Consider the following 72,089-nt stretch of genomic DNA (forward strand, 5'->3'; position numbering starts at 1 on the left):
CTGGGCTAAAGTCAAGGCCAACCAGCAGGGCTGCTTCCTAGAGAGGTGCTGAGGGCAGAATCTATTTCCTTGCATTTAGCAGCTTCTAGAGTTTCTTTCCTTGCATTTTTTGGCTCCTGGCTCCTCCCTCCACCTTTAAAACCCAATCTTAGCATCTTCTGTGCTCTGGCTGCTTTGGCCACCTCAACTTCTCCTCTGCCTCCTCCTTATAAAGACCTTTTCATTACACTGGTCACACCTGAATAATCCGAGATAATCTCGCCTGCTTTAAGATCCTTAATTTAGAGTTGTAAGTCCATTTTGCTGTATGGAACATGGACATGTTTAGAGGCCCTTTATTCACCCTACCAGAAGGGCATAGGGTGGGGGCGGCATAAAGGTTGAAAAGCTCTTAGGTGATACTTTCAGGCAGTAATGGTTTATATATGTTGAATGTTCCCTACGGGCCCACTCAAGCACCATCCTGGATTCTCTATGAGCTTTGAACCATTTAACATTTAGCAATGGATCTTTATCCCATGGCACCAAAAACCCTGGACGTTTAGAGTTAGAAAGTACTTTATAGTTTATATTCTTGCTCATCTCCACTACCCATTTGAGGAATGAAGGTTTGAAACTAAGAAATTAGTTGAAATTGTATTTATCAAGATGGAGAGATTAAGTGACTTTTCAAAGCTACACAGTGGGGGTGACAAAGCCATTGGGGGCATACTGTATTCTTGCTACCTACTCCAGGCTAAGAACACTCAGCTTTCCTGCTTCTTAAGGGCACACCTCAGTTGATGGGCAACCCCCCAAATTCTTATGTTTAGTCCTAACCGCTTGTACATCAGAATGTAACCCTATTTGGAGACAGGGTGTTTTAAAAGGTAATTAAGGTGAAATGCGGTCTTGAGGGTAGGGCCTGAATCCAACATGACCGGTACGTTCATAAGACAAAGACACACCAGAGTCGCACAGTGAGAGGGTGGCCTTCTGTGAGCCAAGGAGACAGGCCAAACACCTTGATCTTAGACCTCAGACTTGTGAGAAAATAAAGTTCTATTTTTTAAGCCACTCAATCTCTGGTATTTTGTATGGCAGCCTGAGCAAACTAATATAACCCAGATAGGCCACAGGCCTTAGAACATTTTTAGGCTGGAGTTACCTAGTTCATGGTCCAGATTTATTAGAAGACATGGGTTTACTAGAAGAAGACATGGAGTTTATGAGTAATCTGCAGTATTTGTAAAAGACTAAGGGAAATGTTCAAAATATAGTCTAACTAAAATTCCAGTTTTATTGCTTTGGGGTGGAATGACATCAAATCAATATGGCAACATCAGCTAATTCACATTTATTGAAAGCTTTACTTGGCAATATGCATTTTTGATTAATTTAAAATAAGAAAATTATTTGTTGTTTAATAAGTTGATTTGTTTGGAAGTAAAAACTCAGGCTTTTTGATGGAGAGGAGGTTGAATGGAAATCACTGCTTGAGCTCCCAATTCCTTTTTTTAAAGTCTTCCAAGACCCATGCTGTTTAATCCTCTTCAAATTGCTAGAGCTCTTTCAGGGGTGAGCTGAGCAAATTATATTGCTTTAGTCATTTGTCACATCAGGGGTGTCATGAGCCATTGTTTCCAAATCTAGGAGTATCACTGACATTTGCTAGATGCTATGTATCTGGTTATTTTCCTGAAAGTCAGAGAAATTTTAAGTGAAAATGATCCTCAGTGTATTAGTCAGGGTTCTCCAGAGAAACCAAACCAATAGGAGATTAGATAGATATTAATAGATATGTATTTTTAGATATATACATACATATATTTATTATGAAGGATTACCTCTGGAGCCAAGAAGTCCCACTATCTGCCAGCTGCCTGCAAGCTAGAGAGGCCCAGGAAAGTGGGTGGTAGTTCTAGCCCAACCCAAAAGCCTAAAAACCAAGGAGCCTTTGGTTTAAGCCAATGGTGTAAGTCCCAGTCTGAGTTCCCAGGAGCATGGATTTCTTAGGGCAGGAGAAAGTGATGCCCCAGCTCAAGTAGAGAGAGCAAATTCATCCTTCCTCTGCCTTTTTGTCCTATTCAGGCCTTCAGTGGATTAGATTATATCCATCTGCATCGATAAGGGAAATTTACTTAGTCTACCAATTGAAACGGTAGTCTGGGAGACACCTTAATAGACACACCTAGAAATCTGAACATCCTTTAGCCTAGCTAACTTGACACATAAAATTAAGCATCACATCCAAGTAACAAAATATCAAAATAGCTTAATTCAATAGGTGGATGGACCCAGCTCATTAATCTAAATAAAATAAAAATTTTAAAAATGAAAATAAAGAAGCCACAGCACCCAGTGCAGATGTTAGGGTATCAAGCGCCTTCAGTAGAATGTATCTGAAAGTTTGAAAAACAGTACTTTAAGCAGAAATGTATTTCATTCAAAAAATAATAGCAAGAACACACACTTAATATTAAGACTGGAGGTTTATTAAATGCTTTATCATAAAATATTAAGCCCACACTATTACAACACACAGGCTTGATGTTCTAACAAGTAACACTGTGCCTCAATCCAGGGAAGTTCGTGATGCCAATACAAGGTGGAATTGTGGGGAATTACGAATACAGAGATATATTCCTTTTCCTCTTCTACAACTGCAATACTGATGTTCAGAAATGTTTACACATTGAGAAAAACTTGTAAAATTTCCTGAGTGTTCCATTAAACAATTTTTTAAAATTAGGTTACCCTAATGCGAAACATGAAAATTTCCTGGTGGAAAATCTATTTTAATATTTATTATCTTCAATAACTGAGAACCATAATCCTAAATATTTATTATACCATAAGAAAGTCTTTGGAATTATCATAAGGCTTTCTAGAACAAGATAAATTTCAAGGCAATGTACCAAGGACTAAATTTTCTTCAACCACCAACTTAGTGATATGCAAAGATAAAAGAAAAGTCAAGGTTAGCTGATTTTCTTCCAAATAGCAGGAACTAAGAAATATTAGGGGAAAACAAGGATGTAGGAATGAGTGGATATTAGATGAGGAAAGAGATGGCTAGGGAAAGGTACTGAGACTAGTTAGCATTTACTAGCATATATTTTCATTCATTAGTCAACATTTTCTTTGTATATATAATTATTTCAAGATAGCACTTCTAAACACTAAATTGGTTCATTCATTTTTCAAGTCAGTTGCAAGGAAATTTCAATCCAGAATAGCTAAAGTTAAAGCTAAGAGCATGTTGATACTTACCCCTAAGAATATCTGGCATTCTCAGCCATAGCTCTTGAATACATGGTTTCTTAATAAAATATCACTAAAATAGAACTGATGTTGAAAAAGTATAATCTACCTAGAGCTCAGGGCACTAGTCATAACCAACTTTACCAATTCATATCAGTTACTCACACAGAACTAAACAAATTTAACCAATTCAATTATTTAGCTTAAACAGAAGCCAGATATTTTGCCTTTTAAATAATTCAACCAATCCTAAAGCAACTTTTCAGAAAATGACACCTAAGGTTTGCATTGAATTTATACTTCCAGTCCACACTTTGGTACCCTGGCTTTTCTAAACTGGACACTTTGCTCTATATGTGATCATCGATGAAAGAATTTTAAAGTAAAGAAAAGGAACTTTAATTTGGATGGAAGTATTTTGTATTCATATTAATAAAAGAGACCATGCTTTCAGAAAAAATAAAATCATATGTAGTATACAGAGTATTGCAATCATAAATAATCCAAACATATAACCGTCTCCATTACACAGTTAAGCATCCAGGTCTAATATACTACAAACCATTTGATTTAAAAAGGCTTGTAACCAAAATTTTAACAAAGAAACACCAGTGAAAATAGGTTTAAAATATATATCCTTGTAAAATAACATATGTTTTCCACATTAAAACCTTGTTTCAGAAGTTCCCCGCTTCAAGTTGTTACTCAAAAACTCATCATGTTCAAAACTCAAATTATTGTGAGATCTTGAGATCATAAGAAGCTTCTCCTTATTAGTAAAGTCTTTCTTGATTGCAGCTTGGGGCACAAGCAGCCTCTCCATTGGGTCCTCTTTGTTCTCTAGTTTCATGTATCCTTTGCTGTTGCTTCGATCCAACCGAGGCCAGCTTGGATGTTTTCGCTGTTCTGCCTGAACGGTTAACGTGGAGTGACCCCGCTCTAAGTCTAAGGATTTTGAGTGTGATGACAGCAAATGTAAGGATGTGTTGGAACCAAACTGTCTTCTGGCAGCCCCAGGAGACAAGAGCTGTCCAGCTCCAGGTCCAAGGGCCACAGAGGACTTGTACTGACTTGACAACGACTCCCCAACGGAATTATTCCTTGGGAGCATCAGAGCAACTGGCTGGAAGGGCTGGCTGGGATCGGGCAAAGGGACCATAAGGGAGTCCATTGACAAATTCCTTGACCTACTTTTGAGGTTGTCACCATCCTCAGTGATGTTATCTATACTGGGCTCGTCAATCACACAGTTATTAAGTTTGATCACAGGTAATGTAAAAGCGCTGATGGACGATGACACAATTGACTTGGTTTCACATTTCTTAGGGCCACTGGTTTTATCATCAGTTGTCTTGGAAGGAGGTGGATAGAGGCCACAAACAGAGGCAGAGCTGTCAGAGAGCAAAGGTGGCACAAGATGCCCCAAACTCTTACTTTCATTCACCACAAGCTCATCCTCCTCGACAGAGCTGTCCATCCGAAAACTGCTCCTGAAACCTGAGAAAGAAGCAATGGTATTTGCAGCCAGTCTCGAAGCACAGGAGTTCCCATTCTGCTTTACTTCCGTTTCTCCCATTAAACCAGTGTAGATGCCATTCATGTGTTTTTGCTCCTTGATTCTAAGAGTGTGGATGTCGATGACTGTGGAATAGATGTCCCTCATGTGTATGATTTTGGTTTCTTTGTCACGGTTCTCGTGAAGAATGGCGTTAGCACAGATGAAAATGAAAATGCCAATCCCCATTGTGAAAGGGCCAAGCATTTTCATTTTATCAGAATGCAAATGTTGCTCAAAGAAGCGAACCACCACACCGCCTTGGTTCCGGATGACCTGAGTTTCGTTTGTTGACAATGTTGTCTCAGCATTGATAAAATGTTCTTTTTGAGGCCAATATCCAAGGACTGCCATTGCAATTCCTACAATGGAGATAAGGACTCCTAAAATGAGGAAAAAACCAGATGGGGAATAAAGCCGGATTTTGCCTCGAACAACCACAACATCGGCCCGAGGTCGACGCCTGACTGGTTTCTTCTCCTGGGCAGCAGGCGACGGGCTAAGGTTGACATGATGCTGTGATCTGGCAGAGTCTTGCCTTTTCAAGGCGGCCAGGCCAGTTATCACTCCACCAGTTGCTATCATAGCTCGGTCTTTTATTCTGGAAAGAAGAGAAAAAGATGATAAATCTATGTTCTGGGGTACACTCATCATTTCAGCAAGTGTTTCTATATTTTTGTTGTTGCTGTTTCATGTAATGAGATAGGGCAAAAGAATGTCTTTTTAATCAACATAATTTGGGTAGAAGTTTTATCGACTAATATAAAATTCTAGAGATTTCCTTTTTTGGCTAAATTAGTGTTTTATTATTAAGGAAATGTGAGCTCAAAGGTACATTTCCCTTAAGTAACTTTATCAGTTAAAATTATATTTTATTGTCTAAAATTATAAAATAGTTTCCTGGTCACAAGATACACATATTCTCTTTTTTTTCTCTCTCTGTTACACACACACACACACATGCACGCATGCACAAACACACACCCATCCTTCATTATCTATTATTTTAAAGAAATGAAAATATCCAAAACACCTAATAGGCCCCAAACAAACCTTAGGTTTACAAATAGAATACATTCCATCAGCTCACAGTTCTAAGATTACTCTTACAAAAGTCACCCATGAACTCTCAACTATCAAATTTAATTTCTCCTGCTCAATTCTCATCTTCCTGACTTCTCTGTTTCCATGATATTACCTGATCCCTCCTTTCTTGAAACTCGCTCTTGTCCAGCTTTTTGATGATACTATGTCTTCATGGCTCTTTCCTGACCTCACTATTTCGATTTTGGCTTATTTTTCCTCACCTAAAAATAGACAAGCTTCCCCCAAGTGTCCTGTCCATGGCCATCTTCTCTTTATGCTCTCCCTTCACATTCATATTCCTTCCTACACCTTCCACTATTTCCTTAATGCTAATGAGTCCCAAGTCTGTATTATGAACTGTAGCCTGAGTTTTAGTTTCACATTTCCAGCTCCCCATTGGGGAACATGTTTACATACAATCTTGCTTCTCCAGCAAACTTGAGGTCCCCCTCAATCCCATACCACACAGGGGTGGACTCACCTACCCTACCACTTGACTTGTCTGACTCTCTCAATGGCCTCAGTTCTTGTGCTTGACTCTTCATAGTTTCCTTTAAGTCCTCCTTTTCTTCTGCCTCTTATCTTCTAATCAGCTTCTAAATCCTAAAAATTTTCACTTAGAATGTCTCTCAATTCTACTCCTTCATTCCCATCCTGCTCTTCTCAGCTTAGTGCTGCTCTTAGTAACACTTATTAGACTATTATAATAACCTCCCAACTGGTCTTCCAAACTCCATTTCTCTTCCTCTGCAATCAAGCTTAGACTAATTATCTAAAACATGGTTCTGAAGTTGTTTAAAGAGTGGAAGAATAGATAAAATATTTCACACTACTCACCAAAGTTTTATTCTGGGTTTTCAGACCCATGGAATTTAGCTTCATCTCCAACCACTCTCTTCCAGTTACACAGAACTAATACCCAACCATACTGCCTATACTCCATACAGTGTTTCTGAGACTTCATTAATAATGCTTCATCTGTCTAGATCCTCTTTACCTGTTTCACATATTTCACATATTATCCTCTGGCTAATCTATAAAGCTAATATTCCATGTCTTTATAAAGCCTTCTCTGGCTAAGCAAATCCCACATGAGTTCATGCCTCAGAGCATTTTAGCAAATTTCCTATGGCACTCACCATATTACAGTGTCTTAGTTCTTCCACACTTGCGGTCAAACATCAAGTTTAACTCTCATTTTTGTTACCAGAAATATTTGATATAATACCTTACACATAGTTAGTGTCAAGAAATATTTGCTAAAATGCTCAGTATGGGAATAATATTTCTCCTGAGATTTCTGTATAACCACAGGATTACTATATTAACTTTCCTAGTTTAAAATTTGAACAAATGTAATGCCAAAACAAAAAGCAACATTTTGTGAGTTGGTAAAATATTTGTCATTACTTGTAATGAATACTTCTCAAGCTGCCAAATCTGGTAGTAGAAAACAGAGAATATTTTAAGACCCGCAAGGTCTCTGGCAAATTTCTACAAGAGTTTCTTCATGGTATCAAATTCTGTCTTGTGAAATCAAGCTCTCCTTTTGGATTTCTATTTATGATTTCTGAATTGTGTTTAAATAATGTGGTGGTGGATGGTACCTACAGTTTTAGTTAGCTGAACAAGTTGGTGAATAAATCCAGCCTTCACTGGAATTATAGCTTGGATTAAAATAGTTGAATGTTGGAAGAACAAACCATAATCTAACCCACAGCTCTAGCCTATGAAGTTTATCAAAGCATGCACACTACAGTTGAGGATATTCACTAAATCTTGGGTAAAACAAAGCTTGTCCATCTATGTTTTCTTGAACCAAATACCAGTTCGGGTGTTTGAAAAAAAAAAACGCTTAGATCAGATAGCAGCCATCTAACTCAGTTATTTCCATTTAGGAGGATAAGGATTCAGTCTGAAATCTTTCTGAATAGAATGAAAACAAAGCAAAAGGCTTGCAACTGGTTTAAAAGCAACTACGGTGAATTCCCACTCCATATTACATTCCTAACCCTCCCCAACTTGTTCAAACATTTTCTCCTTATGATGCCATTTTCTATTGCTAAAGTTGATAGAGGAAAAGGGGCAGGAAGAGAAAAAAAAATATTTTGAGAAATACAGATGAGGAGAGGAAAGTGGAAAAGAGCAGTGAGGGACTGGGTTCTTTGAAGAAGCAGCAAAGCTTGTTAGGACAGGAAGAAAAAGCACAGGCTGGATAACAGTGTGACTGAGAGGAGGAAAGACACCCGGAGGAGTACAGAAATTAAGTTCAGAATGAGGGAAAAATAAAAGTTCACAGACCACCCTGACCAGCCAGACAGAGGTACCAAGATGCCCAAGGGTCAGCAAGTTCAGGTTGGATGTCAATGTCCTCCCTCAATTCCATTCAAAACAATTCAACACTAAATGAGCTTCTTTCAGGACTCCAGAGCCCCAAACTGACCCTAAAGGAAAAGCAAAAGTGCGCATACTCAGTCACTGCTTCAAAGAGCTTGAAAGCTAATGAAGGGGCTGGTATATCTACATAGAACAGAATGTGGTAACCCCTAGAATAAAAGTTTCAATCAGGCAGGACTTTTACAGCAGGCTTCATGCAGATGAGAGCATTCTAACATTCATCAGAGTGAAAAAAGCAAGTGAAAGGCATTTCAGATAAGGTCAAGAAAGAAAGGCTGGGGACAGAGCTCTGGCCAGCCTCAGCACACAGCACAGCACCCGGGGAGGGACCCAGGCTGGGCTAGAGAGACGGAGGGCCAGGTCTTCAAGGGCAGCATTAGTCATTCCCAAATGCTGGAATGCTAGACTCGTGCTCAGGGGAGTTAGAGGAAGATGCAAAGTACATTTGTTGTCGTCTTAGGAAAATTAATCTCAACTTGTACATGAAGGATTGATATTGGAAACCCATAATTCAGTTCAGTTCAGTCGCTCAGTCGTGTCCAACTCTTTGTGACCCCCATGGACTGCAACATGTCAGGCCTCCCTGTCCATCACCAACTGCCGGAGTTTACTCAAACTCATGTCCATTGAGTTGGTGATGCCATCCAGCCATCTCATCCTCTGTCGTCCCCTTCTCCTCCTGCCTTCCATCTTTCCCAGCATTGGGGTCTTTTCCAATGAGTCAGCTCTTCACATCAGGTGGTCAAAGTGTTGGAGTTTCAGCTTCAGCATCAGTTCTTCCAATGAACACCCAGGACTGATCTCCTTTAAGATGAACTGGTTGGATTTCTTTGCAGTCCAAGGGACTCTCAAGAGTCTTCTCCAACACCACAGTTCAAAAGCATCAATTCTTTGACGCTCAGCTTTCCTTATAGTCCAACTCTCACATCCATACATGACGACTGGACAAAGCATAGAAACCTAGTGAAACCATAAAATCTAGAAGTAGTGAATACACAGGCTTCATTAGCTTCAAACTGCACTGTCAACTTGATCCAAAGTATTCAGCATACACACAGTAGCCTAAGTCTCCTTGTTTATTTATTCTGCAAAGCCACATCTCCTCCATTCTGCATTTTACCACTTTTTTTAGCTGGAGGTGAAGGGATGGGAGAATAGGGATCCTGTAAACTACAGTTTTCTTACCATAACAAGTCATAGCATCCTTCTAGGTTTTAATAATAATAACAGTAGTAATAGTTAACACACTGGTCACAGGCATCATTCTAAATGTTTTGGTATAAGAACATATTTATTATCACAGCAGTTCTGGAAGTGGACACAATGATTATGATCTGTATTTTGCAGATGAGAAAACTAAGGCTCAGAGAGTCTAGGTAAGTTGCCTAAGGTCGCACAGCTCAGAGGTGTCCACGAAGCCTGTGCTGTTACAGAATTTGAGATGACATGGCCCTCCACATTTGCTTTCACTTGAGGTCTTCTTTACCTGCCCATTTTTCTTATTTTGATTCCTGTTTCTATCAGAACACCAGGCCCTAAAGAATGCTTTGTACCTTTAGAACAGTGATTGCACGCTCAGTTCCTCAGTTGTGTCCTTCTCTTTGCAATCCCATGGACAGCCCACCAGGCTCCTCTGTCCATGGAATTTTCCAGGCAGGAATACTGGAATGGGTTGCCATAGCCCTCTCCAGGGGATCCTCCCAACCCAGGGATGGAACTGCATCTCCTGCATTGGCAGGATTCTTTACCACTATGCCACCTAGGAAGCCCCCTTTAGAACAGTGACTATGAACCAACTGACTTCCATTTCCATTTTTATTGGGAATAAATGAGAGTGAAGGTGTATCCTTGGGTGAGCATTGACCTCTCACATCTGTCTAGATCCCTTTCTGCCTATGAAGGAGCAGACTCAGAACAAACCAATCACCACCCCAATTCTCCTCCTTTCTCTACAATCCTGGATAGAGTAGAGCTGGGACTTTTCTCAAAGATCCAAGTGAAGAAGTTTCCTACAATGAATTTCACTTTGTTAACCTGGGCACAGAGTTTTTTTTTAATCCATCTCTCTGCATCCAAGGCTTCACCCAAACTTCTGAAACTTGGATTACACCCTGTGATATTCCACTAGAGACCTCCTCGTAGGTGGGCATTTTATATTTATATAGATATTCATTCAAGTAACTAGTAAAAACTGGTATCTGGTACTATGGTAGATATAGGACTCAAAATATGCATCCTGGCCTGAAGAATATAATGATTAGCAGATATTTTTTAGGCAGTAATTCAACTAGTTATTTTAAATGAGTCTAACAAGAAAGTCAGCTACACTCGGTGCTTCCATATTCTCCCAAGAGATGTGATTTTGTGAAATGACAAGCTGACAGATATTCTTGTGTAAATAACCCAAAACAACAACAAAAAAACTAGTTTGGGTTAACTTTTAGCTATATATCAATTATCCTATTTTTCATTCTCAGTGTTCATCAATCAGTTACAATTTTGTTAGCAAAACTGCTAGCTATCAGGGTCAGCAGCTTCAACTTCACACAACATGCTTGCTTTTTCACTGTGCAAACCAGGATGCTATTGGGCCATCTCCAGGCCTTTGCGATCATACCTATTCATTGGAGATCTCAGAAATCATCAGTAGGAATTCAATTTTATTGGCTACCTTTCTCGCTAGAGACGCAGACTCTTGCATTGTTTCAGGGACTCCATTACCGTCTACTCATCACCTTGAGCTCATATCCTCTCCAGACCATTTTTATTCTACACATCTCAGTCAAAAGCTCTTTCTCCTTGACAAAGAAAATTTCTGCCTGTGTGTTACATATCAACACTACACCATCTCATCTAACCATCAGATTTATCCTTTCCTATTCTTGCTCTGACTGTAATTTTAAAAACCTTATTTTTGGCCAGACTCTTCCAGACCCTCTGCACCCCCGTCTGGTCATTCTCTCTCTCTCTCTCTCTCTTTCTCTCTCTCCCTCGCAGACTTGGCCCTATCAAGGCTAGTCTCACGTCTCTCTCTCTCGCCGACGCCGTTCATCCTGAGGGTACCCCCTGGATCCTGCCGAGGCTGGACCCCGGCAAGTGGCGCCACGAACAGGGAACCCGAAGGGTGCTGACTCGCCAATTTGGATCCCAGACGGACTGATTCGCCATGTCAAAGTCCCCCAAACCTCCGGTTCCCTCGCAGCCTCAGTCACAAAAGAGGAAGAGCACTCCTCCGCCCTCGCCTAGGCCACTCACCCGGGAAGTCCAGCAGACTCCGAAACGACCGGCAACAGAGATCCCGGAGGAACCAACGGCGGATCCACCCACTGAACAGATGTCATGGCTTTGCATGAAAGATGACGCCCAACCTCCTACTCCTTCACGTCGCAGAAGACCACCGGGACGTCCTGCGCGGAGAACTCAACAAGCCTCCATACCCACATGGGGACAAATTAAGTCAGTCTGTCATCAAGCACAGGGAATAGCTTCCCTGCAGGGATCTTCAGCCTCTCCCGAAAGGGTTTTTATTGCTATGCTTGCTTTACTGTCTTGTCAGGCAAGTGCTACCTCCTCTACTTCAGAAAAATACTGGGCGTATTTCCCTGATCCCCCGACCTTCCAAGTAGTTACTTAGAACAGCAACCCTATGATGTTGCTCCGTCAGATGTCATATAGAAAACTATAGACAACCGTCTTGGATATCCAGTATGGAAATCTTGTACTTATAATTAAAAAATAGATTATAAAATACCGGGAGGCAAAAACTATTTGGTACAAGACTGGAGCAATCCAAATCCAAGTCAAAATCTAGGAGCTGTTTCTGACCATGTCAATAGGTTTAGCAATTAAAAAAAAAAAAAGGGGGGGGGGGCAAAACCTTTTGGCAATCAGAAATTTGGAGAGCCCTTGCTGCCACCTCCATTGTTACTTTAACTTGGCCAGAAAACCATTCCACCTATTCTGTACTGGTTTGTTTACCCTCCCCTGACGTTTTACGGTTTGTAGGACTACTTATTCTAGGGATTTCAGCCTTGATAACAGCGATTACCTCTGTCACTGTGGCAGCGATATCCTTGACTCAACAAGTACATACCGCTCAATATGTCAATGATATTTCAAAAAATGTTTCCTTAACTCTAGCTATGCAAGAGATTATAGATAAAAAATTAGAAGTAAAAATAGATGCCCTGGAAGAAGCAGTCATGCATATTGGAACTGAGTTGCAGGCTTTAAGGGTAAAGTTAGCGTTATCCTGTCACGCCGATTATCGGTGGAACTGTGTAACGCCCCTAAAAGTAAATGATACGGGTTACAATTAAAAAAGATTAAAAATCATATTTCAGGCATATGGAATAGCTCCAACATTAGTTTAGATCTTGAAAAGCTTCACGGTCAGATAAAAACCTTAAAACATTCCCGCCTGGACTTTACTACTGCAGGAGCTGCTAATGATTTTTTTCATAACTTTTCTAACTTTATTACTGGGAAAAATATGCTATCAACTATTTTCAGTTATGCTGCTGTAGCAGGACTAGTTTTACTTTTCATTATAATCCTTCCTTGCATTGTCAGAACCCTCCAGCAGAGCACTCAGAAGCTTGCGACTGAGATCCATCTGGCTGTCTTAAAAAGTAAAAAAAGGGAGAGATGCCGGGAGCCAACACACGGGACCCCGCCCTTGGAAAGGCCATAGGGGAGAAAAACCTTACGGGCAAGGCGAAAACCTTAACGGCAAGGCGAATCAGGTTGTCAGGGGTTTTTCGAAAAGGCCAGCTCACGAGATCCCACCCATGACAAGGTCATGAGGAGAAAGCCTGATAGGCAAGGCAGATCAGGTTTTCAGGGATTTCGGAAAGCTGCCCCCGGCTCTCACCTTAAAGATGATATCTGTCTTTCTGATGCCTGCCTCAATGGACTACTCCCTAATTTCTCTGACACAGGCAGGAAGGCCTTCCCCGATCTCTTCCCAAATAAGAACCAATTTATAATTTTAATCAATAAGTTTCCCAGGTGGTGGTATTTTATGAAATTATTTAGGGTGAAAGGAGTGTTTTAATTCAAACTCCTTTGCTGGTAGTTTTGTTAGCCAAATGCATTTATGCGCTTGGTACTAATATACATGATTGCTTATAATATCCTAATCATAAAACAGCATAAAGAACCTGATCACCTAAAGTCTTTAGTAGGCACAGAGCCCTTCGGGGGTGAGGAAGCCCTATGAGAGAACATAAAAATATTATTCTAAAAGTGGTTATAGTTAAAGATTTAGAAAAATAAGAGTTTAAATTTGTTAATTTTAACCAGGAATGCTAAACAGGGGCTGCCTCACTGGAGCTGCAGAGTCTTTGTGTGGTAAACCTTTTAGATAAATTTAACTGATAACTTCTCCAAAAGGACTGACCTTTGTGTTCATTAAAGAATAGATTACAGAAAACAGCTTTGCATTCACCTAGGTCATAAAATGTCAATAGGCCCCAAGGCCAGAAGATAATGTACAAGACCCTCATAAACAAAGAAGTATGCAGAAAACACCCTGGTTTCCTGAAGGACAAGCTGACGTAATGTTAAACTATCTTCCCCTTAGAGATGTACTAACTTAGGATATAAAAGCTATGGTAAAAAATAAAGCATTGCCAGACTCTTCCAGAAAAAAAAAAAAAAAAAAAAAAAAAAAAAAAAAAAAAAAAAAACCTTATTTTTGTTGTCCTTTACTCTCTTTGTTTTTTTTTCACAAGTTTAAGCGCATCCTAGCATTTGCTTCTCATAGCCCTAAATCCTATTTTTAATATTTACGCCATCATAGAATTTAATTCCTGTACACTTAAGTCTTCTGCTGACCATACTGACCTACTATCTTGACCACACATGAGCCTACTATCCACCAGACGTGATTCTAGATGCATTCACATGCTTATATCTGAAGTAATGGTAAGTAACTAGATTTGGAGAGTTAAAAGCTTTAGAAGACTCTGAATCCGGACATTCCTTCTAGCCAACTAAGAACCAAGAATGTTGTCTAAGATCCAACAATGAAATAGCAGAAAATAAGACTGTAATTCAAGTTTTCTGACTCCAAGTCCAATGTTCATTCTTGGTTAGGTGCCCTTTTTTCTATTATTTTTCATGCTATCTTCCAATGCCTCATACAGTATCTAGAATGTAATAAGTGCTCAGCAAGTTTATCTGTTGACTGTAAACTGCCTTGATGAAAGCTTATTAAATACAACTGAAATATGCTGGGTACTAGGGACATAAAGATAATAACACTCAGTCCTTGATTTGACAGAGTATGGAGTCCAGTGGGAACGCCAAGTATACATTTAAAATTGAATGAATGAATGAACAGTTCTGATGGAGTTATAACAGAATGCTCCTCCATACTATCTGGAGGAATCAGGGAGGCTTCCAAGAAGCAGCAGCAGGTCATGGACACCTGCTGCATCAGTAGGAGTTTGCCGCACAGATTCAAAGTCATCATTATTTCTCACTGTTTCACAAGGGTCCTTGCTCCATGGTATTTCTTCATTTTCTCAGCTGAAGTCTGCCTATTATTTTAAATATACTTGATATCGCCTTACTTTTTTGTTTGAATTTTTATTCTTATCTCAAGGCTTAACAAGTTGCCAGACGGTAAGGCTATCTGCCAAAGGGAAGTAAAAATTAATCTATGCCTTCAGGACCAAACAAAAGCATTATATAAAAACCCCATGTGGTATCCACAAATGTGACAGATGGAAATATTTTCTGTTCACGCTAGAACAGTTTTAGGACTTTCTTTCCTGTAAAGACATTTGAAACTTTTTAGAAGAGTATTTCCAATCTACATACTTCCTAGAGTTGAAAGAGAAAATGCCTATGGGTGACTGATAGCTCAATCCTATTAAAGTTTAAAAAATAAGGATAGAATAGAAATCATTTTTTAATGTGTAGCATAATGGTTTTGCACATGGGCCTTGAAATCAGAAAGACAAGAGTTCACATCCTTGCTTCATCACTTGATAGCCATGCAACTTTGGGCATATTCTTTTAAACTTTTCTTACATTGGTTCCTCCATGTGTAAAATGACAAAACCTGTCCTGAATACAGAGGATACAGTACACTGGTGGCAGAAGACCTGAGGGAACTTGAATCCCTACATATCGCTTAATCTGTCTATAATGAGGGAGACCTGGGTTCGATCCCTGGGGTGGGAAGATCCCCTGGAGGAGGGCATGGCAACCCACTCCAGTATTCTTGCCTGGAGAACCCCCATGGACAGAGGAGCCTGGCAGGTTCATAGGGTTGCAAAGAGTTGGACACGGCTGAGCGACTATCCTTGAAAAACTGGTTCATCTTCTTGGAGCCTCAGTTTCCTCGCCTGTAAAATGAGGCTAAAACCGATAGGGTTGTTAATAGGCAGAGGAAATAATACAGTTCAGTGTCTGGGAGCTAAGGTCTACATCAGTGACAGCATCTGTGTCTGACTTTAAGATCTTCTTAGGGATAAAGCTAAGTTATACACACACACACACACACACTCTTACACATTCATAGGCTTCCCTGGTATATCAGATGGTAAAGAATCTGCCTGCAATGTGGGAGACCTGGGTTTGATCCCTGGCTTGGGAAGATCCCCTGGAGGAGGGCATGGCAACCCACTCCAGTATTCTTGCCTGGAGAATCCCCATGGACAGAGGAGCCTGGCGGGCTACAGTTCATAGGGTTGCAGAGTTGGACATGGCTAAGAGGCTAAGCACAGCATATGTGTATATATATATATAAACTGTCCACTATAGTGTTGTTTAAAGTAACTTCTCAATAAACAGTAGCTATTACTATTAACTCATTGTTCAATATTATTAACCCTTTCATTGCTCAGGTAGGCAAACTAAAAACATATTTTAATATATTGAGTTAAATAATTAGTGATGGGTCACTGTACATGGGAAGGAAATTATGACTGCAAGTTTGTTCTGAGATTTACAGTCAAAAACTATCTGAGTGGAGTCTGTGTATTTTAGTGGCAGAAGCATTAATAATTTGGTAGCTGCAAGAAGAGTTGAGTGTATCTAAGAGAGAGACAGGTGGGAAATATACAACCAAAAGAATAAAGCATGATTTCCTTTTTCAATTCATTCTATTTGTTGAGATTTAGAGATATGTCTGTGTCAAAAAATAATATTAGCAATGATAAAAACAAAGTAGACAAACACAAACCAGTTCATCTGATATTTTTACTTATTTAGTGATGCAATTAAATCAAATGCCTGAGTAATCTGATCAATTCTGCAAGCACCATTCTGTTCCCACTGGGACACCTGAACATAAAACAGATTGAAAATGAAGAATATGGGTTGGGAATATGAGAAGTAGGGAAGATATTGCTAGAAAGTAAAAATGTAAGAAATGTGAATTTTGTGACAAGAAGTTAAAGCTATGATTTTATGTACATTTTGAAGACCTTTGCTGGTCTGCCCTGGAGAGAATGGTTTCTTTATACTTAGTATAGTTCAACTTCCACATGAATGCTGGAACTAAGGGGATATACAGAATTTTTTTTTATAATTATCAACAAGATACCCAGCTATTAAAGAAAAAATGTCACTTTATGGTCAAGTACCTTCTAAACATACAGAAAATGCTAAGAATGTAGAATGCACTTGGAAATCTATATGTATTCTTTGTTACTGATGCTTCCATAACCTGCTGGCCTGACAAACTATAAACTATGGACCTAACCCAATTATGAGCTGTGTAACAATGACATGGGACAATTCTCTCCAAGCACTACGAGCCAGGAAGCCCACAGAACACAAAAGTCTTTAGGAGGCCAAATAATAGCCCCATAATGAGCTGTTAGGTAAAACCCTGCGGAGAGCCAGTGGGAGACATTTTCTGCAGGAACAGAAGATATCAGAACCTATTTTCCCCAAGGTAGAAATATACTTCTCACCCTGGACCCCAGTTCTTCAAATCCGAATACGTTTTTACAAGGATTGTAATGACCCATGTTCACCGCACTTCCTGGCAGGTGTGAACTTGGAATTGTTATAAAGAAGCTATCACTAAAGAAGTCACAAACGTAACTAAGGTGCAGGAAATTAGCTGAGATATGACTGGAAAAAGCGCTTAAGTATCTAAGTCACAAACTGGACCTTTTATATGGATCCCTCCTCTGCAGGAGAGCATACCTGGTAACTTCACTTACAGGTAGCGTGACCATGTTTTCTTGAAGACAGTTTTGGAAAGTGGAACTCTAAGTAGTAGTAATGTCCTTTCCAGTGATTTTAAATGTCTGGAAAATCCAAACACGGCCTGATATTCCTATGGGATGAGGGAAGTTACCGTGCACTAGGAAGTTTCAATTCCAGTTGCTGCACTTTGAAGCCAGTATCTTGTGTAATCTATAAGCTTTGTGTGTGACACAGCTGTGCCAATACCATTAATAAGGCAAAAGGTTTTACCTTCTTCTCTACTGTAAAGAAGGAACATCTCTCACCAGAGCAAAAACACCATTTAAATTAGAGGTGAGCCATGTCATCATTCAGGCTTCCCAGGTGGCGCTAGTGGTAAAGAATTCACCAGCCAACACAGGAGACAAAAGAGACGCAGGTTCCATCCCTGGGTTGGGAAGATCCCCTGGAGGAGGGCATGGCAACCCACTCCAATATTCTTGCCTGGAGAATCCCATGGACAGAGAAGCCTAGCAGGCTGCAATGTATGGGGTCACAGAGTCGGACACACATGTCATCTTTTTAATCCTCAATAACAAGATGCTACATCAAATTTCAGTAGCTCTAAGCTATGTAGCATTTTTAAAACCCTAGAAAAACACTAGGGAATAGTTCAAAGTCCATCATTCCCTCTAGAGAACTTGCTTATTTTTCCCATTAGTAAAATCGGAGCAGGAATGACTTTCAGGCAAGACAGAAAGTGGTATGTAGAGAGGCCTTGTGAGGGATGGCAAGATCACACTCCTCTTGACTCACACACACACAAAGCAGTCTATTAAGCCTGGAAATACAAAAGTCCTTCAGCATTTGGAGGATATCTAACCAGGAAGGGTTAATTTTGAATTCACACTGAATCTGCTTCTGTGATTTGATCCCTAATCTAGCCACTTTTGTTATTGTAGGCAAACATCATGGCCTGCCTCAGGGAGATAGCCTGACCCTGCCCACCCGTGAAGGATTGTATGAAAGTGAAACTAACATATCCCCCTGCCTGAGGTTTGCTGCTCTAGGAGTTATCTGCAAGAATTAAATGTTTTTTTTGTTTGTTTGTTTCCTCACCTCCCAGCCCTCTCTGATGCATAAAAGAACCATCCAGGCCCTGAAAAGATGGTTATTTTGAGGCTCTAGCCTGCCATCTTCTCTGTCAGCCGGCTCCCAAGTAAAGTCCCTTGGTCTCAAAACCTTGTCAGAGATTTATCGGCCTATCCTGTGGTGAGCAGAGCAAGACATTTTCCACGGGTCCTTTAGAGAAACGCTGCTAATGGTGTGTGTGTCAGACGCTCAGTCGTGTCTGACTCTTCGCGACCCCATAGACTGCAGCCTGCCAGGCTCCTCTGTCCATGGGATTCTCCAGGCAAGAATACTGGAGTGGGTTACCATTCCCTTCTCCAGGGGATCTTCCCAACCGAGGGATCAAACCCACGTCTCCCACATTGTGGGCAGATTCTGTACCATCTGAGCCACCAGGGAAGCCTCTGCTAATGGTAAATGTATTTAAAGAAAAGGAGAAAAAAACCAGAAGGCAGTGGGGATGCATGTGACTATTTCTATTTTCGTTTTCTTCCCCCTCTTCTCCTACTTGTACAGGTTGGTGGCAGGCAGCAAGGGGAATTGGGGAAAACAGATTTTGAAGCTTCCAGCTTCAAAAAGTACTCGGTGCCCAATCTGTCTTTCTCTCATCTTCTTTATTTGGGAACTACTTGTGCTCAAGGTATTATAAAAACCCCACAGTACAAAGTAAAGAGGAAATCTCTCCCACTCCTGGTTTCTCTAGGTCCCCTTCCCAGAGGTAAGCCCAGTGTTGGATTTCTCACACCACTTTCCATAGAAGAGGGAGAATTTTTTCTCATTTGGTTTTTTAGAATTGATTTAGACAAGCTGTTCATATACCAAAGAAATCAGCTCTCTAGTAGTGATATGGTGGCAACCATAGTTAATTTATATTTTTTACTTTTTTGGATTATATCTTTAAGCAAATAAAAAATTTCAGTTGTAGTGGCTAATCTTATTGGACATGACTGAGTGACTAACACACACAACACACACACACACACACAACCTTATCGGTATGTTGATTCATGGCCTTGAGGCAGGAGGTAGATGCCCCCACCCCCACCGCAGGGTAAAGCAATTGGAGATTCATTCCCTGTGGAGGAAGCTCCAAGGTGAGGATGAAAGTGAAAGTGAAGTCGCTCAGGCGTGTCTGATTCTTTGCGACCACGTGGACTGTAGCTGACCAGGCTTCTCCATCCGTGGGATTTTCCAGGCAAGAGTACTGGAGTGGGTTACCATTTCCTTCTCCAGGAGATCCTCCCGACCCAGGGGTTGAACCCGGATCTCCCACACTGCAGGCTGACGCTTTACCGTCTGAGCCATAGCAGGACAGTTAAGGGAGGTGGCTGGGCCTTGCCCAGACCACATATTTCTCATTCTCAAGTCAGAAGACTCCCTTGATCACACATGCAGAAAGGCTCCCTGTTGGTCAAAGGGGCGTGATGTCAAGAGACGCATGCACACACGGGAGGATGCTGAGATAGACCAAATATGGACAGAGTCGTGGTATGCTCAGTCACTCAGCCGTGTCTGACTCTGACCCTGTGGATGGCAACCCGCCAGGCTCCTCTGCCCAGGGGGATTCTCCAGCAAGAACACTGGAGTGGGTTGCCATGCCCTCCTCCAGGGGATCTTCCCAACCCAGGGATGGAACCTGGGTCTCCCGCGTTGCAGGTGGATTCTTTATCGACTGAGCCACCAAGGAGGCCCAGATACGGGCTGTGAACCAGGCAAACCAAAATGACTGGCCAAAGAAAAGTCAGAAGAAACGCTCCATATAAGTGATTTAAACTTCCACGAGGGCACGTCTCTCCCTCTGTGTGTGAGTCCAACTGTGTCCTGTGTGTCTGTCCACATGCACTATCCTCTCTTTTCCTCCTAATAAATTCTTGCTTCACTACTTTCCTCCCTTGTGGAAATTCTTTTCTGAAGGACCAGGGCCCTTGTCACTGACCACTGGTCTAGTGGCTAGGATCTGGTGCTGTCTTCAACACGACCCAGTCTCAATCTCTGCCTGGAAAGCTAAGCTCCACTCCAAGCCGTGGCAGGTCAAGGCCACCTGAGATCAGCCTCATATAATCATTAGAAAGATCTTCAACATTAGGTTATATTTTAAAAATTTCCCATATTTTCTTTCAATAATTCTATGTTCCAATTTTCTTCCATTTTAATTTTCTAATGTATCTGGAATTTCTTTTTGTATAAGAACTAAGATAAAGATCTACTTTGTTGAACAGGTAACCAATCTCTCCTTCCTTGGTTTAAAATGTTACTTCCATCACATATTAATTTCATATATTTGTATTATATACCAAATCTCATGTGCATATGGGTCAATATTAAGACTTACCATTTTGTCCCATTAATTGGTCTATTAATTTGCCAGAACCAAAATGATTTAATTAGCATTTGTATTAAAGTGTATATTTGAATATCTGATAAGATTAGCCCATTCTCATTCTGCTTAGCCAGAAGTTTCTTGTCTATTATTACATATTTTATGTTGCCTATGAACTTATGAATTTGATTTTTAAAAATCTGGTTAGTATTTTTATGGGATCATGCCAGAGGAAACTTGGCATTATTATACTGCTGCAGCATTTTATCTAAAAAGTTTTATGTCATAGTTTTTTTAAACATTGATCTTTCTTATCTTTTGTTCTTTTTTATTTCTTGGAAATTTTGTCACTGGATTTCTGTTGCAAATTGCTATGTTTTCTGTCAGTATCATTTCTATCTTCAGGTAGCTGTTTGGATGTAGGAAGCGTACTGAATTTTGTACATTAATTTTGAATTAAGCTACTTCTACTGAACTTGCTCACTCATTAATAAAAAAGAAAAAACTTTCCAGTTCATTCTCTTAGGTGTTCTAGAAATATAATTATATCATCCAGATATATTTTAGCTTCCCTTTCCCCAAGTTTAAATCTTCACTCAGTCATGTCTGACTCTATGCAACCCCATGGACTGTAGCCCACCAGGCTCCTCTGTCCATAGAATTCTCTAGGCAAGAATACTGGAGGGTGTAACCATTCCCTTCTCCAAGGTCTTCCCAACCCAGGGATCAAACCCAGGTCTCCTGCACTGCAGGTGGGCTCTGTACCATCTGAGCCACCAGAGAAGCCCAGGTTTAAACTTACAATTGCTATTATGGGCTTCCCTGGTGGCTCAGAGGTTAAAGCGTCTGCCTGCAATGCTGCAGACCTGGGTTCGATCCCTGGGTCAGGAAGATCCCCTGGAGAAGGAACTGGCAACCCATTCCAGTATTCTCGCCTGGAGAATCCCATGGACGGAGGAGCCTGGTGGGCTACAGTCCACGGGGTTGCAAAGACTCAGACACGACTAAGCGACTTCATTTCCTACCTATATCCCCTACCACCCAGAGAGCAAAGGCAAACAAGTACACAACAGGGTAAACGTGGACATCCTTGCCTCTCTCTGGTCTACTGAATGGGAACAACCACTGTTTCACCAATGAAGAATCACCAATAGATACCTATTTTACTGAGAGTTTCTACCTAGAATTCCAGGAGACAAAATTAATGGATTCGGAGTTGCTGCTAGAGAAGAGAGACAGAGAAAATGGGCAAAAGGCAGAAAAGAAGGAAGAGGGAAAGGTGGGAAAGTGGTGGAGGAGAAATGTACTGAGGGAGAAAATTGTGGATTATTATTGCAAACATTAACTACATGAAGGAATAAACAACTCCCGTATATTTCCTTAAAGTCCTTACTTCTTTTCATCTCTTTTAAAAAAAATATTCATATAAGGACTGGACTTGTCCAGCAAGGGTTGCTGGGATGACTGAATCGTCCACAAATCCTGGCTCTAAACAGATTAGCTAAAAAGGGAAAACTGAGAAGAATGATAGACTACATGAAATGTCAGGAATATGAAAAAGACTGGAAAGAATGCTTAGCAGTAAAAATGATTCAAGAGAGACCTAACCTAAAATCAACGGGGCATAACACCGTGTTTCTAAAAACATTATACATAAGCATTATGCTTTTCTACAGGGGCAGGGCATTTGGGGATCATGCCTGAAATATTTTTAGCTTCAACTATCTGTTATACTTTTGAATGGTTTGCTTCATTGGTAGTTTCCTGTGAGAGAGAGCAATCCAAGAGGAAAATGGACAGAAGACTCTCAGTCAATTCACAGAAGAAAAAAATCAAATGTCCAGTTAACAACTGAAAAGGGCAGTGGGACGGAAAACTGAGAGAGTAGGATTGAGGTGTATATTACACTCAGTACAGTTCAGTTCAGTCGCTCAGTCGTATCTGACTCTTTGCGACCCCATGAATCGCAGCTTGCCAGGCCTCCTATCCATCACTAACTCCCAGAGTTCACTCAAACTCATGCCCATCGAGTCGGTGATGCCATCAAACCATCTCATCCTCTGTCGTCCCCTTCTCCTCCCGCCCTCAATCCCTCCCAGCATCAGGGTCTTTTCCAATGAGTCAACTCTTCGCATGAGGTGGCCAAAGTATTGCAGTTTCAGCTTCAGCATCAGTCCTTCCAATGAACACCCAGGACTGATCTCCTTTAGGATGGGCTGGTTGGATCTCCTTGCAGTCCAAGGGACTCTCAAGAACTTCTCCAACACCACAGTTCAAAAGCATCAATTCTTCGACGCTCAGCTTTCTTCACAGTCCAACTCTCACATCCATACATGGCCACTGGAAAAACCATAGCCTTGACTAGACGGACCTTTGTTGGCAAAGTAATGTCTCTGCTTTTTAATATGCTGTCTAGGTTGGTCATAACTTTCCTTCCAAAGCGTAAGTGTCTTTTAATTTCATGGCTGCAGTCACCATCGCAGTGATTTTGCAGCCCAAAGAAATAAAGTCTGACACTGTTTCCACTGTCTCCCCATCTATTTCCCATGAGGTGACATGGGAAATATTTCCCATGACAGAATGTGGTCCACTGGAGAAGGAAATAGCAAACCACTTCAATATTCTTGCCTTGAGAACCCCATGAACAGTATGAAAAGGCAAAATGATAGGACACTGAAAGAGGAACTCCCCAAGTCGGTAGGTGCCCAATATGCTACTGGAGATCAGCAGAGAAATAACTCCAGAAAGAATGAAGGGATGGAGCCAAAGCAAAAACAATACCCAGTTATGGATGTGACTGGTGATAGAACCAAGGTCCGATGCTGTAAAGAGCAATATTGCTTAGGAACCTGGAATGTTAGGTCCATGAATCAGGGCAAGTTGGAAGTGGTCAAACAGGAGATGGTAAGAGTGAATGTCAACATTCTAGGAATCAGCAAACTAAAATGGACTGGAATGGGTGAATTTAACTCAGATGACCATTATATCTACTACTGTGGGCAGGAATCCCTCAGAAGAAATGGAGTAGCCATCATGGTCAACAAAAGAGTCCAATATGCAGTACTTGGATGCAATCTCAAAAACGACAGAATGATCTCTGTTCGTTTCCAACGCAAACCATTCAATATCATGGTAATCCAAGCCTATGCCCCAACCAGTAAAGCTGAAGAAGCTGAAGCTGAATGGTTCTATGAAGACCTACAAGACCTTTTAGAACTAACACCCAAAAAAGATGTCCTTTTCATTATAGGGGATTGGAATGCAAAAGTAGGAAGTCAAGAAATACCTGTAGTAACAGGCAAATTTGGCCTTGGAGTACGGAATGAAGCAGGGCAAAGGCTAATAGAGTTTTGCCAAGAGAACGCACTGGTCATAACAAACACCCTCTTCCAACAACACAAGAGAAGACACTACACATGGACATCACCAGATGGTCAACACCGAAATCAGATTGATTATATTCTTTGCAGCCAAAGACGGAGAAGCTCTATACAGTCAGCAAAAACAAGACTGGGAGCTGACTGTGGCTCAGATCATGAACTCCTTATTGCCAAATTCAGACTTAAACTGAAGAAAGTATATTTCACTACCACGTGTCAAACAGACAGCAAGCAGAAAGTGGCTATGTAGTGCAGAGAGCTCAGCCAGTGCTCTGTGATGACCTAGAGGGATGGGATGGTGGGGATGGGAGGGAGGCTCAGAGGGAGCAGATATATGTTTACACTGATTCACTCTGTTGTACCGCAGAAAATAACCTAAGACTAAAGCAATTATACTCCAATAAAAAAGGGGGGGGGGGCAACTCAGCAGTAAGCAAAGAAATGCAAACAAAAGCTACTTCAGAAGTAAAGTAGCTAATTGATAAACATGAAAAAAAAAAAAAAAAAAAGAGGGATTAATTATGCCCCCTTACTGGTGAGGTGCAAGAAAACAAACTAACAAGCTGGCATGAGAGGACATATTGGTATTTTTTTGAGGTTAATATGGGAATGACTTTCCAAAGTTTAAATGTTCATTTTCTTTGTGATGCCCCCCACTTTCACTTCTAAGAAGACATCCTTTAGAAAGACTTGCAGAAGTACATAGAAAATCATGCATTCAGTGCTACAATGATAGAAAATGCTTGGAAACAACTCAAGGCTCATCAACAGAAGATTGTGCTGCATCTGTATAATAGAATATTATTCAGATATTCAAAATGATTAATATGGACCAATAAGGAAAAACATTCACATCATATTTTTGAGATTTTATAACAACTGTAAGAGTAAGGTCCTATTTACATCAAACGTGCAGACGTGTTTGAATATGCACCGAAGTGATGTGGGAAGCAGCGTCACCGTTAACACGGCTTAAGCCTGAAGAGTAGGGTTGTGGAGAATCTGAAACAGAACACTCACTTTCGGCATATCTAGTTATTCACCTCTGCATGAAGCATGCATTACTTTTATTTCATTTCCATTGTGGGACTCTAATTAAATATAGACCAACAACAACAAAAAAGATCCTGAAATTTGGAAAATAGAGTAAAAGGTAGATCTGCTAGATCTTTGGGTAATTCAGTGGACTTGCTATTTTAAAAACAGGTGTAATATAACCTTTGAGGCAAGAATCCAGAGCTTGAAAAAGTAGAAAATGGCTAAAATCACTAAACCGACTAAACCAGAAATTCAGGAATGAAAGGTTTACTTACAGTACATCACAATCTTGAAACACAGAAAACAATTCTACCTTTTCTGACAACACCTGCATTTACTGGATACAAAGCAATATAAAGGATGAATGAAGAACTGGTATCTGTCTTGAAGAAATTTATAATCTAGAATATTCTCAAGGATAATGCTGCGTATTGTAAAGCAAATCTTTTATCAGGATTGATCAGCTATCTCTGTGCCTGGGTCATCCTAACTTATTCATACAACTCCCTTCTGGCTTTTGGAGGCGGCGTGGTTTGCTTCCTTTGCCCAAAGCTCAGTCCTTGCTCACAGCCTTCAGTTACTCTGACCTCTAGTTTTGATTCAGTTATGCGAATAAGCTTCTTATGGAGAAGTACTCTGAAACTTCAAAATTATTATTCTCATAAAGCATGCAGCCACCAAGGCTGGATGGAGATCTTTAGCTTCATTAGGAGAGGGAAACTGGGCTGGGGCTCCGGAAAGGGGTCTTCCACCTAACCTGAGTTACATGCATCTTCTCCTAAAGATGATGGAGCAAGACAACTTTATTTAATTTTCAAACCCTTCAATGAACTCTCTCTTCTGCCCCCTCCATTTACCCTGCTTCATCCTTCATGTGCAGCACAGCTAATGTCTACAGAGACCCATGAGTTATCCCGGTGCGTGGGTCTGACTTGGCAGGTCCTTTTGGGAGAAGCTGCATGGAAACCATTCATGCACTCAAGGGTTACCTCATACGTGCCTTTCCCATGCGTAATCTAATGTTTCAGACAGTAAAGAATCTGCCTGCAGTGCAAGAGACCCGAGTTCCATCCCAGGATCGGGAAGAACCCTGGGGGGAGGGAATGGCTACCTACTCTAGTATTCTTGCCTGGAGAATCCCATGAATGGAGGAGACTGGTGGGCTACAGTTCACAGGGTCTCAGAGATTCAGACAGGACTGAGTAACTAGTTATTAATATTTACATTTAACTATATATCTTCAAGGCATAACCTCCCTGAGTTTATGCCAAGGTTGGGCTTTCTAATCAGTTCACTTGACTTCAATCTGAGTTTTAAAATGCCTTCAAGGGAGGGAGCCTCCAGAGGGAGGGCACCTATATATATAATTATGACTGATTCACCTTGTTGTTCACAGAAGCCGACACAACATTGTAAAGGAATTTTCCTCCAGATAAATGAATAAAATGCTTTCAATCTTGATTTTTTTCATCAAAATCAAATACTAGTAGGGTTATAGTGATAAATTTTCATTTGTGTACTGATTTTGTATATATATATATATATATATATATATATATATAGAGTGTCTGGATTTTTTTTTTTTATTACTTTTTGAATGATGAAGAGGACTCTTCCTTCTTCTTAAAATCTGTGTAAGATAATGAAATCAAGAAATTAAATAAATCAAATAACATTCCTAATTCTTCCAACTGAACAGACTCTGACCAGAGCTTCAAAGTAAATCTGACATCCTCTGTGCTCTTATCGGGCTGAGTGCCTAGAGCAGGAGGAAAAGCAAGTACTGAAAAATGTTCTTGGCATGATGATGCAAGTATTCATGGGGTATGGAGAAGGTCAAAAGGAGATAATGAACTTGGGGTGGGGGAGGGGAAGGAATGAGTAGGAGAGATTTCATAAAGAAGATGACCCTCAAGCTGTCTTAAAAGAAGGGAGGAGCAAAAGGAAAAAAAAGAAGGGAGGAGCAAAAGCAGAGAGGCAGAGGAATTCCCAGCAGAGGAAACAGTAGGAAGATAAGCCACAAGTGGATTCGCATGAATTCAGACTGGCTGGAAGTTTAGACCCAAGGAGTATCGCTTTCTGTCAGCAATTCCCAAGCAGAACACAGAATTCAGTGGTAACATACTTAAGCCTTGCTTGATGGAGACACTAGTCACCATCATAGCTCCCTGCTTGACCCATGATCTCAGATAGTAATTCCTTCTTATAAAAGACTTGAGGACTATGTCCTGCTTAAAAAGTCATTTTAGGATTCATTCAGACTTAAATGGAATAAAGTTGACTAAACTAAACTCTATGGACTTACTGAGATCAAAGTAAATGTTAGTTAAATGGTGACTTTTTAATACTGATGAATCCCAGAAAGAAGGGGAAACGGTTTATCCTGAATCTTTTCCAAGTGAACTGCCAAGAAGTTCAAATGAGTCATCTGGAGACTCTGGGGGAAAGGATGCAACTTGAGAAGAAAGAATAAAAAACTTAAGACGAGAAAGGTATTAGTGTTTACTGAGTTTTTTTAGGAACTTAATACATATCATCATATTTAATCTTCAGAAAAAGTCTGTGAGGGAGGAAAAACTACCATTTCACTGAGGCTCAGAGAGGGTAATTTGCTCAAAAGCACACAGTGAAGAAGTAGAAAAGCAAGATTTCAAGTCCAGAGTTGTTTAGCTTGAAATCATGTGATTCCTCCTTCAAATGTACTGCTTGTTAACAGAAATAGAATTAGGGGAAGGAGGTCTAATTGGAAAGGCTGAGAGGAAACAAGAGTTTTATGAGAAAAAGGAGAGTTTTAAGAGAGAAAGAAGAGATTATGATCATGAATTTAAAATGTAGTGAGGAAAAATACATTATTTAGAGAAAGAACAAAGTTTATCATTTAACATATTCTTTCTTTAAATGATAAACTTTGTTCTTTCTTACATGCAGCTCTGAATTGAATGGCATAGTGGCATGCCCTCAATAACTTCCAAGTGTTGTGATGACAAAATGAGTTCAGCTTCTAACCTTTATAAGAACTAGTTACATAAAAATTATCAAGATGGTATGTGAGAAGTAATCAAGTTCCTCAAAATAAAAACAAATACCATATCACCCAATGCATAGATAAAATAAAGATCAAATATTCCCCAAAGAAAGTAACAGATGGTAACACTCAATCTATTTAGTTTCTTATGTATCTCATTACTTTGGGACATAACTTTTGGTATTTCATCTTTTTATTGCTACAGATTGGACTATCTATTTCCCAAACTGAAAAGAATAAAAAAAAATTGACTCCTATTTACCCTAAACTCATAGATAATACTTTAACACCCAATCAATATAAAGATTTCGCTTTTTACCTAAAGTATCGGATAAGAAGTATAAACTAAGGAAATATCAGCAAAAAGGTTTTTGCTAGTAATGTTTATACAAAAGTTTTTTCTCTTTCTAGAGGGTAATTTGGCAACATGGTTTTCTTTTTTCTTTTGATTATATTAGCACAATGATTTGATCTACTAATGAGGATACATTCACATAAAGGGATATTATGTAGTCAGTTTTAAAAATGTAGAAAATCATTTAATGACAGGAAGAAATCTTCAATAAATATGCTAATTAATATAAAAAAGAAAAATGCAGTAAGCTCTCATTTATTCGAAAAATATATTTTATATACTACACACACACACCGCTGGAGAATGAACACCAAAATGTACACAGCTGTTCATAATGTACCGATTGAGGCACACAAATGCCCCGCTTGTAACTAGAGATATGCACAGAGAAAAGATACACGTAAAGAAAATACCCAGACAAGCCATCTGGGAAAAGCTGATTTTATGGCCTAATTAAATGTAAGTTCTAGTTTACTCATGTATTAACAAACATTTCAAACAGAACATCACTCAAGATCTAGACTTTCCTTTTTTTGAGAACTTTATTTGTGTGTTTATTTTTGACTTGCTGGGTCTTCACCGCTGCACAAGTTGTTCTCTAGTCGAGGCGGGCAGGGCTGCTGTCCTGCTGCAGTGTGAGGGCTTCTCATTGCAGTGGCTTCTCTTGTTGCAGGGCTCAAGGGTGTGCAAGCGTCAGTAGCTGCAGCACATGGGGTCAGCAGTCGTGGCTCCTGGGCTCTAGAGAACAGGCTCAATAGTCGAGGCACACGGGCTTAGTTGCTCCGCATCACCTGGACTCTTCCTGGATCAGGGATCGGACCCATGTCTCCTGCATTGGCAGGTGGATTCTTTACCACTGAGCCTCCAGGGAAGGCCCTGGACTTTCATTTCTCTAGGTTCACATGTGTCTTTATTCTTCAAAGTCAGATTACTCTGTTGTTATGTCAAGATCAACTTAAGAGCTACAACCATGAATTTAAAGCTCGAAGCAGTCAGATAAATGACAAAACTCCTTGTGCAAAACTGCAGACATATTGATTTTATCTTTCACCAATATACTGAAGGAATTCTTTTTTAATGATTTCTAAAAGGCCGACCAGCTAATAGGCTAGATACCAGGAGTATAACAACAACAACAACAATGATACATTTCTTAAATAACTGGTTAAAGGGCCCAAATGTTTGCTGTAAGGAAATCATCCCTTTATTGACCAAATACAGCCTGCATGTGAGCTGGGCAGACAACTCCCTCAGATTTCTCCCTCTAGAAAGTCTTCTGGGATAAGACAGTTCACAAGAGTAAGAATTCACAATTCATAACAATCAAAACAACATTTGGGTAGACACATAAGATATCAGAAAGAGAAATAATTAGGAACATTCCAATAGTTCAAAAGCAATATGAAGCAGCAAAACCAGTACCTGGAGAAAAGCTAGCACTGGGAAATTTGGGAGCGGGATGGGGAAGGAGCCCTGGAGGAGTTCAGATGGAGTAGTGCAATCAAAGTAGGGCGGCATATAACTCAACAGCTTGTTAGAAATGCAGATTAATGGGCCTACTGCTACCTACTGCACCAGGAACCTACTGCACCAGGAAAACAGGAATCTGTTTTCACAAGCCCTCTAGGTGATGTGGATGCTACTGAAGTTTAAGAGCCACTGAGATGAAGGGATTTTCATAACAGACCCAGTCTTCACACTGATCAAACAGTGGCAGAGGACTGCTGACTATTTCCTCTAAAACAGATGCTTTTTCAGGGGTGGAAGGAAGCAGGTAAGGGAATGTTGTTATTAGAGAAATATGGCTTGAGGCAACAGCGTCCAGCAGTGCTGGGGGATCAAGAGACCCCCTTTTTGTTTCCCTAATGGTCACCACCAGCCATGAGGACAAAAGAAATGAGAAAGGAAAAAGACAATTAGCATAGGAGTTCAGGGGCCCGGCACTAAGAAAATGCCCCCTTGTTCTCTCTTCATGCCCGAAATAGCTTTAATTGGGAACAATACCTTTGTTGTACAGTCGTTCTGTTCTTCACTCACAGTTAATGAAGACCAAGTTCCAGAAGCTTCTGGGCACTGGAGACCCAAGCCCAAGGATGACAGTGTCTTCACTGTGGAGAAGCTCACAGACCAGAATAACACATTTAAGACTAAAGAGCCAGCTAACACACACAGTCGTTTGTGCTAAAATGTAGCCAATCAACCACAATGACCCAAAGACTGATTTTTTCCTGTTTAACGGGAACAACTGAAAAAAGAGGCAAGAGAAAGGTCCCCTCCCAAGAAGAAAGGGAAATGAAGGAGGACTCTAAAACTTAAGAAGACCTATTTTTGCCTAAATGAATTTGACTATGATCTGACCTGCCTATCTTGAACTTGGAAGAACCCCTGAACCATAAGCAAGGCTTTGAAGCTTTACATTCAGCTTTACATGTTCACAATTTTAATAGAGATTACCTGTACAAAGAATGTGCAGAAACAAGTTTGGACACTCAAAAATGATGAAGTTGGCTCCATAACATGAAATGTATAATTTCAAATTTCTTTGTTATTTAGCAGCTTATAAATAACAAATTTCCCAACTGAAAGAATAACTGACTGCTGTCACATCTAAGTCATCTAAGGCCTGACACTTAGTCTGTCCAGCACTGAGGCATTTCCTTCATGCCAGGTTATGAAGGAATGCATAATGCTTCCTTATGCAGCTCTACTTTTTCCCAGACACAGGGTTTATTTAAAAAATTTTATTTAAGGGACACGACAATAAAGTTCAACTCATCATTATGAATAAAGTTTGTAATCAATGTACGTCATAACAGTCCCTAACATTTACTTAGTACTTGTAAGGCACCAGGAATGAGCTTTAGTGTTTTACGTTCACTAAATGAACCCTCCTGACAATCCTAATAAAGCCAGGTGGTGACCATTAGGGCTGTTCACCAACAGTTCAGTTCTCTTTCCAGACCCATTGGCCCATTGTTGGCTTTCATTGTCCCAAATTCATAACATTAGGCAAGAGAGATGAATTGCCATGGTCTGTCAAATGTAAGTGAAGAGATATATGTCTTTTCCTGGCAAAAACCTTTAAGAGTCAGTGTGTGATTTGCTATGATCTCTTCCCCTTGGCCATGATGATTACAACCTTCTAGATAAAAAAAGTCAATCACTCCAGGTTCTCATATAAGGATGATGTGAAAGAGCTACAGGTCAACCCACAACTGACATGAGTGAATGAGAAATACATTTTGTTATTTTAAATCATTGAGATTTGGGGACTGTTTGTTACTGCACATGACCTATTCTGACTGATACAGATAGGTACTACTGTTATTCCAATGTTATACCCAGAGAAACTGAGGGTCAGATGAACTAAAACATAACTTACTAAAACACACAGGGCTGGTGTCATTGGGAAATGTCTTTTTATTTAATACCTGATCCTTGGGCTTCCTGGTATTTCAGACAGTAAAGAATCAGCCTACAATGCAGGAAACTCAGGTTCGATCCCTGGGAGGGGAAGATCCCCTGAAGAAGGAAATGGCAAACAACTCTGGTATTCCTGCCCAGAGAATACCATGCACAGAAGAGCCTGGTCGGCCACAATCCCTGGGTCACAAAGAGTCAGACACAACTGAGTAACTAATACACACACACACACACACACTGGCTTCAAAACCCAAAGGAAATTCATTAGCTGATTTCTCAAAGATTTCCCCTCCTGGATCCAGTTCATATTTTGCCAAACTGACAAGTGATAATATCACATGACTAATAGTTGCTGTTCTCCAGCACCACAATTCAAAAACATCAGTTCTTCAGCACTCAACCTTCCTTATAGTCCAACTCTCACATCCGTACATGACTAGTGGAAAAACCATAGCTTTGACGATATAGATCTTTGTTGGCAGTGATGTCTCTGCTTTTTAATACATTACCTAGGCTTGTCATAGCTTGAGAGTCCTTTGGACTGCAAGAAGATCAAACCAGTCAATCCTAAAGGAGATCAACCCTTAAAATTCATTGGAAGGACTGATGCTAAAGCTCCAATACTTTGGCCACCTGATACTAGGAGCTGACTCACTGGAAAAGACCTTGATGCTGGGCAAGACTGAGGACAGGAGGAGAAGGCGAAGATAGAGGATAAGATGGGTAGATGGCATCACCACAACTCATGACTCAATGAACATGAGTTTCAGCAAACTCCAGGAGATAGTGAATGACTGAGAAGTCTGGCATGCTGCAGTCCATGGGGTTGCAAAGAGCAGGACATGACTTAGCACCTAAATAACAACAACAAACAGTAGTTGCTCAGTTTTCTCTCATCTAAAGAGATGAAGCACATTGCCCACTGTGGCTCAGTTGGTATTGACCAAAGGAAAGATACAAAGCAGGATGTTTCTGACTAAAGCTTGTGATTTTCCCACAATGCTACATGGTTTTTATGGCTAAGTGTATCCAGAAAGACCAAATGTTTCTGGTCTTTAATAGCTGTGATCTTGAGATAATAATTTAAGTTACAGCTTCAGGTTTTTACTTGTAAGAACACTTACCTTTCTTCTTCATAGGTTGCTATCAGCTAGGTTGTTTAAAGGGTTTGTGAACTAAACATCAGTAGAATTATAAGTAGTAAATAATAAAACTTTAGCTCTGAGACACTCCATGGTTTATGAATGGCTCTAAAAAATGGAAGCAATAACTTTATATTCAACTCTTTTAGAAGAAAAGCTTTTTATTTCCATTATTAGAGAAGAAAACATTTCTAAAATATAGTATTTCTTTCCAGGCTCATCAAACAATATTGAACATAATTTAATTTTCTCTTGATGACTCAGAGTTGTTTTGCTTTGTTTTGATTATGAAAATCAACTGTGACATGGTTTTGTGTGATACTCTGAAAGCCTTGTAAAAAGTCAAGGTTTTTCCTTACAAGCTTATGATCAAGAATGGAAAATGACTTTTTAAAAGCATAATCATGCCACTAGGTGAATATGGTTAGTGCTGCCATGCAGTCAATTTCCACAGAAGTCTGGAGGAGGGTGAGATGACTCTGCTGTCTGCTAACCCTTCCATTAAGAACAGTGGATTCCTACAACTGATTTCCCTCTCCAGTTTCTGTTTGGGGCTTTGGTTTCAGAAATGAAAAAGCCAAGCAGTAGGTGTATTGATACTATGTGCAGAATAAGAGCAGTCAAAGCTGGAATAAGACTTTGAGGACACACATGCTTTGGACTTTATGACATCTATTGGACTTGCTTTTTCTACTTTTGGGGACTGTGCCTATTTCTTCTTTTGCTGCTTTCTTGATACATCTGAAAATTTCCAGTGAGTCTAAAGTTATTATATGATCATCCTTCATATGTTTGAGAGTTGTTTAGATGACTAAACAGCTATAAGAAAATGCCTATGGGAGAACAAATCTCTTCTAGATTTTACATTCCATGTGTATTCTCAAAAGGAATACTTTTCACTTGTTCAGGGCTTACCAATAAATTTAAGTTTCTTCACCTGAAAGATTTTTTCTATATGTACCCATACATTGCCAAGAACCCTAGTAGACACGACTAGTGATGATACTTTCAAAGAAACTTTTAAAAAGCACCATTTGCCTGGGCTCAAATGTTCATTATTTGATTTTTTTGAACTTCAACTGTCACAAAAGTAAATATCTGAGTGACATTCATATGTGTCATCCATTCATTCATTTTATTTCACTCAACAGAAGCTTACTGTGCATTTACTATGTGTCAAGCACTCCGCTGGGGTAAGGAATAAAATGATGAACAGCTCAGACTTTATCTTCACTTCCTTAGATTTATCTGTTGAATGGAAAAGCTAGACTTTGAATAAGTACTTATGTATTACATGAGTTAAGAAGGGAAAATGTAGGATGGCATGGAAGTGAATGTTAAGGTGGCCTATCTTAGTCTGAGAAGTATAAGGATCTGACTTCACATTGAGACAGTGTACAGAAGAGAGGGAAAAACAGCACGTTCTAAGATGCTGAAAGGGTCAAGTACCTGGTTCTCAAAGAAATCAACAGAAGCAGTGGCACCCTGGCAAAGAGATGAGTGAAAAGGTAGTAGGGGCAAGATCACATGAAGTTCCACAGATCATAAAGCTTTGAACTTTACCTTAGGAGACAGAGTGAATGGGCTTCATGCCGAGACAGACTAGGATCATGCATGCCCAGTTATGTTTGACTGTTTGCAACCCCATGAACTGTGGCCCACCAGGCTCCTCTGTCTATGGCATTTTTCAGGCAAGGATACTGGAGTGAGAATACTGGAGTGGGTTGCCACTTCCTCCTCCAGGGGATCTTCCCAACCTAGGGATTAAAGCTGAGTCTCCTACATCTTCTGCACTGGTAGGCAGATTCTTTACCACTGAGCCACCTGGGAAGCCTAGACTAGGATCAGATCTGCATTATTATAAGATTCCTGCTGCTATATGGAAAGGAGGCAAAAATAGCCTAGGAAGAACAGTTAAGAAGCCCGACAGCAATCCGGGTAAGAGATGATCATAACTTGAAACAAGGTGGCAGCTATGGGGTCAACGAGTGGAAAAGCTTAAGAAGGCAGTTTAGAAGGTAGAATAAACAGATCTTGGCACTAGAGTAGATATGGAAGGTAAAGGAGACAAAACTGTCAAGACAATGCCCAGTGGCTGGCTTGAGCAATTAGATGTGTATGATGGCAACTTTTAGAGAAATAAGGGACAAATGAAATGAAGCTGTTGGACAGTAAATTTAAGTTTTGAACATGTTATTGGATCTTACATTCCTGAAGACTTATTGCTAACTGACAATGAATATACACACAGACATATACACATGATAATCAAAAGCTGAAAATTCAATTCATAAAATAAGCATGAGGCTTAATGACTATGAATCATAATAATGTTGTTTTCCTTAGTGAAATAGAATCCTGGCGTTTTTACACTAGTCAAATACTAAATGATGAATGTGATTTTGGAACTAGTTTCTGTTCTCTTACAGAATTATTTACTTCGTAACTTGAAGGAGAATCTCAGTAGCAATTAGTATGGAATAATTGTTAAGCTTAATTTACTATTAAGAAAACAACCCAAAAAAGCTTGATTCCAAAATAAATGTCTTAATAAAAATCATTGTAATTATGACATTTAAAATGCAGAAAGAAAAAAGGCTGCAATGTCTAGAAAGTATTCAGTATATGAAATACTTTAAAGCCTTGGAAGAAAAGGGAATTCAGTGTATTATTGTTAACCAAATTATTTCCAGTTAATTTTCAAATGATTTGTTTCAATAAAGATGATAAATTTTCATTTCCTTACACACACACAGAACAGTAACTCATTGACACATTAGATTGCAGTTGTCCTTTTTAAGGGCACAATCTCAGACACCCTCCAAGAACTGTCTTGTGGGCAGTGGAAAGGAGACATCTAATGACACCTAAGTAGAGAAGAATAGATCTCATGAGCAGGAAAGGGAGGCGCATTTATTATAACTATTTAGTAAACTACAAAAACGGGCTTCCAAGGAGTACGAATGTCCTTTCAAAAGTTAAGGATCTATTATGGCGACTTTGGTTCTCTTTTTTGCTAACCACTGATGTGTAGTTTTCTTTAAATTATAAAGAGCCGACTTCTTCACCCAGTAATGGTGCAATTCATTAATAATGAAGCTTGTTGTTGGTAAGTCAAGCACACAGAATTGAGAAGCACATGCTAAATGGTTCATCCCTTCAGCTTCCAGTGTGACCCTGTCCTCTCCACAGGGTGCACAATGTTTGCTCTTCAGTCACTCAGTCCTGTCCGACTCTTTGCAACCCCGTGCACTGCAGCACACCAGGCTTCTCTGTCCTTCTTCATCTCCTGGAGTTTGCTCAAACCCATGTCCATTGAGTCAGTGATGCCATCCAGCCATCTCATCCTCTGTCGTCCCCTTCTCCTCCTGCTTCAGTCTCTCCCAGCATCACAGCTTTTTCCAGTGAGTCAGTTCTTTACATCAGGTGGCCAAAGTATTGGAGCTTCAGCTTCAGCATCAGTCCTTCCAATGAACATTCAGGATTGATTTCCTTTAGGATGGACTGGTTGGATCTCCTTGCTGTCTAAGAGACTCCCAAAAGTCTTCTCCAGCCCCACAGTTTGTAGGTATATATTTTTTGGTGTTCAGTCTCTTTTATTGTTCAGCTCTCACATCCATACATAACTACTGCAAAAACTATAGCTTTGACTATATGGACTTTTGTAGGCAAAGTAGCACAATATACTTCCAGATAATATTTCTTGAATGAAGATGAAGTCTAAAGAACTGGATGTGGCCAAGTGATACTACAAGTCACTTCTCTGTGCTCATGAGTCAGAATTCAAGAAAAACAATGCATGCACACACTGGATTGTGCAATGTACACATAAGGAATTACTTTATGGTATTTATGAACACCATTAATAAAAATTCACCATCTTTACTGAAATGAGTCTTGTGAAAATTAAACTAGTAATAATTTGGTAACAATAATACATTGAATTCTCTTTCCTTCTACGGTTTGAAAGTGTTTCATATACTGAATATTTTATAGACATGGTCCCTTTTATTCTTTTTTACATTTTAAATGTCATAATTACATGGACTTTTATTAAGATTTTTATTTTGGAAGCAGTTAGAAGCAACTTTAATGTTATTTTTTTAATAGTAAATTAAGTTTAACAATTATCTCATACTGTCACTGAAATTCTCCTTTGAGTACAAAATAAGTAATATGCAAGAGAACAGAAATTGGTCCCCAAATCATACTCATCAGTAAGCATTTGGCTCTAGTATAAAGAAACAAGGTTCTATTTGGAACAAGGACGTTAATGATATTTTAGGGAGATGATATTCAAAGTCCTAAGGTAGCAAAATATTTGATATGTTCCAGGAACAGAAAGAAGGCCAAGTGCTTGGGAATGAAGAACATAAGATGAAGCCAGAGAGATGAGCAGGGGGCTGGTCACGAAGGTGTGTATAAGAATTGTGGAATTTGTTAAGTGTGTTTAAGTAGGTTAGAAAGATGATCCAACATACAGACATCACTTTGACCGCTGTGAGGATAATGAATCACAAGGTGGCAAGAACAGGGTAAGAAGCATACCAGGTGAGAGATGCTGGTGGGCTGGACTCGGCTTGAGACAGAAGTGCTGGAAAAAGCAGAACAGACCACAGAATACACTGATCTATTCTCCATAAAAGAAAAGAAGAACCAAGAACATTTCCAGAGCTCTGGCCAGGGTTGGGTGGGGGTGGCTCTGCCATTCACTGAGATTGGAAAGAAGATTTGTGCTCAGAGGGCAGTATCAAGAATCAAAAGTTCAGATGTGGGCATGCTGAGTTAGCCATTCCCTTCTCCAAAGGATCTTCCCAACCCAGGGATTGAACCTGAGTCTCCTGCACTGCAGGCAGATTCTTTATCTCGGAGTCACCAGGAAGCCCATGAGATGCCCGTGACACTTCAAAAGGGAGATGTCACGTAGGCACTGGCTATAGGAGCATGAAGCACAGGGGATGCCTATTTGACATCTGCATTTTATGTCACAGGGTAAAGGGCAGTTGAAAACAGAGGGAGTTTGAAGGTAGTTCCAGGGTCAAGATCTGGGCTGGAAATATAAATTCCATGCCCTAAGTATACATTCCATGTGTAAAACAGAAAATAACTTAGACCCTTTTGTCTTATTTAAAAGACCACAAATCTGATGGAATGTAAATGAGGAACTCGCCGCTACTTGGGATTCTGAAATTTTCATCACGGGTTTTGGACACAAAATTCTCTGAAGACAACTGATTCTTAAGTAATTAATGCACGTGTACATTTTGGAGAAGATAAGCTGTAAATGTATCTGTTTCTCATTGATTGCAGACTCGATTAAACATCAGGGCTTTGCCTTATTAAAATATGTACCTTTACATTAAAAATAAATCTTTAAAAAATTGACACACAGAGACTCATGCAATAATTTCTTTTCATTATATGTTCCAGAATCTTCATTAAAAAATATGACTGCACATCTTCCAAGTTTGGTAAATTATTAGGTAACTTCTAAATTCACACTTTAAAATGTAATTGAGCTCCATTCCCCTTCATGAACAATTCATTTCTGAAGTCATTTTGGTGGAGCTGAGCAAGGCAGAAATCCACACAGAAGTAGAGAAACCATGATGACTGGGAGTAGAGTAATGGATCCTGGTTAGGATGAGGACGATGTACATTCAGAGGGGTGGCAGCTCCAACCAAGGTGTCAAAATTTGAGTGGAGGAAAGAAGGCATCCCCATGGGAGGCAGGAGGGGCAAGTGTCCAGTTACAGAGTTTCAGAGCCCAAGTGAAGCAAAGAGTATTTCTGCCTGGGGCTATGACCCAGCACATGGTAATCAGAGCCCGAGCAACATGATGTAGGACTCCCTGTGGGAGGGGGCAAGATGGTCTGATGTGGGTGTTGAGATCTGGGCAACATGAGGAAGGAGTGCTATTGCACAGTAGCCCAATGGAGAGAATCAGAGCACTGATAATGAAGAGGGTGCCCCCAAGAGATAGAGTGGGAGCAGCAGTGATGAGAGATTATAATACATACTAAGAGGGTCTGTGAACAGCAGTCAACACCCTGATAGCAATGAGCACACCTGTCATCCAGATCTTGGTTTCTAAGAATCAGGGCCTCTGGGAAAATGGCTAATTTCAGAACTAAGGCAAGGAAAGTATAAGATGATCTCAAAACAACATGTGCTTTCCAAAAACAGCAAGGAAATGCTCAAAGAATAACGGGGCCGTGTCAACAGAAAAGTCAGTTTGAATAAGCTACCACTAGCCAAATATGGGAATAAATAAATGACAGTAGAGATTATAGGCCTCCCCTGGTAGCTCAGCAGGTAAAGAATCCGCCTGCAATACAGGAGACTCTGGTTCGATATCTGGGTCGGGAAGATGCCCTGAAGAAGAGATAGGCTACCCATCCCAGTATTCTTGAGCTTCCCTGGTGGCTCAGATGGTAAAGAATCTGCCTGCAATGAGGGAGATCTGGGTTCAGTCCCTGGGTTGGGAAGATCCCTTGGAGGAGGACATGACAACCCACTCCACTATTCCTGCCTGGAGAATCCCCATGGACAGAGCAGCCTGGCAGGCTACATATAGTCCATGGGGTCACAAAGAGTCAGACATGACTAAGCACAGCACAGCAGATTATAACCTATTAAACCAGGTGACCATAATAACAGAAACTCACATATTTGTAAATTCAAAGATATTTGCATAAGTTCAAAGCACCCCTCACAAGCTACTTATTAACTAAAAATGAAAAAACAATGTGAAACTTTACAATGGCAGATACCCCTTTACCAAGGGATCAAAGTGAGCATCATTATGAGATGAACTGAAATTGTAAACTAAATGACACAATGAGAATACAGTGCCAGGAAGGGACCCAGAATAAGCCACTGTGGAGTAAAAATGATTTTAAGTGAAGGTCATTTGAGTTCCTGAAATTCCTTATCTGCCTCAAAGCAGAGTCTCTTAAAAGAACTAAAAAATTTCAATTGTCATAAATCCCATCCCTGGGAACAACTCCAATCTTCTCTTTCAGAAGAAGTTGGTATTACAACCAAACAGTCACAAAACTACTATATATCTCACATATTCTCCTAAGGTCCACTTATCTTTCAAAAAGTCATTTTTCCTTAAGTGCTCTTTCTTTCTACTCCCCTTCTAGGAAGTTATTTGTTCTCCCAGAAGTGTCCCTCTGGCCCTCCCCATTCCCTGTTAAGATGGTATAAAAGCCCCAAATCCTAACTGCTTCTTTGAGTCATATTTCTTTCTGAACTCCTGTGCATATGTGCATTAAATTTGTTTTTCTTTCCTCTTCTAATCTGTCTTTTGTCAGTTTATTTCAAAGGCCTCCAAACACTGAACTAAAGATGGTAAAGAAGTTATTTTCCAGCCCCAAAACTGCTTCTTTGATGTTCCCACCAAACCTGAATCTAACAAAGAAGCATCAGACAAACCCACACTAAAAGACATCCTACAATAACTGGCCTTTCAAGATCATGAAAGTCTGGGAAAGACTAAAGAAACATTCCAGATTGAAGGAGACTAAAGAGACATGACCACTGAATCCAACACGTGATTCTGGACTGGATCCTTTACCTTACTGAGATAACTGGCAACACTTGGATAAAGTCTGAAAATTAGATGGTGGTAATGTACCAATGTGAAAATTTTGAATTCAGTGGTTCTAGTGTAAGTTATGTAGAAAATGTCTTCATAAAAAATGCACATTAGAGTCCATGAAGGTGAGGGTATCATGCCAACAAGTTATTGAATATTTTCAAGTGATTTAGGAAAAAATGTTCTTTGTACTATACTTGCAAAAATTCTGTAAGCATGAGATTAAAAAAATAAATAAATAAACACTTCCAAAAATGGCACTGATTTGCCTTATTGCCTTATCCACTTATCCCAACATGGTCAACTACTAGTTTAAAACAAATCTCTAGTGTCAATGAGAGGTGCCATTTTGACTCTTCCAAAACTTCCACTTGACAAATGCAGCCTACCAACAGTAGCCAAGTCTACAATCCACTGTGGTTTCTCTAGAACAATGACAACACTGATAACCTATTATTAATTGAATAAGAAGGTCAGACCCCCCCAAATTCAATCTTATCAGAACTAAGACATGAGTTCATTAGTATTTCACTTGGGTTTTTTAACTAATCACTCTTGTCATGTTCGTTGATAATAATTTAGCTTTGTTTAAACAAGGAATGTGTCACACAAACAGGAGCAATATCTCAATTGTGCATGGGTCTTAATATTATAAAATTACACCAAATGAAATCCTTCTACCAAATAGACTTCCTAGTACTATTAAACAAATTCAAAGAAATAGGAGATCTTTTGTCACATGGTTCTTTTCACATTTCAGCAACTACTACCTATTCTCTTTAAATGAAAACTTACTAGAAAATGCCCACAATTACAGTTATATCATTAGGACTTAACAGATATATATCTTTAATGTAAAAGTTAATGCTAAAGATATTTAACATTTTATCATTTCACAGATTCTGAATCCATTTGAATTTCTCTCAGCCTTTTAGTTGTTACTTACTGAAGAGATCCTAATGTATAACATGAGGGCAAAGCAGTATACCCAGAACCGTGAGGTTGGTCGTCCATCCCTCCCTGAAGCCTGGACCCCACAGGGACCCTCCATTCACAGAGAATTCACAGAAGAGCTCTGATCACAGGCCACTTGAAAGTCTGCCCAGGAGATTAAATAACACTCAATTCTACAACTTAAACAAATTCATGTTAGTTTCAAAACTCTTGATACTCAGCCTAGCATTTTATTTTAAATAAATATGTGCACAGTTTTGTCATTAGTCATATTATATAAACTGCAATATGACAGACCTTCTTAAAAAAAAAAGTTAACTTACATGCTTTTCTCATGTTTGATGATCACAACCTACTTCAAGAACATGATTCACTGTTTTTACTTAAAGTGATTTTTTATTAAAGAAACAAAGAGGAAATATTCCAGAGAGAAACACTGCCGCAAAAATCACATGGTGATTTGCTGTAATTAATCCTATCTTCCCAAATGCTAGGTCACAGGCTTTTAAGATGCTGAATTATCTTCCTCCTTTATCTAACCACCTGCTAGTCATGAGATATCAAAATACTTTATGACAATCAAGAAAAAAAAAAAAATTCCCTCTGTCTGAAGCATTTCCTGTCCATCAACTCATTGAACTTGAGCCAATCCTGCCATGATGGGATATGGGAAATACATTATTAAGTAGAACTAAGTAAGGCTGGCAGTTCTGCCCTGGTCCCCCAGAAGCCTGTCAGATCCCAAGTAGTTGTAATGATAAACTTGTGCAGAGAAGCTTGGCATGCCTGGAGGTCCAAACTGTCCTGAGATAATTTATTTAACATTACCTCTGACTTCATAAAACAGCATATTTCATATAAAGAAAGCATGCTAGTTCAGAGGGTGAAAATGTAAACAACCACTTAAAGGTACATACTAAAATTTAAAAATAGGCTTTGAGGCATCATATGTCAGTTCATACTCTATGAAAGGCCGATGTCAAGACAGAATTAGAACTAAAAGAGATTATTGGGAGAAACACCTGTGACAGATGAAGCTGGAGGGTTCAGGAAGAGAGAGGGGAACCCACAGACCACCATAAACCCTTGGCACCCATGAAAAGAAAGACGGATTGAACAGGAGGAGACTCACGTGTTCAGCTCATCTTCGCCTCCAGCGTACTGCTCACTAGAATGAGTCCCCTCTGGGCAGAACCGGCCTGGCCCCAGCCCCTTGTCACGCTCAGTCATCACCCCCGAAGCCCTGTGGGCATGCAGTGGCAAACCAGAAGATATGGCACCTGCAGGCTGCTGGCCAACTATTAATCCTCCCAAGGCAGTTCCCTCCTGAAAGCAGGTCAGAACAGCAACCTCATCAACGGCTTCAATGCAGAAACAGTGAAACTAGCTAAACAGTACACATCTACTTACTACACAATCCTTTCATGTCATTCTGCTACTTGCAAAGCCTTTCAGGGTTTTCTCATTTTGAACATGATCATGTCCAAACTCCTCGGCAAAGCACATATGTTGCTTTGGGTTCTGGACCCTGCTTTCTCTGGCCAACTCCATTCCCGCCTCTTCTCCATAAGCGTCCCACCTATGCCCTGGTCAGACATTCACTCCTGCGCCCCACGCGCCATGTGGCCGTTTTGCTTCTCTGACTCTTCTCAGGCTCCTTTCTTTCCTGCAGTGTCTGGTTCCCCAGCCTTATCTAAACCGCAACACCTGACAAATGCATACTGGACTGTTCAGAGCCTAGAGTCAGAATTCAGGGAAAGTAGACAAAAAAAAAAAAAAAAAATAGGAGGCTGGGATCAGAGGATGGAGGGTGGAGACAGAGGCAATGCTAGAATGAATCACAGGGTCTCAGAAGAGGTCTGTCATAGACTTTTGCCAGTCCCATGCATACTTGGGGGAAAATGCTTGAAAATCATCCACCTGGGCAGAAAACCTGGAACACACTTTTTTGTGTGTCCCTCTGCTAAGTTTCTACTCATCCTCCAAGTCCCACTGGGTCTGGAAGCCTGTGCAGACAGAGCTCCTGTCTAATCAGAGCTCTAATCAGTCAGAGATCCTGACTGCCTCTCTCCATCGGACCACTACAGTACTGTACACATTGGAGCTCTTTTTATATTGTACTGAGAATACTGTTTCTTTTATTTTATTTTAATTTTATTGAAGCATAGCTGATCTATAAGGTTGTGTTTCATTTCTGCTGCACACAAAAGTGACTCAGTTATACACACACATATATAAATTCTTTTCCATATTCTCTTTTATTATGCTTTATGATGTGCTGTGCTAAGCTGCTTCAATCACATGTGATGCTTTGCCACCCCGGGAACTGTAGCCCACCAGGCTCCTCTGTTCAGGATTCTCCAGGCAAGAATACTGGAGTGGGTTGCCATGTCCTCCTCCAGGCGATCTTCCCAACCCAAGGATCAAATCCATGTCTCCCACATTGCAGGTGAATTCTTTACCAGCTGAGCTTCCAAGGAAGTCCATTGCTATGGCTTATCACAGAATATTGAATATAGCTCCCTGTGCTACCCAGTAGGACCTTGTTGCTCATTCATCCTACATATAATATTTTGCGTCTGTTAATCTCAAATTTCTAATGCTTCATTCCCTCACCCCATGGTCCGTATCTACCTCCTTACTATACCCTAAACTTCTCAACGACATCTTATCAAACTTTGTGTGCCTGCTTTTTGTAGTGGAAGATAGTTTAGTAACAACACAAGTTTGATGAATGAAATAAATTTATCATGTGTTAGAATACAGATGATATGCAAATAACTCATCAATACAGTTGCTATATAAAAATAAAAGGAGTTTCATAAATCAGGTTTGAGATATAGTCTCTTAAATCTGCTCCAAAAGAAAATTGTCATACTGTTTGTGAGAGTCAAGTTCCCTTTTCACATGAATCTTTATATACCTTTTCTGTTTTGTAAGTGCCATTTGTAGGCTGATCTGCAATATAAATTATTTTTCTACTTTGATTTTTTTTTTCTCCTCTAGATTGGCAGCAACTTGAGGGCTATCTCTACTATTCATCACTTGCTTGCAGCCTCATGGTGGTTGGTGGTTCAATTGCTAAATCTTGTCTGACTTCTACAGCCCCATGGACTGTAGCCTGTAGCCAGGCTCCTCTGTCCATGGGATTTCCCAAGCAAGAATACTGGAGTGGGTTGCCATTTCCTTCTCCATGCAGCCCCATGATATTGATCAAATTGAGTATCTTCATGTACATAGGTATAAAGGTATAATTGATGTTAAATTATTGAGATAATTATTTGAATAGAGATAGCAGTAATTTTGGCAACAAAGTTCTTGGTTTTGAATTACCTAGATCTTTATTTTAATAATCTTTGCTAAACTTTGCAAATGCAGACAAAATATATGTCTTAAGCACAATAATCTTACTAGTAATCTCCTGGTCTAAATGAGAAGAAGCTATTAATCCTGCTGCCAAACATTTGTGATATTTCAGTCTTGATAACTGTCACATTCCAAAGTGAACTCAATTCCTGGATAAAAGAAAATATCCCATTAGAATTTTTTCCAATTTTACTTCTATCACTATTATTCAGAAGGTACTTAAAATATGTTTAAGCACTTTCTGATGCAAGGTTGTTTCTCTTCCTCTTACCACCTCACCCACACTGTCTTAATATGAGACTTTAAGAGCATAATTATAATTCCAGGAGCCTTTTACATTATGTAAGGGAGTCTTTAGGCCATCAATATGAAAATAAAAGGAATGCTTATTAAAATCAGGTACAGTGCGCTCAAACCAAGAAAATCTGATTATACACTCTTGGAGGCTTACATTTAACATAAAGTAGAAAAAGGCGGGGGGGCGGGGGGAAGAGGCTATATCATGAGCTTTGTCACAAAGATTAAAGAAAAATAAAAATGTGGAGAAGCCAACTATCAAGAGGTCAAAGGAAGCCTGGCTGGGAGGCCAAGACATAGAGACAATAGGTGTGAACTATTCTCAGATTTTAGTCTTGAAGGAAAAGAGAAGGACAGCAGTGAGAAATAAAGACACAATTAAGCAGAGGGTATTGCCTTTCTGTTTAAGACAGAAGAGTTTTCTTTCTGGCAACAAAACTGACAAAGTGAAACAAAATAAGCTAAAGTCAGGGAATAAAAAGTGGGAAGTTACTTTGTTTGGAATTCAGGACACCCATCAGGTAGAGCTCTACTGGTAGTCATGTACGGATGTGAGAGTTGGACAATAATGAATGCAGAGGGCTGAAGAATTGATGCTTTTGAACTGTGTTGCTGGAGAAGACTCTTGAGGGTCCCTTTGAAAGCAAGGAGATCAAACCAGTGAATCCTAAAGGAAATCAACCCTGAATACTCTTTGGAAGGATTGATGCTAAAGCTGAAGCTCTAATATTTTGGCCACCTGATGTGAACAGTTGACTCATTGAAAAAGACCCTGATGCTGGGAAAGACTGAAGGCAGAAGGAGAGGGTAACAGATGATGAGACGGTTGGATGGCATCATCGATTCAAAGGACATGAACTTGGGCAAACTCCGGAGGATGGTGAGGGACAGGGAAGCCTGGCATGCAGTCCATGGGGTCACGAAGAGTCAGACACAACTTGGTGACTAAAAAACAACGATCAGGTATGAGTTTCTAACAGAGCACCTGGAAAATGGAAATCAGATGAGAGAAAACTACGTGTTAATGTAGATTAACCTCACAAATGTGAGTGAAAAGCCTGGTTTCAGAAGATATCATCATTGCATTTATATTTTTTTAAGACTCTATATTTTATTTTAGGATTTCTTGTAGAATATACTTGTTGTTGTTCAGTCTCTAAGTCATGTCTGACTCTTTTGCAACCCCATGGAATGTAGCCCACTAGGCTCCTCTGTCCACGGGGATTTCCCAGGCAAGAATACTGGAGTGGGTTGCCGTTTCCTTTTCCAGTAGCATTTATATTAAATAGCATGTGAGATTATTACAAAAGATTTTTAAAGAGACATACATATGTGATTAAACTATAAAGAAAAAGGGGAAAATAATATAAAATTCAGGATATTGTTTGGAGGAGAAAAGGAAGAGTGATCAGAGCACCTAACTTCAGAAGTATCAGAAAGGATCTAGTTTTAAGCTAAAGCAATTGTGTTTGTTATACAACTATTCTTTACACTGCACACACATTTTATATTTCTTGTTTATACATGTGGAATGTTGTCTATAGCTTTTAAAATCAAATATAAAGACAGAAATTACTTGGTTAAGTTATATGTTAATGAAAGGAGCCAAGGTGAATGTTAGAAATGGAAGCTATGAAAAGAAAAGGATAACCGATGGAGGTGGATGTGGATCCCAGAAGAGAAATAGTTTATGAGTTCCTGAGATGGACGAATGAACCTTTCAGGGGAGGGTCAACTCTTCCCAGAAGTCAGGGAATGGTAGAAATATGAAAACATGAAAACAAGCATGCAGTGGCTTGAAGCGGAGGCGACTGCTGATTTTGCAAGTCAAAACCAGTCCAACATTGACAATTTCATATGTCTGTTCAAAATGTGGAAAGGCTGTGGTACAGTGAGGTGGTAAGCACTGCAGCTTTGTCATCTGGACCAGGAAACAGGAGGTGAGGACACCTGAGGAGGATGGTGTGAGCCAGCACATGGAGAGGAGGAGAGACCCCCAAGAGGACCTCCAGGCAGTGCTGCAAGCAAGCTCCAGGCTGCAAACCACAACTGTGTAAGGGGAGTGATTTGCAAAGCTGCGGTGTTGTCTCCAGCAGCCCTGAGCAAGCCGGTTGTCAGAGGCGAGTGACTGTTCACGTGAATGTGAGTGCACATCCTTTATCCCCCTTAGAATGACTCTCCCACCATGAGACAAAATCAGCTAATGGAAAGTAAATGGTATGAAGAAACAAAAACAAATGGTTGCCATAGTGGACTTAAGTGAGTAGAGCAATTCTTCAAAGTTTCTTTTAGAAGAATGATTCACTGAAAAACCATAACATGATCCATGCTTTTGCAGTTCAAATATGAGCTATCAAAGTTTATACATTTTTCCTTCAAAAATCTGTAATATTAAACATACATTTGCCTCTTCCAATAACACTAATCATATAAGTGATCACCAGTGTAAATTAGCAGGAAAAAAAGGTCTTCAATAAAATTAAAAAAAAAAAAATAAAAAAAATAAAAATAAAAATAAAAATAAAAATAAAAATGAGATTTAACAATGTAAAAAAAAAAAAAAGTCTTCAAATTAAAAAAAAAGAGAGAGAACTATGTCTGAACAACATTTATCAAAATAATAACAATAATGAAGAATATTCCACTATTCAACATAATCTAGAACTTGCTTGGTATGAAAGTGATACCTTCTTTGGTCATACATTCTGTCTGAACAAGGAGATAGGAAATCTGTGACCTACTGTCACCAAAAACTAATCATTGTGAATGTTCTGTTACATTTATCAACAGAATTCAAATAAGTAATTAGTGATCACTAATGCAGTCACGTGTCAGATACCGCTCAGCATGGAGGGAACATTAGCATGAGGAAGTCGACAGGTGTCCCGTCCATGAGTTTTTCCCAAATGATTTACCTGGTGCAGCTGCACCTAGAGACATAAAAAGAGATGCAGGCAAGGCTGTCAGTGACCGAAATAATATGCAATTAAGTCACGGCACATTTGGAAGATGAGGGGTGCACTGCTGGGTATTTATTTCTTTATACTTTCCTAAATTATATGATTTTTTAAAGAAAAAAGATTGCTGGGAGAAATATCAGTAACATCAGACATGCAGATGACACCACCCTTATGGTGGAAAGTGAAGAAGAACTAAAGAACCTCTTGAGGAAAGTGAAAGAGGAGAGTGAACAAGTTGGCTTAAAACTCAACATTCAGAAAACTAAGATCATGGCATCTGGTCCCATCACTCCATGGCAAATAGACAAGGAAACAATGGAAACAGTGAGAGACTTTATTTGAGGGGGGCTCCAAAATCACTGCAGATGGTGACTGCAGCCATGAAATTAAAAGACACTTACTCCTTGGAAGAAAAGCTATGACCAACCTAGACAGCATATTAAAAAGCAGAGACATTACTTTGCCAACAAAGGTCCAGAAACAAGGCTATGGTTTTTCCAGTGGTCATGTATGGATGTGAGAGTTGGACTATAAAGAAAGCTGAGTGCTGAAAAATTGATGTTTTTGAACTGTGGTGTTGGAGAAGACTCTTGAAAGTTCCTTGGACTGCAAGGAGATACAACCAGTCCATCTTAAAGGAGATCAGTCCCTAGTGTTCATTGGAAGGACTGATGCTGAAGCTAAAACTCCAATACTTTGGCAACCTGATGCGAAGAGCTGACTCATCTGAAAAGATCCTGATGCTGGGAAAGATTGAGGACAGGAGGAGAAGGGGACGACAGAAGATGAGATGGTTGGATGGCATCACTGACTCAATGGACATGTGTTTGGATCTGGGAGTTGGTGATGGACAGGGAGGCCTAGCGTGCTGCAGTTCATGGGATCGCAGAGTCAGACACAACTGAGTGACTCTACTGAACTGAATTGAATGGTTTTTCCAGTAGTCATGTTATTGATGTGAGAGTGGGATTATAAAGAAAGCTGAGTGCCGAAGAATTGATGCTTTTGAACTGTAGTGTTGGAGAAGACTCTTGAAAGTCCCTTGGACTGCAAGGAGATCCATCCTGTCAATCCTAAAGGAAATCAGTCCTGAATATTCATTGCAGGGACTGATGTTGAAGCTGAAACTCCAATACTTTGGCCACCTGATGCGGAGAGCTGATTCACTGGAAAAGGCCCTGATGCTGGGAAAGATTGAGGGCGGGAGGAGAAGGAGACAACAGAGGATGAGATGGTTGGATGGCATCACTGATGTGACAGACATGAGTTAAGTAGGCTCCAGGAGTTGGTGAAGGACAGAGAAGCCTGGCATGCTGAAGTTCGTGGGGTCGCAAAGAGTCAGACATAACTGAGTGACAGAACTGAACTGAACTTTCCTAAATTATATTATTTTTTAGAGAAAAGTTGAGTATTATTCTCACAAAACCACCACCACCAACAACCACAAAGACAGGCCCCTCATTTCCTTTTGGGAAATTTGATTTTTTATTACTTTTATCACATCAATTTAGAATATTATTAATTTAAAAGAACTGGTAAAAATCCAAAATGTCTGAGGATTTTCTCAAAATTCCAATAAAATTCTAAGCAAACAAAAATATATAAATAATGCAGCTAAGACATGGAAACAACTTAAATGTCCATCAAGAGATGAATGGTTAAAGAAGATGTGGTACATATATACAGTAGAAAACTACTCAGTCATAAAACATTAAAAAAATAATGACATCTGCAGCAACAATTATGGACCTAGAGACTTATCGTACTAAATGAAGTAAGTCAGAAAGAAAAAGACAAAAACCATGTGATATCACATATATGTGGAATCTAAACTTCGACACAAATGAGCTTATTTACAAAATAGAAACAGACTCATAGACCTAGAAAACAGATTTGTGATTTCCAACGAGGGACAATGGAGTCGGGGTATGGGATTAGCAGATGAAAATAATCATATGTAGACTGGATAAACAACAATGTCCTACTATTTAGCACAAGGAAGTTAAATTTGATATCCTATTGTAAATCATAATGGAAAATATGAGAAAAAATGGAAAAAATGAGAAAATGGAAAAAATGGAAAAAATATGGAAAATATGAGAAAGAATATATATATGTATATGCAAAACTGAATCACTGTGCTGCACAACTGAAACTAACGCAGCATTGTAAAGCAACTATACTTCAGAAAAAAAATTTTTTAAATACATAAATAAAAAGTCGATACAAAAATTTTCCTTAAAATTTTTAATCCTGTATACTATGATCCGCCAATATCTGCATAGCACCCACTGTATGTAAGAAACTGTCAGTCCCATGTCCATAAATGTCAGAAATACTAATAAAGTCTGAGAGTAGAGAACATTTTTAAAAGATTTAGTTGTTTTCTTAAGCCCTTCCCAAAATGTAAACTGTACTGATTTTGCACACAAGTTCATAACGTATGTCTGATACTTTCATTTGAAAATGACTCCAACACCATATGCCCTTTATCACCATTTTCACATTTAAATGTTAAAGTGTTAAGTTTTAGCCACTAAGGACACCATCAGAAGTGTGGCGTCCCTGCCCTTTTTATAACTGCGTCACAAACAAGACCACATTGTCATGGGCTCTGGATTTTAACTACCGTTATGTGTAGTATTTCCTTTAAACTCAATCACAGGACTTTCCTGGGCGTCCAGTGGCTAATACTCCAGGCTTCCAATGCAGGGGGTTCGAATTTCCTTTAATCACAGGATTTCCCTGGGCGTCCAGTGGCTAATACTCCAGGTTTCCAATGCAAGGGGTTCGAATTTCCTTTAATCACAGGACTTCCCTGGGCGTCCAGTGGCTAATACTCCAGGCTTCCACTGCAGGGGGTTCGAATTTCTTTTAATCACAGGACTTCCCTGGGCGCCCAGTGGCTAATACTCGAGGCTTCCAATGCAGGGGGTTCGAATTTGAGCTCTGGTCAGAAAACTAAGACCCCACATGTTGTGTAGCACAGTCAAAACAAATAAATAAAATAATGGGCTGTAAGGTAAAGGGCGCTAAAATTTAAGTCAGAAGATCAGTGCTTAAAAAAAATAAATTCAATCAGACTCTGATCTAGCTAGTAACGTTCTAGAATATATAACACAATCCAGTCAAGAAGTGTGTGATGAGTTTCTTCTAACGTCATTGCCAGCAAAACCCTCCCCATCTGACCAGTGAGTTTAAAAGCAATCGTTCTGAACAGATATCGTGTTCATTAACCTTTTATTTAAAAAAAAATCACTTCCTAATATCAGGTTTCATAAGAGATTTGTAAAAATTACTTAACTAAGCATATAGGAGTCTCAGCCAGAACCTGAAATATTTTCTGGGCCACGTTCACTCAAATTAGTTGTTTATTATAATCACTCCCTCTGAAGAAACAATTTGTGAGCTCTGTTCTTCCTGAGTATGTCTTCACAAATGCACTATTAATGTTTCAGATAGTATAATAGAACAGACTGTCCAGGGCAGGCAATGGGAGCTGCTTTTCCACAGCCTCCAAAATTACAGATTGATTTTGACATGTTTCAGCTGGCTGGCATTTCCACAAAGGGTTTCAACCACTTGGGAGAGGGGAAAACTACTGACATGACCCTTTTTGCAGGCAACTCAATCTAGTTGCAAGAATTATAGCCAATCCATCGAGAATGGCTATACAGCTAGTCAGAACTGTTTTGGTGGGGAAAGGGTGAGGTTTTTCTCTTTTCCCCATCCTACACAGAAGGAACTATGAAGATAAATTTGCTGTACCTAATATAATGTACTAAGTGACCAGTACTTTCAAAACATTGAAATATAATGAAAATAATGCAAGACAAGGAGAGAAGACTGGTATTCTGACGTAGGTTCCAGCACTGGCCAGCTGGGTGGCCTTGAGTGAGTCAGTTAAGTGTTTTGGGGCTTTAACTTCCTCAGCAGGGAAATGAAGGCAATGGGGAACATGAAGTTTCAAATTCTGACCTACTTACAAGTTTAGGATTCTGTGATTCACTCTTCACTAAAGGGTCATGGGACTTTTGCAAGAAGACAAGTAAATCACACACGATACCCTATATTTGGACTTCCCTGGTGGTTCAGATGGTAAAGAATCTGCCTGCAATCTGGGAAACCTGGGTTCGATCCCTGGGTGGGGAAGATCTGGAGAAGGGAATGGCTACCCAGTTACTCCAGTATTCTTGTCTGGAGAATTCCAAAGACGGAGGAGCCTGGTGGGCTACAGTCCACGGGATCGCAAAGAGATACACCTGAACGACTTTTAACACCCTCTATTTACCCAGTACTATAACTTCTACTCCGAAGAGAACTTCCAACATCCCATACCTACTGCAAGCTCCAGGATGTAAACTCAGCCATCACTCCAAAGCTCGGCACATACCATTTGACATCTTAACAAATGCATAAAAAATGCCAAAAAAATAAATTAGCAAGGGCGCTGTCAGCCAGACATGAAGCGAAAAGGATAATCTGTGCCAAAAAATGTCCTCCCACGTGTAAAGAAACTGGTAATTGGAAGTAAGAGGAATCCCCCACCTCCAGGAACAGACTGTGCAGAGGCGGGGCACCCCTGCCAATATCCAAACCTTTGCCAGAAGCAGCAGCAGCGTGGGGAGAGAAGAAAGCTCTTCCACCCCCGCTACTCCGAGTATTTACAGGGAAGCATTCCAACTTCTGGCAGGAAGCTGCTGGCAGAAGTAAGTATTCCCTTCGGTAGGAGGGGAAGGGAATTCAGTGTGACAGTGGTGCAACAGCAAAATCAGATCAAGTCTTGATCAAGGGTCTTTCTTGCACATCAGCTCAGCATTTCCCTTGAAACAGGTCCAGGCTTTATAGACTCTGGACTGGGTAGAAGGCAAGGGTGGTGGCTCCTTCCACACAAAGCTGTCAAGAGTCAAATCTTCTGGGACTGGTCAAAGGTTTCTGAGACATGGACAAATACTGACTTCAAACGCTAACAACTGGCTTGAAGATACAGTTTATTGAATCCCGAAACACAACCAGAGATGTGATTCACTGCTATTTCACCTCAACGATGAAGTGGTGGAAGCAGGAGTGGAAACTGTTTCATTACCCTAATGAAGGGCAGCATGTGATAATCTATCAGACAAATCCTTCCCAAGAAGATGAGCTGACAATTCAAAAGATGAAACATGATTAGAGATTTTCCCAATATAATTTATAAAGGCACATATCTGAGCAACAAAGAAATGCATTCCTTGACCCAACCAGAACAACATGGTTCCTTCAAGGAAATCATGGATTAAAATGGTTTATTGTTGCTGTTTAGTCACTCAGTCGTGTCCAACACTGTTGTGACCCCATGGACTGTAGCCCTCCAGTTTCCTCTGTCCATGGGATTTCCCAGGTAAGAATACTGGAGTGAGTTGCCGTTTATCTGAGGGTCTTCCTGATTAGTGATACTAAATGATGTTTTGGCCATCTCCTTAGTGTTGAGAAAGCTGTATCCTATGCTTCCCCACTTTACATGTCAGGTCTGAAAAATAATCTTCCTGAAAAAAGGACGTACTTTTGCACATGCACAGAGAAGATGTGCTGAACATTCATACCTTTGATGCTGTTGTAATTATTAAAATCAAATCGGAAGAGTCCCCTTCCTCCCTGCCAGTGGGCCCCTGTCAGATCAGGGATATTTCAGCTGCACCGAAGACTGCGTGGGCTTCCTTCCTTCTTCCCTCTGGAGCCTGAGACAGAACTCTAGCTCAGCCCTGGCTACCTGGTGATTTGAGGGGGCCGGCAGGGTTGCGGGGAGGTGCTGCGGAGGCTTACAAAGGAGGCACTGTTCCGTTGCTCTGCCTAAATTCCCAGCTTCCTGGGCAAACACTGCCTGGTCCTGCCTGTCCTCAGCCAGCATTTCAAGTAGAGAGGCTGAGGGTTTCCAAAGAACCAGGGCTGCTTCTGAGCAAAAGATGGAGTGGGCTCAGAAGCCCGGGACAGGTGCTCTTGCGGTCCAGGGGGTGTTCTCAGGGTTCCACCACGCCGCCCTCTGGACTCAGGGACCACGTGTATCCCACAGAGTGGCCATTTCTGGGCACGTGCTAGGCTCTGACCCGACCCGCCTGGCTAGCCCGAGGGTTTGAGAGCCTTGGGTCGCATGGTGGGCAGAGACTGTTAGGAGGTAACATAAGTTGAGAGTAATCTTTTAGCAGAACAGTTTGAGTTAAAATAACAGGATTGAAGAAGAGAAAGAAAAAAAAGGACATGCTTTTAGCAGAAAACCAGTCAAAAAAACACTTAGGTAGAAAATGACGAAACACTGGCATCTTTTGTGGCTCAGGCTGTGTGATCCCAAGGCAGTCTGGTCCGCTGAACGCGGTCTTTGATCAGGCTCTTTATATGAAGCTGTTACTGGCACGGGAGGCTTGCAAATGATGTAAAACATCTGCCAACTGCACATGTGCCTTTGATGTTTGAGCTGGTCATTTCTGGCCCCCAGGCAATGGTGTGACCCCATTTGTTGAAAAATTACTTCATCTCTGTTGCCATAACACTAGGTGTGTACCTTTTTAAATAGTACTCGATTGTAAGAAATGATTCACTTTTTTCTCTGGTGTTTCTCCCTCATGAGATCAAACTCCTTGAAAGCAGGGACAGTAAAAGGAGGTAGCATGCCTTAACCCCCAGGCCCCTAGGTATTCCTCCCTCTGTTATCTATTACAGATGAGCTTTATCCGTCAAGACTTCTAACTTGATCTCAGCTTTAAGATTCGATATCTACTGACCACTGTATTCTATCCATTAGAGATACCTACATGTTTTCTTCACTCTTAATTTTGCTGCTTAATTCTGTCAATTTATTCTGATTCAGTTTTATTCCTGAAGTTCTATAAGGCTGTGCTGGCCGACTCAGTCTTATGGAATCATAGCTTTACTAAACTATAAATGGCTATTACATCCTACTGTGTGCCAAAAGATGAAGCTGTTCACTATATAAACCGAAATGAATGAGAAATCTGAGTGAGTACAATATCGAAAATTCACAATTTAGGGAGTTATGGGGCTTTGACTTAAAGATGAATAGATGTTATCTTAACAGAGGAAAAAGACAACAAGGAGGGAACAGTCGCCAGAAAGGTGTGAAAGTATAAGTGAATCTGGCATGTTGGGAGTTTGAGTGCTAAAGCATGTTGGGATACCGCCCATGGTGAGCCTAAAAGATAAGCAGGTCACCAAGGGCCATCTACATCATGCTAGAGAGGGCTGACCTTCATTATAAAGGCAATGAGACACTAGGAAGCAAGACAATGAACAGACAAGCTGGATATGAAACTGGAAGCAAATCGGCTGGTTTTAAGGACACCTGTAATAATCTAAGCAAGAAAGGATCAAAGCCTTCATGGAAGCCATTGCACTTGAAATGGATAAGAATGGACCACACTGAATAAAATGACAGGTGGGATTAACAAAAGGGATTTGTAGGGGTTTGCTGGGTGGAAACAGGGAAATGGTTAAGGGGAGGAGTAAGAGATGAAAATCATTCTGATTTCTCATTCATTTTGGTTTCTATACTGAGTAGCTCATCTCTTAGCACATAATAGGATTTAATAACCACTTACAGTTGAGAACTGTAAACATAAGTAAACATGGAAAGCATGTTTTTGGACAATAACAACACTTGGCATTTATTAAGCAGTTCAGGCAATATTTTCTAAGTGATTTACATGCATTACCTAACGTGATCTTCTCAAGAACCCTGGAAGACAAGTATCCATTTAACAGATGAGGTCAATGGTGTAACAACAGGAGAAATCATCTGCACAAGGTCACTGAGTTATCAAGGGACAAAGGAAGACTCTGACTCCAGAGCCCTGCTCCGGTCCCCGGAATAAAGAATTCGGAAGGAAGTTGAAAATGGACAAGGAAGTAAGATCATGAGTTCAACTGTACATACACGGGGTTTTTGTTTCAGGAGTTTGTGAAATATGTAAGAGAAGATACCTTATTAGGGCTAGGATACATGATTCTGGAATTCATTGGGAGGTTCTAAGCTAGGAATTTAGGAATCTTCAGGGTATAGGTGGTATTTGGAACCTGGGGGTGGAAGGTGTTATGAAGTTTTTAAAAAGAGGTGGAGAGAAAGAGAGAAAGAGGCAGCTTTGATCCCTGCCTGGACCTTGAAGCCTAAAGTCTCAAGTCTCCAATGCCACTTTGAGTGAACACACTGAACAATTCTGTCAGCAATCAGGGCGTGGGAAAAGGAAGCTCGAGAAACAGGGGGTGGCACTGGTGGTTTCAGAAACGAGACGTGAGGTTTCGGTGAGTCCCTGTCCTTTTGGTCCAGAAGAAAACAAAAAATCCACAGAATGAACCAACACAATTACTATGACTGAGTAGTCCTTTAAGTGTCTTTTCCCTTTCTTTCCATATTCAGTGTACATCTGCCTGGCGTGGGACCTGTGTTCAGAGAAAGACACAGTGCTGACCCCTCGGGGTTGGCAGTCTGGTGGGGAGGGGGTACAGGCAAGCTATTGATAATGATTACATACACACTGGCTTCCCTGGTGGTTCAGCTGCTGAAGAATTCACCTGCAATGCGGGAGATCTGGCTTTGATCCCTGGGCTGGGAAGATCCCCTGGAGAAGGAAATGGCTACCCACTCCAGTATTTGGGCCTGGAGAAATTCCATGGACTGTATAGTCCATGGGGTCACAAAGAGTTAGACATGACTGAGTGACTTTCACTTTCACACGTTCAGGGCTGTTGTATGACTGTTGTATACAGTGATTTTCAACTGTGGGCAATTTTGTCCTCAGAGGACAAAAGGCAATGTCTGGAGATATTTTTTTATTGTTCAACTTGGTCTGCTCTTAAGGCTGAAGTTACTGGCAAGAGGTGACTCATCTGCCAAGAAGGAGATGTAGAAGATGGGAGTGCAATTCTTGGGTCGGGGAGATCCCCTGAAGGAAGGAAATGGTAACCCACTCCAGTATTTTTGATTGGAAAATGCTATGGACAAGAGGAGCCTTGGGGGCTCCAGTCCATGGGGTTGCAAAGAGTCAGGCATGACTGAGCACAGCACAGAAGAGAAGTAGAGAGTGCAGATGTGACTAAACATCCTACAACGCCAGGATAGTCTGCCACAACAGAGGGTTATCTGATTCAACTATCAATAGTGAGAAGGCTTAGAAACCCTGCGGTAATGAGGGGGAGCAGACAAAGTCCAGGGCAGAGGGATGAAAACTAAAGGCTGCCTTGGAGGATGGAGCAACCTCAACATTGGAGCAGATTCCAAGAGAAGAAATTTGCCAGGAAATGAGTGGATCTCTGATCTTAGTGCACCCACGTTCCTCGTTGAGCAGTATTTTTTTTTTTTACAGTCCCAATCCATTATCAGCATTTATTAAGCACTTACTATATGCATGGACAGAGGAGGTTGGTGAGCTACAGTCCATGGGGTTGCAAAGAGTTGGAAACGACTGACAGACGAACACATATGCAATGCAATCCCCCCATGATATGGAGGAGAAATGTTCGTAAGAAAGATGGGTTCACACCCTTAAGGGTATAAAAAGTACTAACTCTTAGCAAGCTTTTTCACATCCTTCATCATTTAAATCAATTCTGAAATGGCTCACTGAGATTAAATGACATACTTCAGACCACACAGACAGTGGTGGTGCTAGTCCAGACACTGACACCTCCTGCTCCCCCGGCTCCTCCTGCTCCCTGCATGCAGCTCCCTGCAGAGTGTGGGCCATACGCACCTCACACGACAGAACACACCTGTTATTCCACCAACATGGGACAGAGAGTCTGCTCTACAGCCACAGTGAGGAACTGCAGAGTGTTTCCTGGTTAAAGCCAGATGCCTGCGGGGGGAGCGGGAGGGACAAGTCAGGAGCTTGGAATTAACAAATACATACTACTATACATAAAATGGGCTTCCCGGGGAGCTCAGCCAGTAAAGAATCTGCCTGCAATGCAGGAAACCTCAGTCTGATTCCTGGGTCAGGGAAGATCCACTGGAGAAGGGAAGGGCTACCCACTCCAGTGTTCCTGGGCTTCTCTTGTGGCTCAGCTGGTAAAGAAGCCAGCTGCAATGTGGGAGACCTGAGTTCGATCCCTGGGTTGGGAAGATCCCCTGGAGAAGAGAAAGGCTACCCACTCCAGTATTCTGGCCTGGAGAATTCCATGGACTGTATAGTCCTTGGGCTCTCAAAGAATCAGACACGACTGAGCGACTTTCACTTTCACACATAAAATAGATAAACAACAAGGACCTGCTGATTGGCCCAGGGGATTACACTCAACACCTTATAATAACCTATAATGAAAAGAATCTGAAAAAGAATAAATATATATATGTATGTGTTACTGAATCACTTTACTGTACACCTAAAACTATAACAACATTGCAAATCAACTCTGAAAGAAAGTGAAAGTGAATGTCACTCAGTCGTGACTGATTCTTTTCGACCCCATGGAATTCTCCAGGCCAGAATACTGGAGTGGGTAGCCTTTCCCTTCTCCAGAGGATCTTCCCAACCCAGGGATCAATCCCAGGTCTCCCACATTGCAGGCAGATTCTTCACCAGCTGAGCCACCAGGGAAACCCTTAAATCAACTATACTTTAATGTAAATCAACTATACGTTAATGAAAATAAAATATAATCTTAAAAAAGAACACACTAGATAACTGAGGTATAATAAGATCTCATTTCTCCAAGATCCAAACAACTGAGATAATATAAATAAAATTATATTATTTATAATCATGTCTATCAGGACTGAAATCTTATAATCAAAGAAAATTAAATTACCGTCAAAAATAGTTTGAAGGCTGTTGGACATTTAATGTTTTACACTTTTTTGGAAACCAATAAAGCATTCATAGCATTACTTGATGAACAACCAAGAACAAGTTCCTTCACTTTAATAGAATATTCTTAGGGGGAGATTTGTTACTTCACATGGTTCAGTGAGAATCAAGGGAGAAGGTATGAAGGTACACAGAGTACATGCTAACAAATGTTAGACATTTTCCTTCACAGAAAGATGAAGTTCAAGTTCTAAAGGAATAATTACATCATACAGCCCTTTATATTTGGAAAGGTCACCTTTCACAGGGGTCATTACAGTGAAGCTGGCTTGGTGAAATACAATTCCTGCTCAAGCGTGCATCCGAAGTTGCTTCAGCTGTGTCCGACTCTTTGTGATCCTATGGGCTGTACAGTCCACCAGACTCCTCTGTCCATGGGATTCTCTAGGCAAGAATACTGGAGTGGGTTTTCATACCCTCTTCCAGGAGATCTTCCTAACGCAGGAATCGAACCTGTATTTCTTATGTCTCCTGCACTGGGAGGCAGGTTCTTTACCACTAGCGCCACCTGAGAAGCCCAGTTCCTGCTCCTAGCTTTCCTTAATCCTGTTCTGCGAGCTTACACAAACACTGACATATCTACTTCCCTCATCTTTATTCCCAGCGCAGGCCTTCACTGCCCTTTTCAAAATCCACACTTAGCATTCTGGACAGCGCACTTCAGTAGAACATGCCCTGGGCTGGGAACCAGAACACCCTTTCCCCACTTCCCAATCTGCTTCCTGCTTTCACTAATATTCCACTAATATCTTGCTATATGACCAGATCCTAATTCTAATTCTTTGTTCTCTGATATGTAAAAATTAGTAACATTTTCATATTTTATTTTATTTTTATATTCAATATAAAATACTAGATGAATGACGAGCAGTTTTTTTAATAAGCATTTTTGTCTTCTCCTTAAATACAGTGATCAGTATTAAAATTATTACCATTCAGTGACATGCTGAATGACATGAGTCATATGGTTTTGTAAGCATATATATCTTTAAAGGCTGATATAAGTCACATAAACTGAATGTGCAATCTATGTTTTCTGTAAGGAAACTGAAATGCTTCCCTTTTTCAGTCTCAGTAATTTTAGTGTTTATAATTGAGTGGTGCAACTATTTCTTAGGTACTGGAATTATTTTAAAAATCAAATATGTATTTATAAACATAAAAATTAATTCTTTGTTTCTGGTAACAAGATTGAGAAAGCATGATTACCTAATCATGCCACTCACAAAAAAATTCATTAGTAGGAAAAATAGGAAAACTATAAGAACTTAGATCATGGCGTGAAAACACACATAATCAAACATGCAGGTCACATCAGCAGACTCTGAGCTTATATAGGCAATGAGTTGTCACACTCTGAAGACAGGTCCCATTTTCCCTGAGTACAAATATAACACCTCTCTTGACAATGCATTTTGGGGGTTATCAATTTAGGAAATATCCAAGTAGCTAATTTCCTAATACCATTATTTAAATGCATTTCCTTTTTAATTTTTTTTCCTTAAGGAGGAGATATCTGATCCTTATATTTGGAAGCTATTAATATAAACCTTCTCTTCTCCAGAATAACTCTAGTTCCTTTCACATTTTGCAACATCTTAATCAGGCCTTATCGTTCACCTAAACTTTGATTTCCCTCACATCCCTCTTCAGATGGAGACCACTTAAGTGGGCACAATAATCTCCGCGGGCCATCCACGAGGGTACAGTAGAAGGCAGTTACTGACATTTAAAGTTTCACTCTCCTCTTTCCAGAGGAGAGCGTGCCTTTCTCCCTTCCAGGCCCATACTACTCACTGTGAAAACATCCACCTGTGAGAGAAAGCTGTTCTGCGAAGCAGAAACTAAATTTTCAGTTCTCTAAGGCACAGCCATACCTACTCCTCACATCTCTGTACTCTTTCCTACTTTCACAAAGGCAAACAGGATTTTTGAAACTTCCAAAGAGAAAACCCCCAGCAATTGGACAGGGCTCTGAGCTGCTCTAGTCAGAAAGTTTAAACCTGAACATTCCCAGGGCTTCCCAGATGGCACTAGCAGTAAAGAACCTGCCTGCCATTGCAGGAGATGTGGGTTTGAGCCCTGAGTAGGGAAGATCCCCTGGAGTAGGAAGTAGCAACCCACTCCAGTATCCATGCCTAGAGAATCCCCATGGACAGAGGAGCCTGGCGGGTTACAGTCCACTGGGTCACAAAGAGTTGGACATGACTGACAAGACTTAGCATAGCACATTTCAAAGTCTTGCACCACCAACTTCACCAAAGATACACTATCACGAGATAATAGAAGAGGATCATGAAGGTCAGATCTTCTTATAATCGATAATTAAAGAGCCCTCTTCTACCCACTCATTTTAACAGCATTAAAGGATTATTGATGAATGAGCTGTGTTGTGTGACTGCCTTCATCAGAAAGGAAAGGTTTCCGGTTTAGAAATAGGTCCTCCAGAAGGGAGTGCCTGGGAATCCTTCAGGGAAATCTATAAAAGGACTTGGCTTTCAACTGCTGCTGATGGAGAAATAGAAATGCTGACTTTTGAGCATGGTTTTAAATTAACAAGGCAAAATTTGCAAAGGAAATTTATTATAATGTGTTCCAAGGTCATATCTGCTGAGATTATATTTTTACTAGTTTCTTTTTTCTTTCTTTTTTGGATGGGGGAGGGGACAGTGAAAAAATATGTCAATGCCAATGACCTAGAGTAGCTTTTAAAGACCCGTGGTTTCCTTTCTGTCCTAAAATGTTGGTGTTCAGAAGGGACAAAGATTGGGCACTGTTACATCTGTAGTGGGGGCAGTAGAACTGGAATTCTCCAGGCCTGAATACTGGAGTGGGTAGCCATTTCCTTCTCCAGGGGATCTTCCCATCCCAGGGATCAAACCCAGATCTCCCACACTGCAGGAGAATTCTTTACCAGCTGAGCTACCAGGGAAGCTTGATAAGGCTAGAAGGCTTTTCTAATCACTTTCCCAGATTCTCTCTACTGGTCTGAAAAGATCATCGATTCCCAGTGCCAGGGTTTATGGTGGACAATACAAGATTTCCTTCAGTGGCAGTAAAAAGCAGACTGCAAATGTATACTATTCGGGCCATCATCGCTTGCTCTGACACACAGAATCTGGGTAAGTGCAACTTTCAGCTCTGCCAAAACTTAGCCACTACCCTTTCAGCACAGAAGGTTTCAAAACGCCCAAGTACCGTGGATGTCACACACGTTTCCTCTGAGCTTTGGTGAACAGGACAGGGTGGAACTCCAGTTTTACTTTATTAGAGATCACTTCAGGGATGGGAAACAAATCCCTCAGAAACCCCCAAACCTCTTTTAATATATTAGATACTGAAATACTTTTCCATACTTTATATTTTCCCCCAATGACTATACAGTCACTGTATAAATCTAGATACAAACACGAGTAAAATAAAAAAAGATAGGAGAATTCTAGATAATGTGAATTTAAAAGCCCTCTGCTCACAAATATATTAACAGTTTTCCTTAGAATAGCAATAGGATTTCAGAAAAAGCGGAATTTCTTCCTCAGCTGAAGGATAATTTTCTCAACTGTTTATTTTGCATTTCAAAGCATGACCAAAGGGCAAAAGGTCACCTTTAAAAACTCATCTGAAAATTCTTCTTGCAGTTTATTTATAATAATGTGAGATTACCTAGTGTTATGAGTTAGTTGACGCTCAAACTTTTAAAAGGTTTTCAAAAGGAAAAGGACAGGCAAGATCAGTGGTTGCAAGGTTATAAACCTCCTTTAATCTCAAGCAGAATATAATGCAATTTTAAAATTATGGAAGTGCAAAGAAATTAAATTTTTCTTTTCAACAGTGAGCGTCTAATTAAGGGCATTTTCTTTTTGGGAGGAATGCAGAGCAATCCTGCTAAAAAAGCCTCCTCAACAAAACAATCTGTAAACTCGTTTATAGGGTGAGTGTTTTTCCAGAGTAGTGGTCTATCTTTATTGTGTGTTAAAAGTATTTATTGGAGAAACTTTGATTTGGCAAAATAAGACAACTGTTTTATATAATAAGGTTAACAAAAGAAATGGCCTCCCAAATCCTTGACAATAAACTGTTAGGAATTTAAAGGAACTCTGTTAGATCCTTGGAAGAATAAACAGGTTATGAAAATATTCATAAAAAGCCACCTTTGGGGTGACAACAGCCCAGCAGGACCCTGACTTCAGCCCAGACTGTCGCTCACTCACCTCCAGGCACATACATGGTCCCGGTAGGGACCCCTGGTCCCCATCCAACCTTGCAGTGCCTTAAGGCTAATGGAAATTAAAAGTTTTATCATGTGGTCTCTCTAACTGATAACTCCCTCAGAATGCATGCATGGAGCATAATGTTAATGAAGAAAATCCCATTTCTAGATAAAGACATTTTTCTTCCATATTTATATTCAAAAGATTGTATTAAACCTGATTGATAGTCTTCCTGTGTTTCTCTCTATCACTGGATGAGATGGTAAGAAAGATACATCCTTTTACAAAAAAGATAATAAATGTACTTCAAATGTTAACTGTTGTAATATTAAAAGAAAAGCAAAAATAATGCCAAAATGTCTGACACGGTGAAGCTTCTAAGAAGAGAAAAAAATTCCATCAGAACACTTGTCTGCCCTCTGACAAGTTAACAAGCACGATCTGATCATCACTTTAAAGGTTAAGCTTCATTTAAAATATACCAAAGTGTCCAATGATACAGCTGAAAAACATGCTTTTCTTTCCCAAGACTGCAAAGAAATTGCAAAGCAAAATTTTAAACATCAAAAGAATCAATATTTCCTTTTTAATTAATTAAAAACTGCAATTTAGAAATGCTGGTAACAGACCATCATGTGGTCTTTAGAAAGGTATATTTATCAAAACTTAAGTAACAAGACAGATATCTATAATAAGCTAAAATTTTTCATAAATAATAAATTTATTTTATATATGTACTCATAAAAACAACTTATAATGTTGAGAAAGTAATTAAGAAATGATTTCTACTTTTTTCACATTTTGAGTAAATTATTCCTATCGAATTCTTTGAGTCCATTGGCCCTCAAAATTTTAATATTTGTCAGAATTATTCAGAAAAAATTTTAAATACATTAATAATCCTTTGTGCTTATAATGAAGACAGTATTCACACTTTTGTATATTTATTTTTATCTCTATGCCAACAAAATGTGATTTACTGAAACACTATGTTTGGGAAGCAGATTATCTCACCGCCAGGCATTTCAAGTGTTCAACTTTCAATTTTACTAAGATAGCTTCATGGATATTTCAAAACATCAAAATGAAAAAGGCCAAGAAAAGGACTGGTTATCTATTATCATTTAATATTCTCCATCTGGCTATGAGTTGGAATGCCAGGACGCCCAGACTTGCTGCCTCATACTGTTTCATTCAACTCAGGATGCCACTACTGACTTCTCAGCATCAGGAAGAAGATGACCTCTAAGTCTAGGGTAGCTCTTCCTCTGAACTAGTTAATACCTTTGACTTGCTAAGACCTGCCCATCAGTCAAGGTGACATTATCCCACCTGATGCTACAGGCACCTTTGAACCCCTCAGAGCTTCTGTCTTAAATCAACTGAACTATACCATCTAAAAACTAGAGAGGAGTCTTAAACACAATAGATAGAATACCACACCTAGCCTTCAGGAGCTCACACCATTCATCAAGTAAGAGGGTGCACTTCCAGTCTGGAGTCCGTACGGGGCCAGAGCAGGTGCTGGGAGCCTGGCCACAGGAGAAACTTAATAGCAGGACCTTAGCAAAAAGGAGAGAAACTTCCTTACCCAGTGCATCTACTTTGGCTCTGCCGCCAGAAGACAGAGAGAGAAGCTTCTTGAGGATGGGAAGGAGGTACTTCTACTGTCTTTTTTTTTTTCTGAAGTATAGTTGAGTTTCCTAAAGGAACTTAACTCTGAATATTCATTGGAAGAGCTGATGCTGAAGCTGAAGCTGCAGTACTTTGACCACCTAATGTGAAGAGCCAACTCATTGAAACAGACCCTGATGCTGGGAGGGGTTGAAGGCAAAAGGAGAAGAGGGTGGCAGAGGATGAGATGGTTGGATAGCATCACCATTCAACTTGAGCAACTCAAATCAACCAATTCATCATCAACTAAACTTGAGCAAATTCCAGGAAATAGTGAAGGACAGGGAAGCTTGGCGTGCCGTAGTCCACTGGGTCACAAAGAGTCAGACACGATTTAGCAACTAAACACAACAGTTGATTTACAATGCTGCTTTAGTTTCAGAATTTCAGGCGTACAGCACAGTAAAATAGTATTTTTATAGATTATACTCCATTGTAATTTATTACAAGATAATGGCTATAATTCCTTGTGCTATACACTATATCCTGGGGGCTATTCTATGTTATACACAGTAGTTCGTTTGTATCTCTTCATCACATACCCTGACTTATTTCAGGGCTGCATCCCTTCTTGAGAACCCTGTCCACTGCTCTCCAAAATGCAAGTGCTCAAACCAGCATCCTTAGAGCTGAGTGGTTCCTTTTTTTTTTTTTTTTTTTCCTTCGGTAACATTGCTGGTGATAATACCACCAGTGGAAGAAAATAATTCCCCTTTCACACTCCATTCAACTGTTTTTGTTGTCCGGAGGGAGACACTGGGTCCACTGTTACTACTTATGCTCTTAGGTCTGCACGAGGGACAGTAGAGAAGTCACTCTTTGTGTATCAGTTTTAACTGCTGGCGTGAGCAAAGCATCTCAAAGGTGCTGGAAAGTACAACTACTCCCCCTGGAAAGGCAGGGGAAGACTCTACAAAAGAGGTGCAGTCAAAGTGGGTCTAGAATGAAAAGTGCTTCCCCCACTCCAAGAAAGAATTTCAGCTTAAGTAGCAGGCAGAGAAAGCAGGTGTTTCACACAGAGCATATGTGCAAAACTGGGTCATGGTGGTGGGAGCCAGTGGGGAAAAAGGACAAGTGAAGGACTGGATCACCTATAGTCATTGAATACTCCCCCCCTCTTATGGGCTTCCGAAGTGGCCCAGTGGTGAAGAATCTACCTGCCGATGCAGGAGACGCAAGGGACATGGGTTTGATCCCTGGGTTGGGAAGACCTCCCGAAGTAGGAAATAGTAAACCACTCTAGTATTCTTGCCTGGAGAATCTGATGGACAAAGGAGCCTGGTGGGATACAGTCCATCGGGTCACAGAGGGTCGGATACAACTGAGCATGAGTTGATGAGACAGCACTCCCTCTCTGGACTCATTCCGGAATGCTAGGATGCCCAGACTTGCTGCCTCATACCTTTTCCACTTCGTGCTTCACCCTGTGCCAGACCCCTTACCTACACCATCATTTATGACCCAACTACCTTTCTAAGGAGGTTACACTGTCCTATGCGAAGCAGAGTGAACTAAGGCTCAGCAAGGTTAAGTAACCTCAACAAAATCACAGGGTGCTTGGGGGCAAAGTTCAAATTCTCCAGTGACTATCAAATTATCCCTGGCAATGGGACTCTTTTTCAAACAAAATCTCATTTAAATCAACAGCCCAGATAATCAAAGGTTGACTACATATTTAAAAATATCTTTGAACTGAACTGAACTTGATGGGGAGCCACCTCAGCTAAATAGCCAGCTAGTAGGGATTCTGGAATGAACGGAAGAGAGAGTGCAGATAAGAGAGGGGATCTCACTCAGATACGGGAACCAGACTATCAAAGGTTAACCTTTAATTAGCAATTCCTCAAATCTCATTGGCTAAGCTATAAAAATAAACGATGTGTTCAGTTCAGTTCAGTCCCTCAATCGTGTCCGACTCTTTGCGACCCCATGGACTGCAGCACACCGGGCTTCCCTGTTCACCACCAACTTGAGAAGATTACTCAGACTCATGTCCATTGAGTCAGTGATGCCATCTAACCACCTCATCCTCAGCCATCCCCTTCTCCTCCTGCCCTCAGTCTTTCCTAGCATCAGGGTCTTTTCAAACGAGTCAGTTCTTCACATTAGGTAACCAAAGTATTGGAGTTTCAGCTTCAACATCAGTCCTTCCAATGAATGTCCAAGACTGATTTCCTTTAGGATGGACTGGTTGGATCTCCTTGCTGTCCAAGGGACTCTCAAGAGTCTTCTCCAATACCACAGTTCAAAAGCATCAATTATTCAGTGCTCAACTTTCTTTATAATTCAACTCTCACATCCATACATGGCCACTGGAAAAACCATAGCTTTCACTAGACGGACCTTTGTTGGCAAAGGATGAATACGTGTGGACTAAGTTGCTTCAGTCATGCCAGACTCTTTGCGAACCTTTGGACCATAGCCCACCAGGCTCCTCTGTCCATGGGATTCTCCAGGCAAGAATACTGGAGTGGGTTGCCATGCCCTCCTCCAGGGGATCTTCCCCACCCAGGGATCAAACGAGAGTCTCTTATGTCTCCTGTATTGAGAGGCAGGTTCTTTACCACTAGTACCACCTGGGAAGCCCAGAAGTAAAAGATAAGAACCAAATAAACCTTTCTGGTACTTACGCTTAAATTTTTAAATGGCACTCTCTTTCCACAAACTGCTTTTTAGATGTGTATCTCAACAGAAAAAAAAAAAAAAAAAAAGCCTGTCTCCCACTTTTCAGGAATAATATGCTGTAATGTGTGTCTAACATAGCACAAGACAGCTTAGGGACTGTTACTCAATTTGCTGCAGTCATACAGAAAAAAGTGGCTGACAGTCTAAAAGCACTGCACTTGCAAGAAAGCTACTGGAGTCCCCAGCACAGTAACCCACGGGCTGAGAGTTATTTTTCACTCAACTTCTGCACCAGACAGAGTTATCCAAGGGGAGTCAATTTCCACAAATACTTACAGAAGTCCGCTCTGAAGCTGAAAGCAGCCCCACCTCCCTCCTCAAAAATTATCTTCAGCAATGGTTCAACCCAAAGGCACAGATTTGGGGGGAAAGTGCTTTTTTTTTTTTTTTTTTTTTTTGTTAAGAGCAAGCAAGAAGATGGATCATTAAATATAGCCAACAAATGCTTAGTACTACTGCTCAGGACACACTGCTGTGAAGATCTCATATAACTGACAGACACTTATGCCAAGACACCTAAAACCCTTGGTGGGCTCCCCTTCTAAGCATTCAGGTAAGAAGAGGAAAGGTGCCTGAGGAGGTCTGGAGGATTCTCACTGATCCAGGGGATCCTGAGCAGACTCCCCAAACACTCAAAGTCCAGGGGAGTTTTTTATTATATATTTTTCAATCATAGCTTAAGAAAGTACTATGGACATAATATGGGCTTCCCCGGCGGTTCAGTAGTAAAGAATCCGCCTGCCAATGCAGGAGACATGAGTCCAATCCCTCTCGGTCAAAAGGATCCCCTGGAGAAGGAACTGGCAACCCACTGTAGTATTCTTGCCTGGAAATCCCATGGACAGAAGAGCCTGGTGGGCTACAGTTGATGGAGTCGCAAAAGAGTTGGACATGACTTAGCGACTAAAACAGCAGACATAATAAACACTAAGTGCTTTTATAACCTCCTCTTATAAATAAGGTTGTTCCTGAATCTTAAACAGTCTTTAAATATGATGAAACATATTTAAAAAATGAAAAGACTACATTAGAAGATTAGAGAAAATGTAAATGTAGTTAATCCCTTCTAATCTGAAAATGCACACACATTTTTGTACATTAGTTTCACGTACTACTAGTGACTTTCTACAGTGTCTTTTCCTGTAGGAAAATAGAGGAACAAAGATATGATGCTCCCTCAGGGTCCACTGTCACACACAGGATGGGCTAAGCTCCCAAGGGAAGAGGCGAAAGGCAACCTCAATTAACAGGTGTCTTTTCTCTTCAGTTTTAATGAACTAAAATGCATTTTAATAATAAGAGCCAGGGTAATCCTCTGAATCTTTTGCTAGGTTATCCAAGCAACTTGCTTTTACATGATATATTTTCCTTATATTGTCCTGGAAAAGAAAATAGCTTAAACTTCTATTTGTGGTTTTAAAAATGCCTATCACATAGATAATATATTAAATATGATGCAGTAATGGTTTAAAATAAAGTTATAAAACAAATGTCCTAGGGAATGTAATGTACAGCATGGTGACTTATATATAATGACATTGTACTGCATATTTGAAAGTTACTGAAAGTAGTTCTTAAAAATTCGCATCTCAAGAAAAAAAAGTTGTAACTGTGTGTTGTGATAGATGTTAATTTAGTAAGACTTATTGGGGTAAGCATCTCACAATACATACATATTAAATCACTGTGTTGTATACCCAAAATCAATGTACTACACATCAATTATATTTCAATTTGTTAAAAGTACATGCAAATACTTTATAAAGTTCAAAGACCTACTAAACTGGAAGGCAGCCATGGAATTCATAGCAGAAATAGGTGAGTAATGAACATGATAATGATGAAACTAACCTTCAGATACACTATTCTATCATCATTTTATTGTGAAGGTATGACTTAAGCATTTATTCTATTATAATTTAGTATCAACAACTATGCCCATGGAATAAAAAAAGAAGAAAAGATTTTCTGTAACTTCTAATTTCACCTCACCCAAAAGCTTACAGGCTAATTTATGGTTGCACTGGTAGGTTAAATTGGAGAAAGAGACTGAACCCAAATCTTCAGAAAGGGCTCAGTAAGGTGCATGTGCAAACAAACTTTTTCATTAATAGCATGTGACTTTCATCAATGACATCACACCCCTGGCTTTTCTCCTACTTCCAGGGCGGCTGTTAATACGTCTCTGTAGGTTTCTCTGACCACCCTTTAAGGTAGAAATCCCGAAGCAAGCTCCTCAGTCGCCTTCTTTCTTCAGTCTCTATTCTCTGCATGACTTTATTACCAACTACAGGCTAAAGACTCTCAAATTTATGTGCCCTTTCTAAATTTATCATCTAAGCTCCACACCCATCTGTCCAAACGCCTACGTGCCCTTTCCTCTGAGATATCTCACCTATAACTCAAATGTTATGTGTCCAAAACTGAACTCATGAACAGAACTTGGGAGAAGTCTTCCTCACCTATGTGAATGTTACCACCATCCCTGCTAAAATCTTGGAGCATCCTGGACCACAATTTCCCATGTGTTATCAGTTATCAAGCTCCACTGATTTTGCCTTCAAAATCTCTCTTTTCTTTCTCCACTTCTCTCATCTCTGCCACCACCCAACCCAAGGCCCCGTGCTCTCCTTTATGCATTCTTGCTTCCTCCAGCCCCTTCACCAGGAAACTCCTGGAATGATATCCAAATGCGATTCGTCATCCCTCTTTTTCTCAGACCTGACTCTTTGGATTTCCATTTCCTTCAGGACACTACATGATGGCGCTGGCCCAACTTACAACTTTTCCTTCCACTCTCTCTCCTAGGCTCACTTTGATCCAATAACACAACTTGCTCCCTGTTCCTCAAAAACAACCCAGCTCCTTCCTTTCTCAACCTTCCTGCCTGGGTTTTTCTCTCTGGCAAGGATCTTCTCCAGACAAGCTCCTCTGGTCTCTGGGCCTATCTTAACAAGACATTTCTCAGGGGAACCTTCATTTCCCCTCTGACTCATGACCCTCTCTCCTAGCAGTCTGTGCATCTTCACGTTACGAACCACACTTACTACTTATGACTTATTATTATTATTTGCCTCCATTACTATAGTACAAGCTTCCTGTTCACCCTGTGAACACAGCTTCCTGTTCCCCCAGTATCACACACAGCCCTACCGAGAACACAACAGTTGTTCCACAGGCATCTGTTGACCAAACAAATGCTGATGTTTAAGGAGGCTTTCTGGGCATGCTCCAAGTCACTAACCCTGACAGTTCTGATTCTTATTAGGTAGCTAATCTCAAGGCAAATTTCACATTGTTTCTCTTCCTTAATCCATGTGCATCACCCCATTCCTCAAGAGTCAAGATCAAGAGGATAAAGGCCTGGATTTTAATCTTGTAACTGCATCTAATACTTAGTAAGTGAACTTTAGCAAAAGTGGACGGGTTCTCCAGCCTTCAGATTTCTTACTGTATGAAAAGTCTCCTCAGGACTGTGAATCTGTGATGCATACTGTTTTTTATCCACAACAAAATTTTGCTCACACCCAAAGTAAAACATCCCCTCTGAAATTTTCTGGATTATCCTTGCTTCAAAGTCTTTGTCAATGTTACTCTCATTTGATCACATCACTTTCAAGAATCCTGAGTTGGAGTTGAGGCCCATCAGGAGGACCAATGACAGGAGATGAATAGACGTCCACTCACTGCATATTCCTTTCTGATACTAGTTAATTCTATGAGGACTGGGCCTAGCAAAGCCTCGACTGGAGGTTAGGATCCTGGCAGGTGCTTCCTACACTTCTCAGAGTAAAGTCCAAAGTTCTCTCAAGGTCCCAAGGCCCTCTATACGCCCTGGCTTTGTTTCCATCACAGCAGCCTCTTTGCTATTCAAACATTCCAAACCTCTCCCACCTCTCCTGCGGCCTCCTCTGGCCTTTGCACTTCCTGCTCTCAGCCTGGAGCTCTCCTCCCACCCAGACATTCTAATACTCCTTCCCTCCCTTTCAATCAGGTCTTTACTCAAATTTCAGACCTGATCTCTGAGGCTTTCTGTGTCTAGACTATACTACCCCCACCCCCACCCCCTCCCCATCCCAGCACTCGCAGTTCCTGAGCTGGGCTTCATTCTTCTTAATATTTGTCGTTACAACTACACACACATTGGCTGTCTGCTCCAACTGGAATGTAGGGATCATAAGGACAGGAACTTGGCTTTGTTTTCCATTATACAGCCAGTGTTTAAATGAGCAGAT

The 72,089-nt window shown here is 40.4% G+C and overlaps 1 protein-coding gene across 1 annotated transcript; it reads right to left on the reverse strand.

Annotated features, from left to right (window-relative positions):
• Positions 1-2,475: 2,475 nt before the first annotated feature.
• On the reverse strand, positions 2,476-58,178 carry TMEM200A (transmembrane protein 200A). The gene is made up of 2 exons (XM_065927799.1): positions 58,169-58,178; positions 2,476-5,399 (listed from the first exon to the last, which is right to left on the reverse strand). Exon 2 carries the CDS (start codon positions 5,381-5,383, stop codon positions 3,908-3,910), a length of 1,476 nt encoding a protein of 491 aa, XP_065783871.1. The 5' UTR covers positions 5,384-5,399; positions 58,169-58,178; the 3' UTR covers positions 2,476-3,907.
• Between the last annotated feature and the right edge of the window lie 13,911 nt (positions 58,179-72,089).

This window comes from Muntiacus reevesi, chromosome 3 (genome assembly GCF_963930625.1).
Source record: "Muntiacus reevesi chromosome 3, mMunRee1.1, whole genome shotgun sequence".
NCBI lineage: Eukaryota > Metazoa > Chordata > Mammalia > Artiodactyla > Cervidae > Muntiacus > Muntiacus reevesi.

Bases quoted from the DNA above. Each gene is read 5' to 3' on its own strand.
- TMEM200A (XM_065927799.1), bottom strand. From the start codon at position 5,383: ATGATAGCAACTGGTGGAGTGATAACTGGCCTGGCCGCCTTGAAAAGG.